The 71,074-nt window shown below is 39.8% G+C and overlaps 5 protein-coding genes across 6 annotated transcripts; 4 read left to right on the forward strand and 1 right to left on the reverse strand.

Moving 5' to 3' along the window:
• The first annotated feature begins 1,825 nt into the window (after positions 1-1,825).
• LOC145605931 (putative galactinol--sucrose galactosyltransferase 1) lies at positions 1,826-7,234 on the forward strand. 2 transcript variants are annotated; one of them, XM_081661995.1, is made up of 14 exons: positions 1,826-2,340; positions 2,482-2,717; positions 2,793-2,883; positions 3,039-3,087; positions 3,223-3,314; positions 3,411-3,518; positions 3,643-3,768; positions 3,880-4,302; positions 4,402-4,543; positions 4,626-4,693; positions 4,801-4,935; positions 5,056-5,273; positions 5,390-5,926; positions 7,102-7,234. In XM_081661995.1, exons 1-13 carry the CDS (start codon positions 2,117-2,119, stop codon positions 5,764-5,766), a joined length of 2,289 nt encoding a protein of 762 aa, XP_081518121.1. In that variant the 5' UTR covers positions 1,826-2,116; the 3' UTR covers positions 5,767-5,926; positions 7,102-7,234. The 2 variants fall into 2 exon arrangements, with proteins under 2 accessions (XP_081518121.1, XP_081518120.1); XM_081661994.1 differs by lacking the exon at positions 7,102-7,234 and adding an exon at positions 5,964-6,383.
• Positions 7,235-8,574: 1,340 nt separating this feature from the next.
• Positions 8,575-11,066, forward strand: LOC145605932 (putative amino acid permease 7). Its single transcript, XM_081661996.1, has 7 exons — positions 8,575-8,738; positions 8,836-9,069; positions 9,235-9,328; positions 9,578-9,792; positions 9,900-10,033; positions 10,115-10,342; positions 10,482-11,066. The coding sequence occupies exons 1-7, from the start codon at positions 8,651-8,653 to the stop codon at positions 10,884-10,886; spliced, it is 1,398 nt and encodes a 465-aa protein (XP_081518122.1). The 5' UTR covers positions 8,575-8,650; the 3' UTR covers positions 10,887-11,066.
• Positions 11,067-11,623: 557 nt separating this feature from the next.
• Positions 11,624-14,211, forward strand: LOC145605933 (putative amino acid permease 7). The gene is made up of 6 exons (XM_081661998.1): positions 11,624-11,900; positions 11,999-12,329; positions 12,421-12,635; positions 12,774-12,907; positions 13,010-13,231; positions 13,314-14,211. The coding sequence occupies exons 1-6, from the start codon at positions 11,819-11,821 to the stop codon at positions 13,713-13,715; spliced, it is 1,386 nt and encodes a 461-aa protein (XP_081518124.1). The 5' UTR covers positions 11,624-11,818; the 3' UTR covers positions 13,716-14,211.
• A 771-nt stretch (positions 14,212-14,982) lies between these two features.
• On the forward strand, positions 14,983-16,217 carry LOC145605939 (transcription factor MYB80-like). Its single transcript, XM_081662007.1, has 3 exons — positions 14,983-15,168; positions 15,293-15,422; positions 15,513-16,217. Exons 1-3 carry the CDS (start codon positions 15,036-15,038, stop codon positions 16,198-16,200), a joined length of 951 nt encoding a protein of 316 aa, XP_081518133.1. The 5' UTR covers positions 14,983-15,035; the 3' UTR covers positions 16,201-16,217.
• Positions 16,218-16,240: 23 nt separating this feature from the next.
• On the reverse strand, positions 16,241-37,057 carry LOC145605928 (proteasome activator subunit 4-like). Its single transcript, XM_081661991.1, has 35 exons — positions 36,790-37,057; positions 36,575-36,677; positions 36,384-36,496; positions 36,158-36,280; positions 35,950-36,051; positions 35,682-35,847; positions 33,969-34,085; positions 33,797-33,864; positions 33,606-33,707; positions 33,303-33,519; positions 32,962-33,195; positions 32,730-32,857; positions 32,336-32,453; positions 32,032-32,247; positions 31,792-31,947; positions 31,595-31,671; positions 31,276-31,481; positions 30,726-30,939; positions 29,550-29,629; positions 28,296-28,413; positions 27,978-28,148; positions 26,994-27,162; positions 26,805-26,848; positions 26,659-26,701; positions 26,414-26,559; positions 26,063-26,157; positions 23,546-24,435; positions 22,055-22,330; positions 21,763-21,858; positions 21,094-21,272; positions 20,928-21,009; positions 19,656-19,780; positions 19,004-19,093; positions 16,628-16,781; positions 16,241-16,431 (listed from the first exon to the last, which is right to left on the reverse strand). Exons 1-35 carry the CDS (start codon positions 36,948-36,950, stop codon positions 16,390-16,392), a joined length of 5,421 nt encoding a protein of 1,806 aa, XP_081518117.1. The 5' UTR covers positions 36,951-37,057; the 3' UTR covers positions 16,241-16,389.
• Positions 37,058-71,074: the final 34,017 nt, after the last annotated feature.

Below are 71,074 nucleotides of genomic sequence, written 5' to 3' on the forward strand. Positions count from 1 at the left end.
TTATTTTTACTGATTTTCTATTATAATTCTTCTTTAAGAAAACTGAATTTTAATGAACTGAAATTATTTTTACTGAACTGAAATTAATTTTGCTGAACTGAACTTATTTTTACTGAACTGAAATTATTTTTACTTAATATTATTTTTTTAAGGTGAAAAGAACAGGGCCTAAGTAGCTCATTCAGGAGGAGCTATATATAGGCTTATTAATAACTTGTTATCTTTTTCGGGTTGTATTTTGCTTCAAGTAGACGTATATTGTACTTCAAACTTTCTTAAAAATATATATATATATATATATATATATATATATATATATATATATATATATATATATATATATATATATATATATATATATATATATATATATATATATATATATATTGTACTTCAAATAAAGAGGCAAAATTTTTACCAACTCGATCTAGATTGAAGCAACCAAAAATAGATGTTAAAAGGACAAGTGATATAGGTGAGATTTGCTCTCTTACTATTAAGCTAGATTTTAATCACCTAATTAAATAATTTGGGGCAAATATAACATAAGTTATGAAAATTAATTTGGATGAACACAGTTGATAGTGGTGTTGAAAAGGGTAATAACCAAAATGAAGTTGGCATGCTACAATCCACATGCACAAGCTAGAGTAAAGATATAGTTGAAGTAAAAACAATGATTTGACAAATATGGTAGTAGATGTACAATGGTTGATAAAATGATGGGAAATAAAGATAAAATGATCCCTAAGATAATGATATATGATTAGAAAAGACAAAATAGATTGAGAGGTAGGGCCTATTCTCTTACGTTGAAATTCAGTTCAGTTCAGTTCAACTGAGTTCAGTTCAGTTCAGTTCAGCTCAGTTCAGTTCAGTTCAGTTCAGTTCAATTCAGCTCCTAATTTCCTTCTCTTATAAAATATTCATTTCAGTTCAGTTCAGCTGAGTTCAGTTCAGTTCAGTTCAGTTCAGCTGAGTTCAGTCAATGAGAACAGGCCCGTAGATAATTTGTTGGTATTTAACACATGATGTTTTCTTAATTTTATTTTCTAATTTTGAGTTTTTGTCTCTTATTGCATTGTGGTTTAATGGCTTAATTTCTTAAATATTTTGTTAAAATGAAAAATGAGTTTGAATTAAGCTTATTTATAGTTTGGGCTAGGGGTGATAATGAGACTGAGCTATTCGTGAACTATTCGAGCTCGATTCGGTCAAAGCTCGATTCGTGGTGGCTCGACTCGGGTTTGAGCTCGGCTCGAGACCTTAACGAGCCAAGCTGAGTTATGCCAAGTTCGGCTCGAAAGTTCGTGAACAAGCTCGATTATTTTTTTCATATAAAGAAATCATGTATATAAATATAAATATATTTATTAATAGATATTACACAATAATAAGTTAGTGTTTTCATTATTAAAAAAATAAACTTGTTGTAAAATAAAAAAAAATTAATAATAAACAATAAAGAAGACAAGTAAACTAGGGATAAGAATAAATCAAGTTTGTTCGTGAACAGTTCGAGTTCGGCTTGGTCAACGCTTAGTCAAAGCTCGACTCTTAAAGGTTTGAACTCGGTTCGAGTTCGAACAAATATAAATGATCACGAGCCGAGCTGAGCATAGTTCGGGCTCGGCTCGCCCGATTAGCACCCCTAGTTTGGGCCTTTGGGGTAATCAGTAATCAGTAATGTAGTTGTACACTATCTAGCATTATGTTACACTATTTAGCTCCACCGTTTCAAAGTCTGCTGTCTTGGATTTGTGAGTTTGTGACCCAACCTCCTTGAATACTTTGTTTCTAATGCCTTCCTTGAGGATGCCTTGATTTATTTATTTATTTCATATCTTTAATTGTTATTGTACGTTTGGCTGTTGATTTTTCTCTGATTAAAAAAGCTACTACTCGTAGCTATAAAACCAATTCTCCATTAGCACTTTAGCAGTTGTGTACTTTTTCGTTGAATTCCCGCCATACTTAAAAAAAAAAAAAAAAAAAAAAAAAATTCTGAATTGTGGTTTAGTATTATTATAATCATGTATGAAATCCATTGGCAGAAGTGAAGTGAAGTGAAGTATAAAAAGGAGAAAGTGGTCTCGAAAACATTAATCGATAGAAGATGACGATTGGAGCTGGTATGAATGTTACGGCGGATAATAAGCTGGTGGTGTTTGGGAATGAGGTGCTCTCCAATCTTCATCACAACATCTTTTTAACTCATCATCATTCGTCTTCTGCCGGAGATTCTTCTTCTGCCGGAGCTTCTTCTTCTGCCGGAGCTTTCATCGGCGTTTCTTCCAATTGTCCTGGAAGCCGTCATGTCTTCCCCGTCGGCAACCTCCTGTTTGTTTTCTCTTTTTTTTTTTTTTTTACATTATTCTAATTCAATACAATACAAGTTACTACTCTCTATTGATTTGATTCGATTCGATTCAGTTATTGGTTGATTTGTAATGTAATTGGAAATTTAATTGGCACATACAGGGGGTTGCGTTTTATGTGTGTATTCAGATTCAAATTGTGGTGGATGACTCAGAGAGTGGGTACTTGTGGAAGAGACATTCCTTTTGAAACTCAATTCTTGATGGTGAAAGCCAATAACAATTCTGCTCTAAATGCTGCCGCAACCTATGTTGTGTTTTTGCCCATTATTGAACCTAACTTTAGAGCTGTGCTCCAAGGGAACGCCCAAGACTGCCTCGAAATATGCCTTGAAAGTGGTATGTATAATATTACATTACTCACTTCTTTCATATTAACTTTACATATCATCATCATAACACATGTAACTGCAGGGTGTCCTCAAGTTGAACATTTTGATGGGACTCATTTGCTCTATGTGGCTGCTGGTTCTGACCCTTTTGATGTCGTCTCCAACGCTGTCAAGTAAGCTTCACACATCCTTCTCATTAGCTTTCTACTAATTATTTGGGATATTCTACACTTCTGCTTTGCTTTCATGTTCCTATGTTGTTATTTTGATTATTCTGATCATGTATGTTGCTTTGATATGCTTTATTTAAATTTTCATTCTTCTGCAGGAGTGTAGAGAGACATCTTCAGACATTCTGCCACCGCGAAAGAAAAAAGGTATCACAGTATTAATTCACACTGCATACTTTGTGGTTGAGCTTCTACTAAAAAAAGGATTTTCTGATTTAAGTATAGTCTTGTGTGTAAATCTTATAGCTGTCCTAATAACTTCTTTGATGAAAAATGGTTCAGATGCCAGATATACTCAACTGGTTTGGCTGGTGTACTTGGGATGCATTTTACACCAATGTTACCTCACAAGGAGTCAAGGAAGGATTACAAAGGTATTAACTGTTATTTTACACTGCCTATGATATGATTTGCTTGACCGGAATTTTAGATAGGTGAACTGATTGCTTTCATCAATTCTTTATATTTAGTTTTGAAAAGGGTGGAGTTTCTCCAAAGTTTATTATCATTGATGATGGATGGCAATCGGTAGCCATGGATTCTGAAAGTGTTCCATGTGAAGAAGATAATTGTGCCAAGTGAGTGTTCATTCCCTCTTCTATTCTTCTTCTTCTACCTATAGTGTCCTTGCTTGTCATTTGGCCATTTCAAGAGATTTGGTCTGACTGCACTTTGTTGCCTTTTTTTTCTTCTTCTTTGCAGTTTTGCTAATAGGCTAACAAACATCAAAGAGAATCACAAATTCCAGAAGAATGGTAAACACGGATCTAGAGTGGAGGATGGCTTTCGTGACATCATAATTGAAATTAAAGAAGAGCATGCAATTAAGTATGTACAGTTTCTAATTCACATCATACATACTCTATACTCCATATATTTTTTTTAAGAAGCACTTATATATTCAGTTCTAAAATTCATTGGGGTTTTGCTGCTTTATAGGTATGTTTATGTGTGGCATGCAATAACAGGGTACTGGGGAGGTGTTAAACCCGATGTTGCTGATATGGAGCATTACGAATCCAAGTTAGCCTACCCAAAAACTTCTCCAGGTGTTCAATCAAATGAGCATGTGGATTATCCGGATAATTCCTTGGTAACCATGATGAAAAATGGACTTGGGCTTATGAATCCTGAAAAGGTTTTCAGCTTCTATGATGAGCTTCACTCATACCTTGCCTCAGCTGGTATTGATGGGGTGAAGGTTGACGTCCAAAGTGTCCTTGAAACACTTGGTGCTGGGCATGGTGGAAGAGTCAGTCTATCTAGAAAATATCATAGGGCCTTAGAGGCTTCAATTAGCAAGAATTTCCCCGATAATGGAATAATATCTTGCATGAGCCACAACACTGATGGCTTATATAGGTACTCATCGTAGTCTTTAATTTGATCTTCTTGAAGGTCCTTTCCTCTTTTTTCTTCTTCTTTAGGATTCAGTTCTGAATTAATTCATTGGTGTTTCAGTGCCAAGCGGGCTGCAATTATTAGAGCATCTGATGATTTCTGGCCAAGAGATCCAGCATCACATACCATCCACATTGCTTCAGTTGCATACAATACAGTTTTCCTTGGAGAGTTTATGCAGCCAGACTGGGATATGTTTCATGTAAGTTCATGCAGTGTCCCTAGTCTTTCTGTTATCCTCAATTTTGTTGGATTGAACTTGAAATTGCAATTTTCCATGGCAGAGCTTGCACCCTATGGCTGAATACCATGGAGCAGCTCGTGCAGTCGGTGGTTGTGCAATCTATGTTAGGTATGTCATTACATTTTGAATCAATTGAATAACAATCACTCTTTTTTATCAGTCTAGATTTTTTTTCCATATGACTATATTTATGATTTCCTGGTTGATTTATCCAGTGACAAACCTGGACACCATGATTTTGATTTACTGAGGAAGCTTGTACTTCCTGATGGTTCTATATTGAGGGCTAAACTGCCTGGAAGACCCACCAGGGATAGCTTGTTCACTGATCCTACTAGAGACGGTAAAAGGTAATTTGCTGCCACCTTGAGGCAATTTTTTACATATTAAACATATGTGATCCTGTTTTCTTCTCATTGTGCTGTAGTCTGTATTTAATGACTTTTTTCCTGTGATGAAACATGCTCCAGCCTTTTGAAAATATGGAACATGAATGATTACACTGGGGTGATTGGGGCTTTCAACTGCCAAGGAGCTGGTTGGTGTAAGGATGGAAAGAGAAATGTAGTCCATGACGAACAACCTGATGCAGTTACTGATGTCATTCGAGCTCGTGATGTTAGTTACCTTAATAAGATTGTTGATGCTGGATGGAATGGAGATTGTGTTGTATATAGTCATCTTAGAGGTACGTCTTTTATAGAAATCAGTTTCATGGTTTACCTTCAGAGTTGTAGAAGTCAATTAATTGGTGAAATATTGAAGATGGCTTATGCAATTCTACTTCAAATAATTTTATTGCAGGAGAGGTTGTATATCTGCCTGAAAATGCATCACTTCCTATCACATTGAAGGCCAAAGAATATGAAGTTTTTACAGTGGTTCCTGCAAAGCAGTTGTCAAATGGTGTCGTTTTTGCCCCAATTGGGCTGACTAAAATGTTTAACTCTGGAGGTGCAGTTAAGGCCTTACAATATGAGGCAGAAGGAAATGCTGTTATTAGCCTGAAAGTTCGCGGTTGTGGTGCATTTGGGGCATATTCCTCAATCCCACCAAAGAACATCTGCGTAGATGATGAAGACATAGATTTTGATTACGAGAAGGCCTCTGGGTTACTAACCTTAACATTAAGAACTCCTGAAAAAGAATTGTACCTCTGGAATATCAGAATTGAATTGTAAACAAAAATTAAAATAATTGTTGTACTCAGCATTACGTACACGATGGAAGATCTTCATGTTCCACGAAATAAGATTGGATGATGAGATCTCAGCTAAAACTTTGTTGTGGATGCTGCTAGATTGTGCAATGGATGATGAAGTTCTTCAAGGACAGCATCAGGTTAGATTATAATGTCAGGTTCAATAAGTTGCATCAGGTTAGATTATAATGTCAGGTTCAATAAGTTGCAGCATCTGCTAGTTAGGAAATTGGTATGAAACAAACCCTATATGCTCCTAGATCAAAGAAACCAACAAATCATTGTACATCGAATTTGTCTGAGTAGTTATTAAACTGTTATACTAGTAAACCAGTATACCATCTTGTTTGCATCTTAATTCTCTTAAATACACATCTATGTACTGTGAATTGTGATCCTAACAGATATTGTGATTCTCCCTTCACATGATTAAAGGAAAGTATGCTCTCTTTACCTGAGTCCTGAGATAAAGATCTAGTTTGGACTATTCACTAAGGTTAGGTTTGGTCTAATTATTTATGGTCTAATCATGTCTATTTCCCCGTTAAGTAAATCTATTGTATTCTTGTCACTCAAATAGCATTATTTTTAGTGTTTGAAGTTATTGTTAATATAATAAACTATTGTATTGTTATTCATATAAGTTGTCAAAATAAATTCAGCTAAAGTTATTAGAGGCAACATACCATACATGCAGAGAGGATTAAATCAAAAACTCTGTTTAAATCTGGAAAATAAAAGACAAGGGAGCATGCATAAAGTTATAAAAATAAGGGATGCATTAGATGTCACGTTATACAGGGTTAAATGACACGGAGGCCTGCGAGGCATTCAGCTATGCATGTTTGTATATACCACTTGTCACTTACAAAGGCCTATTATATTCATAATATCATAAAATAAACAAATATTCAAGGGTTGCTGCATTAGTTTTTAGCTGAAACTTACATGCATCAAGCCACCAACTCACAAGTATATGCTAACTTGGTAGTATTTAGTTAGTTGTGAGAGTTTGTTTGTTACAAGAAAGAAAGCAAAAGTAAAATGGAAATGGAAAGTGATGAACAAAGGATGGTACCAATTAGTAGTAGCAGTACTAGTAATAGTTATGGTGAAGACAAGACAGCATATGGGTGGTTAAGAAGAGTGGTTGGTGCGACGGCAGCAGCAGTGGTGGTAGGAGGTCCACTGTTGGTGGTAATGGGGATAACAATGGCAGTAACACTGAGTCTGACAGTTATTGGCTTCCCAATCATGGTTATATGTAGTCCTCTTTTGATAATACCAACTTTCATTTTGGTCACTTGTATTGCAGGCTTTTCTCTTGCAGCTGTCATGGCTTTGGCTGGTATTTCTACCTTAAATTGGGTGTTTCGCTCCATCCGCCATCGCCTTTACATACATGGTCACCACCAGTACGGTGCTGGGAAAGCAGAAGATAATATGATGACAAAGGAGGAAGACGGGGGCGTGTACGCAGCTGCAGCTGCAGAGTATCTGCAGCAAAAACAGCAGAGGGACGACGAGGAGGAGGAGGAGGAAGAGGAGGAAACAGTTGGCAACAAGGATGGATATAAAGAAAGTGAAGAAGGTATTTTGGAGAAACCGAAAGAGGATGTGACCCCTGACGATGCAACTCCTTCTACGGCTGCTACTGCTACTGATGCTGATACTACAGAAAAGAAACAACAAGCGCAGAAGGTTAAGAAGACGAAAACCCCTAAAAAGAAGTAAGAGGAATCAAAGGGATACATGTCAGTTACTTACAGTTTGGTAATTTGGTTAATTGGAATATGATCGAGTTTTTGTTTTCTTGAATTGGATTATGAGTTTTTGTTTTCAAATGTTTTTTCACCTTAATTGACAATCGTCATTTATGTTTTACTTTGATCTTTTGATAATGCAAGTAAATAACTGGTTGATTTTTTTGTGAAAATTTGAAAGAAAATATAATAAGCGCCTCTTATTGTGTTTGTGTAGGACAATTCATATTCTACTCCACCGATGATTGTCCTAATTTTGTTTAGGTGAATAAATTAGCTAATTTTGTAGTGTATTTTGATGCTTCCCTAATATTATGCGGAAAGTCCAAGATAACAATTCATATACGTGCATTCCAATTCCAATTCCAACGATTAGCAAAATGCCAATCACAAATAATAATAATGATACAAGACAAATTGTTTACTGTATCAGACTTCAATTCCTCCTTTTTGTTTTAATTTCAGTCTATACACCAAGTATTTAAATACAAGGTAGTTAATAATGTTCCCTTTTACCATGAGAAGAATAATTTTCGCATTGCTAGTTTATCCACACGTGCTAATCTTGGGTTTTAACCATCAGTTGAGTTAGCTCTGCAGCTGACAACCCATTTCAATTCATACTTATGCTGAATTTTCAACACCTCATAGTAAACATACGTAATTATATTTATACTCTGTTATATTTGCTTTAATCGGGAAAATTTCCTGTTTCTCATATTGACGCTAAGAAGGAACACACAGTAAAAATTTGAGGCCAACAAGGCAGACAGCAGTAAAAGAGACGAAGAGCAGTAAAAGTTTAGTGATACGTAGTAAAAGTATATGCAATGGCATGTTGATTTCTGAGGGATGAGATAAGAGTGAGAGTAGCACGTTGTACGCAGATAGGACCATTAATTGTTACGAGTACATGCTCAAATATGGACAGTGCAGTGGGATCGGAGATTGAGACTTATCACCAACCAAGTTGTAAGCCCATACTAGTTGTATGATTATTAATAATAATGGCCTCTTGTATACTGATACACATCTTAGTTTCACATCCGAGTGCAGAATGCTGAGTAACTACAACTTTTTTACCAAAATTATATTCATCAGATGGCAAAACACACTTCTCTAGAGATATCTTCCACTCCCACCTTCACCTCCTCTTATGATTGTGATGATGATGCTCGAAAGAGAGCCGGTAATAATCTTACAATCCAATCCCACTCTTATTTATATGCTTAATATTTCAACTGGCCGGCCTCATTACTGTCTTTTAAGTCTTCAATTATCCTCAGGAACTCTGTGGACGACCATTGCTCATATAATTACGGCTGTTATCGGATCCGGTGTTCTTTCCTTGGCATGGAGTACCTCCCAGCTAGGATGGGTTGTTGGCCCGCTTTCTTTGCTCTGCTTTGCATTCGTTACTTACGTATCTGCATCACTCCTATCTGATTGTTACAGGTCTCCCAACCCTGTAACTGGTGTCCGCAACTCATCCTACATGGGTGCTGTTTCAACCATACTTGGTATCCAAATATATACCCTACCTCATCCAAACCTTTTTTTCCAAAAAAAAAAGTGCTAGTTGTTTCCATTTTATTATACCAACTGTATACTGAACTACTAATGCAATGAAACTTTTATTAATCTGCAAGCTAAATGCATTGATTGTCTTTTAAGTGACTGTACAGGAAGGAAACAACTATGGTTCTGTGGTTTTCTACAATATCTAAGCTTGTATGGTGCCGCTGTTGCGTATGTAATCACTACTTCTATCAGCATCAGGTATACAAATAATCAGGGGCACAACACTCCTTACTTTCCAAATTTTAGCTGAGCTAACATCTAATTTGGTTTTCCTCTTGGATCAGTTTCCTTGGGATAGAGCTATGAATCATTGAAAAAGGATGTTTTATATTTTTTATAGCTTAATTGTTAGTTCATTGGTACAGAATTGTCCTTTTTTTTAACTTTATTTTATTTATATTACACTCTTGAGTCTCTGATCCACTTGAATTAATTTCAATGATACAGAGCTATTCAAAAATCAAACTGCTACCATAAAGAAGGGCACCAAGCATCTTGTTCTTATGGAGATGGCATTTACATGCTACTGTTTGGATGTGCTCAGATCATAATGTCTCAGATACCTGATTTCCACAACATGAAATGGCTTTCTATCTTGGCTGCCGTCATGTCATTTGCCTACTCAACCATTGGATTGGCCCTCGGCTTTGCTACTGTGATTGGTAATCAATCCCATATATTTCGTTGATCTTTTATTTCTACATGTGGCTGGCTTTCCTACTCACAGACGTTGCTAAATTTCTCTCATATTACTTCATGGAAAGTGCAGGAAATAGAGCAATTAAGGGAAGTATTAGTGGAGTTCCAGCAAGTTCTACTCTTAAGAAATTGAGCTTGTCATTCCAAGCAATTGGAGACATTGCTTTTGCCTACCCCTATGCCATCATTGTTCTAGAAATTCAGGTACCTGATTAGTGTCTACAAATGAAGATATATATGTTTATTGGTAATTAATGAGATGTGTACTGTGGGTTGGAAGTGTAGGACACGTTGAAGTCCCCTCCACCGGAAAATCAAACAATGAAGAAGGCCTCAATGGCAGCTGTCTTGATCACCACCTTCTTCTACCTCTCTTGTGGATGCTTTGGTTATGCAGCCTTCGGGAATGATACACCTGGAAATATTTTGACAGGGTTTGGATTCTATGAACCTTATTGGCTCATTGACTTTGCCAATGCCTGTATAGTTGTTCATCTTGTCGGAGGATATCAGGTACGTAATTAGTACTTTTTATTGAAATTCTGTATATCAGCTATACATTTGACATAACACTACATGTGATAGAATTATGGCAATGATCAAGAACTCTAAAGAGGGATTTAGCTCATCAGCTGTCTGTGGTATGTTGTAGGTTTATAGTCAACCAGTATTTGCATTTGTGGAAAGAGGACTTGCTAAAAAGTTTCCCAATAGCGGGTTTGTAAATGATTTCCATTCAGTGAAGCTGCCGCTGTTGGGCACTGATGTTCAAGTGAGCCTACTCAGACTGTGTTTCAGAACGGCTTATGTTGCATCGACAACAGGGATAGCAATGATATTCCCGTTCTTCAACCAGGTTTTGGGGTTGCTTGGGGCCATAGGTTTTTGGCCTTTAGCCATATATTTCCCAGTAGAAATGTACATTGTCCAGAAAAAGATGAATGTTTGGACAACAAAGGGTATCTTACTCCGAACATTTAGTGTTATTTGCTTACTGGTTAGTGTAGTTGCATTAGTTGGATCAGTGGAAGGGCTTGTGAGTGCCAAATTAGAATGAATACGACGGTTCATATATAATGTAAACACTATTAGATAATATTTGTAACAATGAGAACTAACTCAACTAATTGTTGGAGTAACACAAAAAAAAAAAGATTGTTGTTCATCTTAGATTATCACAGGGATGTACTTGTTTATCTTTTCCCTTATTTATCATTGTGATAACTTTGAGTGTGTATACTTGGTGGTATCATTTAGTAGTATTTATCATGGGGAAAAAATTATACTCCGTACTATTTATGTATCATTAATGGTATAGATCACAACTTGTATTTGTATATTAAATAGTCTTTGATTTACGTGTTTCATTTTTGTTGCGAATTGTAAAAGACAAAACCTTTACGGAATATAAAATTAAAAAAAATATGAAATACAGCGTAGTACTATGTACTCCCTCCGTCCCTAAATTACATTCCTCTTTCTAGCATTTATTCCTCACATAATAGAGAGAAAGAGGAATGTAATTTAGGGACGGAGGGAGTACTGTATAAAGACAACAGAGAGTATTGTTGAAGTGTGTATGGTGGAAGAAAGGTTGAGATTATAAACGACAGACAATTGTGCTCTAATGGATGGGCTGAAATCATAATAGAAAGCAATGGACAAGTAATATATCCCAAAAAAATGACTTGCCTCTACAAGTGTCGTTAGTACTTTACTAGAATAAATAATCGCTAACGTAACTCATTGAAACAAAAATAATACACGTAACTAAAATATAATCCCTATCATTGGATAGTGACAGTGATACAAGTTTATTGAGTTGTTGTGTTTCCTGCTTTCACTAGAATTCTCCGAAAAATACTATATTTTGTTTCAAATTTTCATCACTCTAAAACACGAGTAATATACTTTTTTAGCAATTGATCCAAAAGGCCTAAGAAAGCAATTCCAATCATTTACATTCTATTCTCAACAAAATCTGATCGAATGGGAGAAGACGGAGATAGTAAAAACAACCCTTTATTACTCCAACAATCATCGGAAACACGACATCCCCACAAGAGGACTGGTAATTATTTTATCAATTTTTATCATCTTTGAAGAATTTGCATATACATCAATACATCATCAAGTATTCATCTTGCAAATAAAAAATAAAAATTGCAGGGACATTATGGTCTGCAGTAGCACACATAATAACAGGAGTGATCGGGTCAGGAGTACTATCTTTGGCATGGAGTATGAGTCAGTTGGGTTGGATAGCAGGTCCCATTGCAATGCTCGTCTTCGCTTTCATTACACTCCTTTCTGCATTTCTCCTATGTAACTGTTACAGGTATCCTGACCCTGAACACGGGCCCGTCCGAAATCCGTCTTACCTTGAAGCTGTTTACTCTAATTTGGGAGAAACCAGGGCTTGGCTATGCGGTTTCTTTGTTCATATTAACTTATATGGGATTGGAATTGCTTATACTATCACTTCTGCTATCAGCATCAGGTACTAACTACTAATTAAGCTTCTTTACCTGTTACCATTAACATACTGTGTCAGCTTTTCTGTTTCTCAACTATCATATCTTAATTGGCAGAGCAATACAGGAATCAAACTGTTATCACAAGCATGGCCATCAGGCACCCTGCAATTTTGGGGATGCCCATTACATGTTAATCTTTGGCTTTGTACAGATTTTTATGTCACAGATACCAAATATGCATGACATTAAATGGCTTTCACTAGTTGCTGCTATCATGTCTTTCACCTATTCCCTCATTGTACTCGGACTTGGAATCGCTCATGTTATTGGTACGTATATTATCAGACTACCACACAACGTTGTACATGCTACTTTTCCTGAAATACTATGAAGAATTCTTCGTACTTTAGTAATGTGCAAGTATCATTTTTTTTTTTTTTTTTTTTTTGAACTGTTAATTGCTCCAGAAAATGGTGTGATTAAGGGGGGCATAGAAGGAATACCCACCGCAACTGTCATGGAAAAAGTATGGCTGGTTGCACAAGGAGTAGGTGATATAGCATTTGCCTACCCATACTCCTTGATCCTTATTGAGATTCAGGTGTGTTACTTTTTTCCTGAAATCTGTTTCATATGTGAGGTATAAGTATAATACAAGGCTTGAACAAAAGTTTAACTCTTTTGGATCTGATTTGAACTGAAGGATACTCTGAAATCTCCCCCATCAGAAAATGAGACCATGAAGAAGGCTTCCACAGTATCTGTTGCATTGACCACCTTCTTTTATCTCCTTTGTGGAGGATTTGGTTATGCTGCTTTCGGAGTTGATACTCCCGGGAATCTTATGACAGGATTCTATGAGCCATACTGGCTGATTGACATTGCTAATGCTTGCATTGTTCTTCACCTTGTTGGAGGATATCAGGTATATTACAATCCAAGTTATTAAATTACCTACTTAAATCTATCAGATATTGATCATACAATTGCATTATCTGCCTCTGTAGGTATTCAGCCAACCACTCTTTGCAGCTGTTGATAGATGGTTTTCTCAGAAGTTTCCTGACAATGAATTTGTCCACCATTCACACACATTGAAGCTTCCACTGTTGCCATCTCTAAGAGTGAACCTTTACAGGCTGTGTATTCGAACAGCTTATGTTGCATCCACTACCGTCTTAGCTATAGCATTCCCTTATTTCAACCAAGTCTTGGGGATCCTTGGAGCTCTCATCTTTTGGCCTCTGTCAATATATTTCCCTGTCGAGATGTACTTGAAGCAGAGAAATATTGAAGCATGGACAGGATGGTGGATTGCACTAAGAACTTTCTCATATGTTTGCTTAGTGGTTACAATATTTGCTCTATCGGGATCGATTGGTGGTCTTGTAAATGCAAAATTAAGTTAAAGAGTTACCTTAGTAGTGATCAGTGAAAGGAAACACTGGAAGATTTGCTTTAATTCTTACAGGTAGTGAATTGAATTAGGTAAAATAAGCTCTGTTTAATTTCAAGGAAAGAGTTTTACAGGAAAACTCATATCCAAACTTTTCTCTGTTTGGATTGTACCGGATGAAAAAAAGGAAAACTCAGGCAGAAATATTTAATTTCCTCCAAATTAGAAAGGATGCTGCATTTTCTGTCAAAAAAGATAGCAGAGGAAGACAGAGTTGTTGATATGCCTGGCGGTAGTCCAGACTCCAGAGTTTTCCATACCAAACAAAGGATAATCAATTTTCAATCGCATTTTCTTTAGGAAAAATAACTTTTAGATTAAAGTGTATTCTGTCTAAACAAACGGAGGCTTAGTTTTTAAGTAAGAATGTAATGAGCATTTGTTATGCAAAAAGTAGAGGACTGCTATTCGCTTCATACCATGCAACACTTGTACTCCTAAGCAACAAGTAGTAGGGCATTCAGTTTGCCTAATGGAACCTAGTTATACATATACATGGCATATCCCAACTATTTTTTTTTTATGTTCATGTTTATGGGACAGTAAGTATTTTAGAAGTAATCTCATATACGCATAAAAGTCGCAGCAATATAATCGTAGCAAACAAATAAAGTATTACAGTAATCTGAAGAAGGCAGGAAATAGTATTATGTAATGATTGGCAGCCCAAGATTACCCGCCAAGTATATAGGGAGAAAGGTGACGCCGCACGTGTGGATGAGGAAAGAAGAGAAAGAGGGAGAGAGTATGAATATGATGGGAAATCTTGAGGCAACTAACACACTCGTGCAAGAATGAATCCCAGAAAAGCATAAATCCCAGAATCAGAAGAGAGAGAGAGAAAGAGAAAGAGAAAGAAAGAAGGGTGTTGTGTTGTGTGATGTGTGTGTTGACCAGGTGTCTTGTGGGTGAGCTACCAGCCTCTCCTCTCACACACTCTCAATGGCGTTGAATTCTTTAATCAACTCATGCACCTTTCCTGCCTCTTTCATTTTTCTCATTACTCTCTCTTCTCCTACACCCTATATAGTACTATTTCTTAATTACCTTTTTCTTATTAACATTATACACTTCTTAATCTTTTTTCTCTTTTTCGCTATTATACCAATTCTTCTACTCTTTTTCCTTTTTTCGATTTCCTTAATCCTTTTTTCGATTTCCTTAATTCTTATTACTCACTGCTATTATCACTAATTCAGCTCCCAAACCAGCTACCCCACCAAGCTTCCCCTGTTTCTTCAGTATAACCCACCCATTATTCAACAGATCAACCATGGGCAGAATTCCTTGCTGCGAGAAAGAAAACGTAAAACGAGGCCAATGGACTCCTGAAGAAGACAACAAACTCTCTTCCTACATCGCCCAACATGGCACCCGTAATTGGCGTCTTATTCCTAAGAATGCTGGTTAGATTCTCTATCTTTCCTCTTTTTTTTTTTAACTCACAAACCAAACCCTGGATAGCACTTGCAATCATTGTTACCGACTTATTGTGTTCTCATTAAACATTGCCAATCCATACATGCATAGGTCTCCAACGGTGCGGAAAGAGTTGTAGGCTAAGATGGACAAACTACCTAAGACCTGACCTTAAGCATGGCCAGTTCTCCCAAGCAGAAGAAGAAACCATAATGAAGCTTCATGCTGTTGTGGGCAACAGGTACCAACACAAACCACATCCTAAAGGTCCTTTTTTCCCACACTACTGCAATAATCTCTGATGCATAACCTAGGAATTTTTATTTTTCAGATGGTCACTCATTGCTGCTCAACTTCCTGGTCGCACTGATAATGATGTCAAGAACCATTGGAACACCAAGCTAAAGAAGAAGTTAACAGGCATGGGAATTGATCCAGTTACGCACAAGTCTTTCTCTCACCTAATGGCTGAGATTGCAACCACACTAGGACCCCCACAGGTTGCCAATCTAACTGAGGCAGCCCTTGGGTGTTTCAAGGATGAAATGCTCCATCTCCTCACCAAGAAGCGAATTGACTTCCAGCTGCAACCTACCAGTTCACAAGGAGATATGAATGCCACATATGGTATGAGTACTAAGCCAGACGCCAAGGAAGATACCGTAGAGAAGATCAAACTTGGATTATCAAGGGCAATACAGCAGCCAGACATGATAATCTCAAACAAGCCTTGGGAAACAACTGTAGGAGCAACACAAACTCACGTCAATGGAGGCTGTAATGCATTTACCGCTTTTCAGTATGGTCAATCTGCTTTTGTTGCTGAAGAAGATGGATCACCATGGAACCAAAGCATGTGTTCCACAGCAGGAGACCAACTAGGGCACTTGAAACTCGAAGATGAAAATGGAGAAGAGTCTGAAGGTGGAAAGGAGATTAGAAATGGATCCAGCATATTTAGTACCGACAGTATCTTGTGGGATTTACCATCCGATGACCTAATGAACCCCATGGTCTAGACTTTCCTAAATAGTAAAGGGGGAAAAAGAGGGGGGTGGGGGTGTGTGGGGTGAGGGAATACATAGCCAGTCTTTTAGAAATAATGTATTTCATTAACCTTGAACCTGATACTACAAATGTAAATAAGCTACATTTATAGACGCATAAATATAATTACCCATCTATAGCCTAATCCTGTGGGTGAAATTTCAAGCAAAATACGATGATGAAGATGATGTATCAGCAAGAACCTGCAATTGGTAAACAGTAAGCTTGCGGTTAGGGAAAGATACAATAATATTAAACATCATTTTTTGAAATTTTGAGGGCATCAAATATTGTCTGCTGAAAGGTCTAGTCAATAGAAATATAATAACTACAAAACTCAGATACCTCTACTATTCACCAAAAAAAAAACAAAAAAAAACAAAAGAAAACCTCAGATACCTCTAGCTGTTCTTCAGTAAATTGATCTTTTTGAAAATTCCATGTGTCTGCATGAGTCCTTCGAAACTCTGCAACAGCTTTAGTGACAGTTGATCTCACAGGTGATGGTTCACCAACAAAGCGAGCCAATAAGGTAACATGCTCAGGCAACCAACTGAAACAAAGGATTAAGTTTAACAACCATGGTTTGTTCAAGTCAAAAGAACACAGAAATGCAGCCAAAATCAAAGTCTTACAACTGCAACTTAAATAGAGGCATATGCATATATTAAATCACCAGAGACCGAAGTCAACCAATCCCCATATATCAGAGTAATTGAAAAAATTGCTGAGACCTATTTTGTTGACATATAAATATAAAAAATTAAAAAAAGGATTTGTAAGGGCATTTGACCCCTAATTAGTCTGCACACTCAGAAAGTCAGAATTTTACCATAATGTAGTGCAACCCAGGGACATAGGGGAGGATATATTGGAACTGCAACCTACATGGACAAAGCTTCTCTTGCAACAACTCAATAACCCTCTCTCAGTGCTTATATAATTTTTTCTCTTCTTTGAGCATGTTTGAATCTTGTAAGTTTAGTTCATATGATTAAATCACACCCAAAACTACAATTTGGTTAATAGATTACACAGAAAAATTATTTACTATACCAAAAAAGGATTAAAAATCATCAAAATAAACACAGTAAGGCAAAAATTTACTAACCTAACTTTCTACAGATTAATATATTTTCTCTGTTTCATATACTTCAGACTTTTCAAACTCGGGCTGATGCATTTACCTAACTGTATGTATAACTTAGATAAGCGGATTTGTTGCCTTACAGTATGTATAAATTCGATGATGTCTCAATCTACCATGCTCAACAGTAAAGTTGTAATTTCCAAACAAAATTGAATAGCTAAAATATAACTGTATCTTCATCCCTTCCCAATTGTCTCGTAATTATGGTATCAAACTAATTTGCTGAAAAGGACTTTATACCTACTCCCCACCCCCACCCCCCTCTTTTTTTAAGTTGTTCCACTTTAATTGGGCTAGTTTGCCAACACATATTTTACCATTAATCTCATTAGTATTTTGGAGGGATTCTTTAGATAGTGTCAAATATTTAATTCTATAAATTCTCCCTTCGTGTGTCTTGAAGAGCTCTGGTTTGACTTTTTTGCACTATACATATACACCAATCTGACCAACAATTGTGCTTGATATAAAACGATCACACGTAGTCATGTTGGTACTTGACAGAATCATCCTATTGTATAGTTTACGATCACACGTAGTCATGTTGGTACTTGACAGAATCATCCTATTGTGCTTAATATAAACAATCACACGCAGTCTATTTTGTTGTTTCATTGATTCTACTCTAGTTCTAAAATTCTTAATTCTGCATCTGATTAATCAGGTAACAGAAAATGCTAAGATACCCCACCCCCCTTTTCTTCACCCACAAACCCTATATTTAAATTTAAAAATAAAAAATAAAAAAATAAAAAAATAAAATATAAAATGATTAACTTACAGTCAAACTAAACATCAAAGGCAACATTATTTATATATCTTCATGGGTTTATGAGCAGTTGGCAAATCCGAAAATGTGGTCCAGTAAAACTAGTAAAGTTGAAATAGCGCCTACAGTGTAATGCACCAAAACTAGGCAATAAAGAGCAGAAGGACTTGAAATAACATGAACCAGCAAAGAAGCGAAAAAGTCAGCCATGAGTTCACAATTTGCAAACCCGAAATTTCTTAAATAGGACACAGAAAAGGATGAATTGTGTTAGGAATAGATCAATATAATCACAACGTGATGAATGACCCATGTACTGTGTTTCTTTCTTAGTGACTCTAATAGATCATTTCGTTTTATTTTCCCGACTTATACACAAAAAAGCACCAACCGAGTTCTAAATCATCTATTAATTTGCATGACCAATGGAAAACTTTCAACTTATTTCAATCAACGATTTATTGTATGGCAAACGAGAATGTGAGAAACCTTTTTACTTATTTCTTTTATTTCAATTGACTAATCTTCTTTGCCATAAAGGTTCATTTATAGTTAGCATCGATGATAAAGTTGGATCCTAGTATTTCAAGATGAATTATCAATAGAAACAAAACAAATGGTATTGGAACCCTTGATACAAATGACTTCCAGCAGGAGAGAACTTAAAGAGAGAATATATCCCTTCAAAGGAATAAAAATCTGAACAGAATTTACAAGCAACATAAAGCATTTAAACTTCAGTACCCCTCTTTTAGACAGTAAAATGGCTACTAGACATCTCCAAAATTATAGCAGCAGATTATAAAATTTGGTACCAACATTTAGGAAATTCTAAATTAGGAACTTCCATATTTACCTTGGCATATCATATGGAACAGACAAGACACCAGCTGCCAGCGCAAGCACAGCACCATGAACAGAAGCAACAGAATAGCCATCTCTTTGACTATGTCACAAAGAGATAATAGGTTAAAAGTGCATTTACATAACAGAATTAACAGAAAATGCACTGACATCTGAAAGAATTGGTGCATCAGATGCACCATTAAGTATTCAAGTAGGCAGTTCCAAAACAATTAATCATATCAAGACTTGACCACATCGACATAAGATAGAATAGAAGAAAAAATAATGACGAAATACAAATATTATGATAATCGCTAGCAGAATTTTCTACAGTGACCAATTAGATAGGGGAAGTTTTTAAAGCGGCCATCATCGGCTGCTCGTTATGAACTTCTCAACATCCAAAGCAAGAAGAAACGAAGCTAGAAGACCATCTAAACAATTACACATTATGAACAATCACCAGCCGAAGTTATAATGAAAACAAGATGATGCAACAAAGAATATAATTTCATTCAAGAGCTGAATCTCATCAATTACCACAGACCACCTTAATCCTCTCAATACAATGAAAACATGCACAACGTAAGTAGAATGAGAGAAATACACAACAAAATTCACAGAAGACAAATTTCAAACCAAAGGCTTATCAAAGATCCAACCTTTGTTTTCTCTTCTTGAGAATAAGAGTTGCCTCTGTATACGCCCTTTCGCGGAAGTCTCCTGCAAGAACTTCATTTCCACCCTTCATTAGCCCAGCCAAAACTGCCGCCGCATGCTCTCGTACCTGAAACCAATTAATTATCAGGAGAAAAAAAAAACATAATATAATCACGCCGTAAAAATTACAACATAAAAGTCAGATTTGCTGAGACTAGAAGCAGAATAGAAGAACACACAATTGACAAGTGAACAAGGTATAATTCAATGCAAGGCTTTTGAGTATCTTGGAGCAATTGCACAAAAGTATAGATGGATGTATGTGATCAAACAAAGTATCTAAGCATAATAGCTGAGCTAGAGAAGGGATATAGCCTGCAAAGTGCCTTGTGTGAAAGCTGCCACACAAATTGAAAGTGAATATATCCCAAGGGTTATACAACTCCTCATGTTATACGATTCCAGATGTTGTTTATTTACTCATTTTTGTTAGAACATTCCAGCTATGAACCGTACAATAGCTGGGTTAAGCATGATAAAATTCTGGATAACAGAGATACAAAGAATGAGATGCAGCAGTGAACATTAGAGAGACTAAACTAGATGTGAAGCAATCAAAGAATAGAAGAGGTTATACGAGCTAATCTAGTAAGCCATCCTTTGCATGTTATACATGGTGGCCATATGAGCCACAAGCATACAAAACTTGAAGGAAAACAAGCAACGAGTATGCTGTAGATAACTTGGAAGGAAACAATTATACATAATCACTCTAACAAACTTGCAAAAATTTCGGTCTTTAAGAATATGAAAGAAAGAAATTCAAGTGCCCAATACTACTAAGCTTGAGAAGAACCCTTCAATAATTATCTTAATATGTTACAAACTTGCAACTGGTGATAATTGTTTAATTTTCCCACCCCAAGTGTATTTCCATGTCTATACTTCTTTTCATGATCTTATCTCCCATAATATTCCGTCCACACAATTTACTAAGAAAACACATCTTAATCAGGCACCAGCAGCATAAATTGCTTCTGTTGTACAGAATTTGCTAAGTTTGGAACAAAAAAAAAAGGTACTGTATCATATAAACTCTCTCCCCCTAGAATCATAGTGTCAAGACAACCCCAATACATCCCTGCTTTAGAAACATCTGTCTGCTTATTCTATTCCTGTTCTTGGTGCACAAATTGAGCATGAGCATGTTTGCAATCAAAATCCATCGGCAAAAGAATATATTGTAACTTATAAGAACAAAGGAAGGAACTTGCCTCCACTTGGCTATCAATGAGTAACTTCTCAACAGTTCTCCAAATCTGTAGCTTTTCATCATGTGAAAGGACAAAACTGTGCCTGTTATGAGTAAAACGGATGAAAATTGACCATATAAATAATAATGATCAGAAAAACTCATGCATGACATTGCCTCAACATTACCTATACATAAATGTTCGAAGATATGTCAATGTAGCAGATCTGATCCGCCAGTTAGAATCATTAGCTGACTTAAGGATAACAGCAACAGCCTTTTGGAGATGTGGTTCTCTAAAGACACTCCATTTTAACAACGAGAAAGCAGCCTTTGCCAATGTTGATAAATCTTTATTTGATGTATCCTTCAAAATCGAAGATAAACCTTTATTTTACATGCTCAAATCATAAATTTCACAGGACTCTAGAAATCAGACTTCACCTAATCTCTACTACATAGTTTGATGTGTAAAGATACAGATTAGTGACACAAAGCTTCTTCGACCCCTTTCCTCTTTACCGTAAGACGAAAAGGCAATGAGATAGCTAGTTACGATATAAGAGATTTATTCATACATAATACAGATGCGAGAAACCTAGAAAAGATAAAAGAGGATATAGCAAGTCAGCAATCACAGAATAGAAGTATGACAATTATCCTATGACCAATGCAAGACCATCTAACCAGATTTTTGACATTTTTTCATTATTTTTAATACTAGCTATACTGCAAGTGACATTACCACTAAACTAATGAGACATTTACAGGTCCAACTGGAACAGAAAAGGAAGACCATCAGCAGATAAGTCTAAACATACAGGAAGGAAAAGAAGACAAGCAATCACTTTGCACACCTGTAATGAGATTACGGGATAAAGAATGCCGACAATTGTCTCCATCAAATATAATGATCTACCTGACTTCAGCGAAGAAATAACATAATGGAATAACTGCACATTTTGAAATCATAGGTTAGAGGAATGACCATCTTAAATATAGAAGCATCAGTCAATCATTTCATGACACAGTTGGCAAAGGCAAACCCAAAATTTTCCAAAACAGAGGCTGTTATGTTCAGTTTCCTCCATCCCAACAAAGCCAAGTCATCATTAAAGAGAGTTACAGCAACAAAGTTCCAATCATTACCGTTTCCATCCATTTTACATCTTCATCCGAATCATTTGTACTCCCATTTTCTGGAACTACTTCTCCTGAATCCATATGGTCAGAATGAGTTGTTTTCTGGATTCTAATGGCCCGTTCTGTAGCCTGATCTGATAAAAGCTGATTCCAACTACCACCAAATAAATCATCTTCCACACCTCTGTTTCCCCTTTGGGCAGAACAATAACTATCAAACAATTTGTGGAGCTGAACGTTTGAGCATAACACACAAAGGGTAACACCCACAGCTTCCCTCACCTGTACCATGTAAAGTTTAGTCTTTATAGTCAGAACAGACAAGGAATAGACAAACCCTCACATGCAGTCATAGGATTTAAGCAGCCAACATGACAGCAATCAGTCAAAAGCTCCATGACATAGACATAATGAAAATTTTTTGGCATATGGTAAGACAAGAAAAAGGAAAAATGAACATTACAACTCCTCACTTCACCACAAACATATGATGTGTCACAAAAGCAAAAGCCTACAATGACAAAGACCAACAGATTAACTCCTGAATGGTAACAAACTTCAACATTGCAAAAGCAATCAGCCAATCACCACAATGTCAATGGTAGGAGTTGAAACTTAACCCAAACAATACCCTATCACTGTCTATTGTCAGAAATACAGTTGACAAGCTTGAAAAACAGCAAGAAAAATCGAAAGCAGAATTACACATCTCTAATAGAGGAAAAGAATGTAGTAAATGAAATCTTCACACAGAAACAATGAAGCTACGTGACCTACAACACATAGATGGACCGCAGATACTTCATATCTGTAGACAGTATCTTTCATAACATTGGTAGCAGAGGTTATAAGGACAAATGTGATCCAAGCACAAATCCACATTGAGAATGGGGTCAGTTTCTGCCGGTTAAAAAATGGGAGATCTATCCTTACCAATATCAGGATTTTTGGGAGTTATCCTATCAAATTTTACCACTTGCTTCCAATAAAGAATTATCACCTTTGTTTTCCCTCAATATTTTCTGACTCAGCAATTGATAAATTATGATATAAAAAAAAAAGACATGTTGCGAAGACCCTTCCTTTGAGATCTAGAATAATCGCCATTAAACTTCCATCAAGTACCAAAGATGTCAATGAAGAAGCAGCTAAATATAATCAATATAAAAAAAAAGACATGTTGCGAAGACCCTTCCTTTGAGATCTAGAATAATCGCCATTAAACTTCCATCAAGTACCAAAGATGTCAATGAAGAAGCAGCTAAATATAATCAATATAAATAAACAACAAAAGGAATAATTCTAGCATATATGGACTTTTAAAGCTCAGCTCTTGGCAAAGCTGATAAGAGAAACACCTTTCAGACTCAACAGCATATGAAAATGTGTGATTATCCTGAGAGAACTATATTTTTAAAATAAAAAATAAATAAAAATAAAAAATAAATAAAAAATAAAAAATAAAAAAAAAACAACAACAACTAATGGTTGACTTACTTGTGCAGATGAATGACTCATATTGTTCAGCAACTCCTTCAACAGTCTATTGTGAAGCAGTAGTTCTGTTTCTAGCATTTTTGGAGGTGACACTTCTATCAACACAGCTGCTAGAAAAGCATAGCGTTTCGCAATAATAGTAGTAGTCACAGTCTGGGGCAAAGGCGTAAGCAGGCAATCCATGATTTTCTGCCTTAGAAGTGGAACCCGTGTACCGTTCTTTCCCTTCCCGGTCACAGCATAGCGTATGCATGATGCCCACTCAGGCACAGATTCCACAGACGGTGCCATAATGATATCCTGTAGTTTAGCCATTATCCAATCGTCCCATGCTTCAAGGAGACCATTTACATCAGAATGCAAAATTCCAGCAAAAGCCTCAGCAGCAACACATTGTTTAGATCTCTCCTTAGAGCTCCCAAATTCATCTAACGCACTTTTCAGAGCTTGTAACACAGGGGTTCCACATTCTTGAATCAACCGCTTAAATATTCGAGCGAAGTTTGAATAGAAAGTATCACTTCCTAACAAAGAAATCCAACTAGGAGTCCGAGGCCAAGAAGCAGTGAAGTCAAAATAAAAAAAGGTAATTGATTTGTCAGCTACACTCTGAAAGGAAGAGTTCCCATGATTTCCCCTAGAAGTGGTTTCACCATCACTAATTATATGAACATGGGAAAGGCTGTTGAAGGTCTCATTAAAAAATCCCTCTTCCTGAAATATTTCAACTAAAGCTCTTTCAACAGAAGATTGGGTAATCCCTTCAACCTTTTCTGAGGAAGACTTAGCTGACATTCTATGAGGTGATTCTTTCAATAATGTATTGAGAGCAGAGATTGCAAGAATTCTAGTTTGAGGAAGTTGACTTTTTAAATTCTTCAAAAAATGCCCTGAAAAGGAAATGAAAAAACATATTTGGCGTGGGTGAGGATATCATAAAGCACAGAACAAATTAATTAAGATGATATCACCAGCATTTAACAAAAAGAGAATTAGTTCTTTAAACCCCATTAATAAACAAGTCCGGATATGGATAATTTAAGGCCTCATAGCTTGGGTTCATATGATGGCATTTATGATCCCCAAGAGTAAGAAACTAAGAACAAGAACATCCCCTCCATTCCTCCAATTCCTATAGAAAGAATACATCAACCACTAAGAATCTAAGAAGACAGGTCTTTGAAAATGGTTCATCAAGACCCCACTTGACCCTAAATCCTAAGCACCTAAGGAGCAATTACTTTAAAATATTACATCAACCACTAAGGATCTAAGAAGCTAAGTCTTTGAAATTAGTTCATCAAGACCCCACTTAATCCTTACAATATCCAAAATGTTATATCCCCATACCAATGTCCAAATTTCAGAGATTGTGCTAAATTTATGGGCATTGACAAAATCAGACACTCGGATATGGATAGCCTACAGTTGTACCCGAGAGGCTGAAACCAATAAAAAAGGCAATGAATATTATTAATTATTACGTCATATATGCATCCTAAGCTTCAAAAGAGACTGCTTCTGCAATGCTCTAAGATCTCTGTTTCTGGCAAGAATTTACAAGGTTTAGAATTTCTGATTCTGAAAGCCTTCCTAATTTCTGGCAAGAATTTACAAGGTTTAGAATTTCTGATTCCCACACCTTTTCTTTCAAAACACTATACTATGTCTCCATTGTATCACTTATAGGCTAATCCCTAACTTGGATTCCATATCTTTTCTCTAATGTCATTAATGATCACAACGACAATTGAGGATTCCCGTGTGCACTTGCAACACTTCCTTTCAACTTCTTTTTAACATATCCATCCACATTCAGATGCCTTCAAATGACTTCACCCTGAGCAAGAGTTCTATTATGTGTCATCTAGGTGTTTATGTTTATCAGCAATGGAGTCAAAAACCCTCATCATTTTTTGAATTTTAAATTATAATAGAGGGCTAAAGTATAATGGCTCATTTAACTATACACACTTTTAATCACTGTAGATTAGAACAGCCATTACATACAGAGTGAATTCAAAACAATTGCTTTAATATTGGAAGGTGAAAGCTTTACATCCAACCCCTCTTATCCTACCCAAGATGGGAGCTTCTAAAACTATAAGGGCATTCATATTAATGTTTTGTTGTAGTCATCAATCTCATCATCATCATCTATGTTTTTTTTTTTTTTCTATTGTCATTAATTAGGAAATAAATTTAATAAATACAAGTTATAAAAGTTTCTCTAGATTAAATTTTCAATTGTGATAAAAATTCCAGTCAAGTTATATAGTACACAAAAAGTGTATATCAGCATATTTATAACTTCAAAAGCCAGAAACATGTGGCCATTATTTCACAAACAAAAGCTGATACATTCTATTTCTGATGGCTGTGGCTAGTTCATTTCTAATAATATTTGATAAACAGTAGGTTACAACTCAAATTGAACAAGCGACCAAATATTAATGCGCATTTTCCAGTACTAGCCTTACATATGTAGCAGGATAATTGAACTTAAAGCTCACTCACCAGCAGTTTCGCTTAAAAATGTTGTAGAAGAATGTGGATCGTTCCTAGATGCCATTGCCACTAATAACAAAACTCTGTTAGCCATCAGATTGTACCTACAAAAAACAAATCTCAAATCAATATCAGGATCATGGATTAAAATTTGACTTTAATTACAGGAAAAAGTAAAGTGCCCACCAAGCAAATTCTTGCTAATTACAGAAACAAGCAGGTTGAAAAAAGATCATATAAAGGTTTCCTTACAGCGTTACCAAAAAACAATTACAATATAGTTTAAATCCTTTGCTTCACAATTGAGAATTACAAATTTCAAATTGTAGCACACATCAGAATCAAAAAATAACAATTTACCTCCAATGCAAACCATTTGTATCAAAACTCATTGAACCTATCTGAGAAATTAAGTCTGCAAAAATTTGCCCATCTGACTGGCTATCTGATGTCTTGAAAATATTTCTAGGTACTCCAGCAAAAAGAATATTGAATTTTACAAAAAGCTGCGATCAATCAGGAGAAAAGCTCAATAAGGAAAAGCTGCCATTTAAACACATACATGCAAGAGCAAACACAGGGTAATTAAGTTTGCATGACTTTACCTCAGTGATTGCCTTTTGAGCTTTAAGGGATTCGTGATGCGCACTGAACAAGAAAATCAGATGAATAAGACGAAGGCAGAGTAATAATACTCCCAAAAAAAAGGGAGAGTACAAAGCAACACACAAACTAACATATGCCAAAATACCTCTTCAAAATGCCAAGAATGAAAGAAGTAAACGCCTTTCCATCCTGAATATATACCAGAGGAAATTTTTAAAGAACATTTAAGTTTTTTCACAACACACATTGCCAAGTGGCCTAAGTGAAAAAGCCATTAAAACATTTGAGCCCTTGTAAAAATATCTTATACATAAAAAAATGATTCTTGAATTACCGTTGTCAGATGCTTGAGAATTGTTTGATTGGATAGAATGGTGCAAGACCCAAGAACAGTGTATTCAGGTGAACCGGGGTTTGATAAATTCTCAGTCAAGACAAGCATGCACCTTGAGACCATAGATGGCCATCTCTTCAACATCTTTAAGAGGCTCTTGCCAGCAAGTCTGATTAGCAATTGAATACAGAAACAAATAAAATCAAAACCTGGCTGATTAAAAAAAGAGGGAAATAAGCGATGAACAAGAATTTCTTCTCTATGTTTGAAGGGGAGGGAGGAGGGAAATCGTTCATAAGGTAAAATAAAGCAATCAAATATTCAACTGAAAGAAAAGGTGGATTTTTTTTACAGTTAGTTGTAGAGAAAAATCTTAGAGCAAAGAGCACTAGATAAGTATCCACAAGTGAGGAGGACTATCTATAAATTCTACTACAGGTTAAGAAAGTGGTAGTCCCATTACCTAGTTCGTCTAAAGAGTAGCTGTAGCACATGTTGTCTAGTATATTGCTCTCCAAATTGCCAAAACTTAAATAAAAAAAAAAATTTCCAACTAAATACATTGTCTAGCAGCCTGTAGCCCTGTACTGAAATGTTTCTCCTCTTTCAGAAAATTATAAAGCAGCACACAACACTTCAATTCAATGGCTTGAAAACTTCATTAAAACGAATTTAAAGACCCTCCGATGGATAGATATGGTGGGGTAGACCAGTAGATGGAGGAACACGGATTTAGACAGCTGATTAGTGAAGGGGAAAGGAGGCGCAAACTATACCCAATGGTTATAATAATTCTAAAATAACCAAGATCTCAACATCCTTAGGGTGCAGGCACTCACCCACAGCTCTTCAATCCAGGTAAACTTATGGAAAGTGAGACATAGTCAAGTTTAAGAGTCATACTAATCCATTCTTAAGCTGAAAATACATCATACATGTGATTGAGACGGAAAAAAAAAGGAAAAAAAGAACATGGGAACTCACGAGCGAACAGTTTCATATCTATGCAAAGCTAGGTTTAGAAGATCATCCATGAGAAGAGTTGCATGACTTGATGGAGAGAAATTCCCACTGGTACGATACATATGAAAAGAGGACTGAGATGCTCTCCACGTGTTGTGCATGTATGCCTTGTCAGCAAGAGCCCAGAGTGGCCTGGATTGAAATATTCAATGGCATTTAGAAAGAAGCCCCACTTATAGAATTAAGGCTTTGATTAATTGATTGATTGAATTTGAGAGAAGAAACTGGAGACTGTGATGCAATGATGGAGCAAGTAAAAACAAAAAAAAGAAAAATTACCTTCTTTTTCCATTAGAATGAGAAGATGTTAGAAAGTTTATTGAAGGTTCTACAATGGCAGCAGATTCCAATTTCCAAGCATGCCTGTGATTCGCCCATTCATCATATTCAAGACTTCCTATAACAACAAAGTAAACAAAATAGCCAAAAATTGTCAAAATAACACAAAAATAATTTTCTTTTCGTCTTAAAGAATAATTTCAGTCATATCAGTTTGTTTGAACACAATTTCAAGAAATTTTCAGACTTTGCAATCAATTACTCCATAAAATTATAACATAAGGAAAATATGGAAGCTAGTTCCACTGGCTAGTAGTGTACTCAGAAGGAGAGGAATTACTGTATTTTTAGTAAAAAAACATATATTGTTAAAAGCAATTAAATCATACTCTTCTGCATTCCAAATTGTGTTAAGGTATACTTTTGCACAGAGATTAAGGACAGTGAGTAAGTAGTGATTAAAATATAAGGTGAGTGGTGCAGGATCAAAATTTATAAAAAAAGTTGAGAGGAAAAACGTAAATAATAAAAATAAAAATAAAATTTGTTAACTTAATTGTGGAACAAACAAAGTATATGAGCTTCAATAAAAGCATCAGTTGTCTTTCATTTTTTGTTTAGCAAATTAGATCATCCAAAATTTTATATATTTCCAAGTAAAATTGTATATATTTCCAAGATGACTTGGTTGGAAGGAGTGAGGAAGGATATGAAGTGCATGGATTTACGTGAGGATGAAGTTTTGGATCGTAAGGGATGGAGGAGAAAGATTTATGTTGATGACTACACGGAATAATCAAATTTGGTTCATGTTAGCCGACCCCACTTTTGGGATTAAGGCTTTGATTGATTGATTGATTGATTGATTGATTCCAAGTAAAATTGTGTATCTTTTTTTTTGGTGGTGGTGGTGGGTAGGGGGGGGAGCATGAGAGAGATTCAAAGGGGTTTTGGGTCATGGAATCTTTGGTTCTAACCCTACACTTTGATTAGAATTGAGGGTTTACACCCTCTTGGTCTATAATATCATAATTGTTTATTTAATATTTTAAAACCAGTGCTAAGAATAATTATAACAACAACAAATATAAAGAAGAATTAAAAGAAAATTTCAGCAATTATGACATCAAAATTCAATAAATTTTGGCAGAAATATAATCCATCACGAACATAAAGTTTTAATAAATTCAGTTTAGCTCAGAATAATGTAGTTGAAAACTGCATCTATATCATTTAGCATATCAGAAATCTTACCAAAATTTACTAAAGCATCCATGATACGGATAATGAGGATTAGTAATATGCTATCATCTGGCTTTTCCTCCAACAAGTATCTGGCCAACACCACCCAAAAAATTTAGCACAATAACACAACAAAACAATTATGAAGTAGTACATATTTTTGTCTTTCCAGGTTCATTTGTATGTTCTACTTCCATTGTTCACCTATAGAAAAGATTACGAACATGTAGTTCATATAATTCATTTACTATGAACATATAATTCTTTTTTACTCCAGAAAAAACGAAAATATAGTTCATAAGTTATCAACATACCATATATGTACATAGTGGCGGATCCAGGATTCCAAGTTAAGGGTAGCACACCAAACACTAGAGAGAGAAAAAAAAAAACCAATATACCTAATAACTTGAAACTCAAACTAAATTTACGATAATTTTAACATATTTAGTTAAATGATAAACCAGGTTCATTTTTTAAATAATGCATTGTGTTATTGTATAAAAAGTAACCATTTAATTTAAATATCTACTTCGCCTAAATTTTGCAATGAATTTATTTCACGGATAAATTATATGCTGCATAGTGCATACTAGATATCAAAATACTACAGTCAAATAAAAATTAGTTTCATAGTGAGCTAGTAATAATATTCTTCACGGATTTCGTAATATTATTGTTAATCAATTTTTAATGGAACTTATGTTTATCTTATCAAACGAAATGGAATCTTTGAAAGAAAAAACCAATACAATACTTCGGAATGAAAGCCAAAAAAAAAAAGAAAAAGAAAAATGCAGTACCAAGTACTTAGAAATGAAAGCAAAAAAAAAACAGAAAAAAATGGGAGGGGATGCGAACCACTAATCCCGCTGCTTAAAGGAATGTCTATTCCATACCTTTGTTACCACTGAAGGAGGACACTATCTTAGTCAAAAGGTAATGTTTAAAATACACACAATATCAAACTGGAGGCTTTAACACAGCAGAATATTTTTTTTAAAAAAAAAAAATCAGGGGGTAGCACGTGTCCCCCCAGGTTACAACGTAGGTCCGCCACTGATGTACACAGCTTTGAACTATATATTCATCTGAGGCTGGGATGTGCATCATGGTCCTGGATCCATGATGAGGAAGAGGGAAACCCATAAAGTGAATACTCAAAATAATGATAGTTTAGGTAATTACCGACAGGCTGCATGTATGACCTCAGCTGCCCTCACTCGCATCTCAGTGCTGCCAACTTTAGCACCTGCGGCACCTGCCAGGAAGAATAAACCTTGCACTGTATCTTCAGCATCAGCAGGTGTGACAGGATCAAAATCCGGCAAGCAAGACAATATGCCTTGCAATGAAGAATCAACCCGCAGAAGAGTCACCTTGAGATGGTCTTTCTCAATTCCTACACAATGCAACTAACTAGTCAAATACCTCTTTCAGAAATTAGATCAGAAGTCACAATATAAATCTCTGAGGATGACCCATGATTTAAGTCATAAGAAAGGGAAAGTGGGTAGAATATTTTGATAATAAATAAACAGGACATCTGGTGAAAGAAAACAAAAATTGCTATAGTAGAAAGTAAAAGTAGAAGTCAACACTGTGACCCCAACTCTGAAGCTATCAGTGCAAATTCTGGAGAATTATAACTTTTATAAGTACACCTCAATTGGAAACTAAATACATGGTTCAATAATATATATCGAATTTCATACAACAGAAGTAAGAAGTCAATCACCTGCATCAGTATGAACTTTATCTTGGCATATTGTAACTAGTGCGTCTAGTGCTGATTGAAAATGAAAAGATAGAAGCTCATTTGCATATAAAATTTCCTCCTCTACTGGAACATGCCACTTCGGGTAGATGAGTTTGTCACTTAAACAATCTTTTGTGCTAATCCAATTCTCCATGAGGGGGGAATCAGGATGTTGCCATACACACCTATGGAACCAATTTGTGTTAAATAAACTACCACCAAATTAAGGGATAAGAATCAGCTAATTCTTTGTGAATGTGCATTTGAATGTGAATGTCCAGAGCCATAAAGGGAACACCTGTATTGGTCAATTGGATAATAAAGCACCAAGCTTCCAAGGAGAGACCGGAGTACATGGTCACCAGCTCCATTGACCTGTCTCACAAGAGAAAAACAAACCCGCCAAATTTAATATGGGACTCTGAGAAATATAATTAGACTGTATTTATATACAGCCCAATAACACTCAAGGCAAAGAAACAGCCAATACAAAACCTTCCAAGACGGTGATTCAAACGCTAGGTCGATAGCTTCTTTAAATTGATCCCTGCAGCGTAAAAGATGAGGGCCCCCGTAACTAATACAAACGGACAAGACTTTCAACTGATAGTCAATTGCAGTTTCAAGAGCTGGAGAAATTGAAGGTTTTGCCTGGAAGATTATGCTTGATTTTAGTCAAAAGTGATCCGAATATAAAATAGAATTAAAAATTGGAGAAAATGCAAAGACCAAGACCTTGCATATGACAGATGGATCCAAAGGACTTTCTATGAATCCCGTTCTAGGCGTCCCTTTCATAGATGATATAACTGCTGATAGCATAGGTATAACAAGATGAAGAACAGCCTCTTCTGGATTTGAGTGCACACAAGCACAGCAAAGAAGTCCAACCTCAGCAACAGCTCCAGGGAGTACATTGGTTTGCACAAACTTGGAAATTTTCTTCAAAGCCTGTATAAAAAAAATCAATTGGAATAGCGTCCCCTTTAGCATTTGCAGGAAGTAAAAGCCTGAAGGATTACAGCTAAGAGTCTAAGACCTGAGTGAAAAGTGATCTTGACAGTCTTCCAAGCAAGATTTCCAACATGCAGAAGTAATAAGGACCGTCTTCAACAAGAAAAGTACCAGAGGTAGCCATGGGACTAAGTCCTTCATTCCTGGCACCACCCAAACAACTAATGATTCCAGCCGCAAGTAAACAATAATGGACAAACATGCATCCATGCTGAAAACCAATTAATTAAAAAAGCAATATTCATAGTATTCCAACTTTCCATGAACTCCTATTTTATCATTCTTGGAATTCTTAATTTCAGGATTTCTAGCGTTTCACTTAATACTCTGCCTCCCATATAACTTGACCTTCCATCAAATGCAATATTCCAAAAGGATGTTATCAATGGAAAGAAATAATTACTGCTATGAACTCTTACGTGACAGAATTTGGCTCCAGGTGTAAAAGTAAAGAGAACAGGCGACATAGAAATTCATCAAGCCACTCCGAGAAGCGGATGGCAGAAATTGGCGACGAGTCATCTGTACTATCTTCTATAACAGCCATCTGCCAGAATTCAACACAGACGTAAAACAATCAGATATAATCAAGTAAAACAATCACATATAAGTAAATATTAAGTTAGTGGATTGTACTGACACACTCCTTACATTTGAAAATACGGAACCAATTAATTGCATGCTTGCTAAAGTTTTTGGAGGATCGTTAGCATCCATGCCCAGCAGTGCATTGGATAATGAGATGACCAAAAGATCGACATATGAGTAGGAACCATCAGAATCTGCAGGTCTTTCTACTGAAGATGAAATAGATGTGAAGAACAAAGGCCGGCCAATATATGCTACAGACGTGACCGCTGTTTTTAACTGGTGGGTTGCTGTCATCTACAAAGAAGATAAACAAATTTCATTGCCCACTTCTAAGGTTAGCTTTCCACATAAAAGTATCATATCTTATACCATGGTGGAAGATGTGTGGTAAGTCTACTAACCGTCTCCAAAGCCATATGAAACCGAGAGGCTACAAAGGGAAGGACCATAGAGGGTTCTACATAAGACAATATTGAAGTTGCTGCAGCAACTGTTTCTGATAAATGTTCATTTTTGCTGTATTGGCCACGGTCAATCAGCTTTAACACAGAGCTGACAAAAGAAATCCTCTCCGATTTTCCCAAATATAGCTCTGTTCGTCTACGACCATTAGATATCCTGCATGAAGAATCTTGTAAGTGATAAGACCTAATAACAGGACCCTTGCTGACATGGAAGATATCATTCAATAATGAATTTCTTACTTTTGCTCATGCTGTAAGCGCTTCTGAAACATGATTACCAGATACAGCAAAAATCGCTCCAACGAATAGGTCCAGCGACCACCATTAGAAGGATGATAATATCTAAAACAGCAAAATTAGTGTACATCACATTATTGCTATTAAGATGCTAGACATGTAACAAACTTAGAGAAAAGCATGAGACTACGCACTGCTCCAAGAGATTAATAAGTTTGTCAAAATGCTCTTGAGCTGAACTCCCGGGTCTAAGTAAATACACCTGTATCAAAAAAAGGACAGCACACCATGTATGATCAATATAAAAGACATTGAAATAACTTCTTAGGTTGAAAAGACTTTAAAATGAAGTACACTTGATCTTACAATAGATTTTGCAATGGCCTTAGATGGAGTGGATGTCTTGTTGGAAAACAAGAACCTTGTATTTCTTGGAACATTAACAGAGTATGGGTATGAACTAGCACCATTGGCCACAGGAACCTGGAATTACCAAAGACATCATTATTTTCAAGCATGGTAATGAAACAGAAAAAACCAGAGGTGAAGTAATATGGACAAAATAGTTTCCCAGATTTCCGAGACCGAGACCACAAAAAGAAAAGGATATGTGGATATGCCACAAGGACCATGTCATGCCTATGTTACATAGAATCCACACAATCTAATTATTTGATTAAATTCCCTAGTTAATGCTACAAGAATTTTTGAATGCATAAAAGCAAGATTTGCTGGAGTGACCCCAGATCATAAAGTGTTGTTCATGATAATAAGTGCTAGCCAGTAAATATGGAGTACCTATAACTAGATGTATTTTCAGTACAACATTTTTTTTTTTATGCAAGTATTCTCTTTCTCCTGGTTGTGAATGTTGTCAATTTGCTATCAGACTTTCATGCACCTATAAAAGTTACAGAAGCAAATTCTAAAATTTAAGAAAATGCAAAGCCTATCTTAAGGAGCCCTGGCTGACTATGACTACCCAACCTCCCAAATCATTTGAATGAAATGCATGGAATTAAAACCTTCAACCTCAAAGTTGGTGTGAAACTAATCAAGAATCAAGCTCCATAGCATTAAGCATATGATTACATAAAGGATGCATGTTTACTTCACTTAAAGGGAGTGTATTAGCTTTATGGTTTGCCATGCTGTCAAGAGCAGAATATGCCAGCTGGCTTATCGAAAGGCAATTTTAAGTCCCAAACCAAAACCTTAAAAAATTGACCGAGCTAATCCTAATCACACCCTAAATGATCAACTAAGGAAAAGGGGGTGCAGAGTTGGCAAGTCTATACCCTGGGGAGTTTTGATGTAAGCCATGAGTTTGTGACCCAGGTTCAGCCAAAAAAAAAGCAGAAAGAAGATAGAGAGCTCAAAGGTGTAGAGTTGCAATTAAAGCTAAGGTAAGGAACTAAAAGGGATCAAGGAATCGCATAGACTGAATAAACATAAAAAGTAAAAATAAAAATAGTTGGAAGGTCAGGGATCTTGAGCAGGGACACTCTCTTGACAGCTTTCTCCAATATTATACAATTATAAGGGAAATTTGTCATCTGAGATACCAGGGTTTCCAGCAAATTTGAAACGCTTTTAAAGTATCAGGAAGGCACAACACTAATCCAACTACAGCTCTGCAGTCTATAACTTATCCTAACAAACATTGGCCAGCTGTTAATTGCTGCCAAGAAAATCACCAAGGAATATGTTTTAACCAATGGATTTTAGAGGTGGTGAAAGGTTTCTGAATTAATGTCACTGATTATTTATATTTTATAAGGGTTTCCTCATCGGTGAGAAGAGAAACTTTGTATTCACAATTAGATTTTCTTCCTTTTATTCAAAAGTGGGTGGAAAGGTTCCTTTGGCGGAATGGGATTTTCTTGCATGAAACCTACATATAGAGATTGTCTCATAAGCATCTGATATTCAGTTATTCAATTTCCACGACTCCTAGTCCTATCTGGCTCAATTGAATGATAACCCCATTCTTTTTTCACAATTGAAATTTATCTTTATCTAGAAAAGAATTTGGTGCGTGCAAGAATATTATACCCCTAAGGGACCCTAAAAGCTCACCTCAAACATATTCAAATACTTAGCAAAAAGTACAGGCAATAAAGGCTCCCATGTAAGTGTGTCATAGTTCTTTATAACACGAGCAAGTACAGCAGCCCATTGACTGTTCCAAAATTGGCAATTTGGAATAGAATTCCATACTTGTATGCATTTCCCAATCCAATCCCTGCCATTGCCATGCAAAAAAGAGGGAATTATAGATCCAAGACAGAAGAAATTAATAATTAAACACAGATAATAGAAAATTCCTAATCATCTAAATTCTTACAGAGAGAAGAAATCCTGGTTGTCGAAATTAGTAGAAAGAAAAAGTTTGATGAAGCCAGAACCTTCAAATGCTGAATTATGCCATGGATTTTCCAAAAGGGAGCTAGAAGCGTAAACAGATTATGAGAGTGAGAATGATAGTGGAAAAGATGGTCTAAAAAATATGTCCATGTCTAAACAAACAACAGAAGCAGGATAGATAATAATACCCAAACTCAGTCCATGTCTCGAAAGCAGAATTTGGCGGAAAGAACCTCCTAGAAGCTCGGACAAGAGCAGTGAGTGTCTCAAAGTGTCTCTGTTTGATTCTCCATCCTTCTGGGCCTGTACTTCTGCAGAAAAGATATTCCGAAATCACATATTGTGACATCCGCCTGCCTTATGAAATTAAAATTTTTTAAAAAAAAAAAAAAATAATAATAATAATAATAATACCTGGAGAAATGGGTGCGGAGCAAGATGTCATAAAGAGGGCGCCAGGGAAGAGTGAGAGATAACTTGTTTCTAAACTTGTTGATGAATCTAACAAGTAAATTGCCCCATCTAACCTAACAGAGGCAATAAGAATTCATAATTAATGAGTGGAAAAAAACAAAAGTAGAGATTGAAAAAGGGATGATAGATACCTGGACGTAGAGTTTGCCGGAAGAAGCATAGAAAATATCCAGTCCAAGTTGAACAAGAGCACCAACATCCTCAAGGGACAACTCACTCTTTGCCTTGATAAAACTGCACCATTAGAAGTTAATTGTTGAATGATTAATCGATGAATTCATGACATCATCCACAAAATAATTAAAATGATTAATTGATTAATCAAAAAAGAAGAGAAGATACAGACAGGTCGAGGACAGAAATCCATTTGAGAGTGGAGTAGACGGAATCTGGATCTTGAGGAAGATAGCAGACTTTCAGGGAATTCACGACTCGCGAGAAAGCCTCCTTCTCTTTCCAACATTCTTCAAGGACTGGTCCCGGAAGCCATGCATTGTACAGATGCATTTCCAGTTATTATCAATTGAGGATCAACAAATTATTATTCTAATTTATGAGGATGGATGAAGAACAAATTATTATTATTCTAATTTATGAGGATGGATGAAGAACAAATTATTAATTACCAAATCACTCTTCACTGGTCACCGGGAGTGTCGGTCTTTATTTTATTTGTATTTGCATCACCATCCAGTCATCCACTAGAATATGCAGCTATTAACGAGGATTATCTGCTTTTTTTATTTATTATAAATTATAAAAAGAAAAAGAATGAATTCAACTACCAGTACCATTTTACATGCCTGATTCCATTTTGATACCTTAATAAAATGGGAAAAGTATCTATGCCCCTGTGGAGGGAGGGGAAACCCCTTTTTCTTTTTTTTTTTATCGTCTTCCTCTTTTTCGTTTTTTTTTTTTTTTTTTTTTTTTTAAATTTCAAACCATATTTTCCACTCTAATTCACTTTCTTTTTCATACAGGTTAATTCACTTGTTGCCTAAGAAATGGACTTTTTCGATATCACGTGCTCTCCTTTTCTCTCCAAGTTTACTTTCTTTTCATCTTCTTTATTTTGTATGGAGGAGCCGAGGAACCACTTTCTATAGCCTTGAAATTCTTTTTTTTTTTTTTTTTTTTTAAGAAACAAGTTGGCTTATATATTATTTTGTAAACATTGTAATTTGATCCCAAACTCAATATCTCCACCCAAGCTAAGCCTTGTTAAAACTAATGAGATATATGCATGTCACCTTGACCAATTATACTTTATTAAGTGAAAAAGGTCAAAGTTAAAATATTGACTCTTTAATGCGCTAAGAGGTGTAACCATGATAAAATAATTACCTCGTATATCTTTGTTACAAAACATAAGCCAGCAACTTCATTCTTTGAGATTATTTGACCTATTATTAACTAGACTCAAAACATCATCGCTTTCTGAAGGTGAGAATAATTAATGCAACATCAATTATCATTTGATTGTCATTTGACTGTAAAAAAAATTAAAATAAAAATAAAAAATAAAAAAATTTAAATTAAATTAAAAAAAAAGTAGTAACAATAATAATAATAAGAATAAGAATAATAATTTTATTAATATTATTATATGGAAAAAAAAAACCTGCAAAGTCAATCAATTTACAAGAATTTGGTGGGGAGCCAAGATACAATCTGGGCCCCACCCCTCTAGCTATAGCGAACCTTATCCAGTTGAAGATGTGAGCAGCTGCACAAGCACCAATATCCTGAGTTTTAGCGAACGTCTGGACCCGCTTCAGCAACGTAATAACATTATTCTTCTCTCATTCCCCCATCGAAGAAAAGGAGAAAGGAAGAAAACCATAGCCAATAGCCCTACAACGCGCCCCATACGTGTCCCGTTTTCGCTGAGCCATCGTCGACGCAACACGACTAGGAACGAAGTCAAACAACCCCGATTGTGCCAAAGGTGAAGACCTGTCAAGTCAACACAGACATCAAGGCCTATATCCTAGGAATAAAGCAACACATCGATTGGTCGAAGAGCCCCGTCGTTGCCTCCAGTCAACCCAATGTTAACCTCCTTACGAGCAGAAATCCCAGACCGAAAACAAATATCAACAAGGGTGTCACAAACAACGTTGTGCCGATATTTAATACCCACCATCCCAGCACAAGACACTGCATGATCCCTATAAATATCCTATCCCCGTCAAAAACCCTAGAGCAAGCAGAACACGGTGTTAAAATCGAGAACAAAAGAACACCCAACCGGTAGCAAAGAACACAACAATAAGTCTTACCATTCGTATTCTGACCCAAGCCTGATATTGGGACTTATTATTATTATTATTATTATTATTGTTATTATTATTGATTTTTATTATTATTATTGATTTTTATTATTATTATTGATTTTTATTATTATTATTATTATTATTGATTTATTATTATTATTATTATTATTAATAATTTATTATTATTATTATTATTGTTTAGGGTAAAAATACCCCAGGTACGTGGCCCAATTTTATAGTGACACGTGGCCCAATAAACAGGCAACACGTGTCCCTATGAGATTGAGACACGTGTCCACTAGTCATGATGACACATGTCAGCCATCTCTAAATGCCCCAGTGCTGAAATCAGAAAGAGAAAAGGGCTCTGATGACCTCAGGCCTAAATCCCGAGAAAACTTTGAAAGCCGTAAAACGGCGCCCCCTACGACACGTGGCGACCTCTGATTGCGTAGCCAATCATGTCACGAAATTCTAGGGCATAAACCCTAGAGGGGTACATGTTCCCACCCCTATAAATACCCCAATCATTTATGATGGGAAGGGGGATTGTGACATAACATAACTATAGAGCATTAAAGAGCTCCAACTTCTCTCTACTTTCTCTCTCTAGCCTTTTTCCGTTTCCGTTCACTAACTTGAGCGTCGGAGGCGAATATTCCGAACACCGGAATATTCGTTATTTTGCAGGTGTCCGAGTCTTTGTCAGCAGAGCGTGACCAGTATCCGAGGGAATCACAAAAAACCCCGAAACATTTGGCGCCGTCTGTGGGGATACTCGTCCGTTATGGCAATAGATGGTCAGACACCTAATTCTGGACCTCGTCCAGGCGAAGATGGATATGTAGAGGACATACATACTACCATACACTCAAGCAATCCTTTGACTGCCTCATTTGAAGAGGCCGAACAACTTCCTGTCACCCCAGCTACCCTAATGGCCGAGCTGACTAAGCTTCGCAAGGAGTTGGCGGCTACCCAGCAAAAGGGGAGAGGGGGCACTTCCAAAAAAGCCAACAACAAGACCAATGCAACTGATGCTGGTAACACCCCATTCCGTCGTCCGCACGGAAGGTCTCCCCGAGTCCCACGGACCAACCTCTCTAGCCTGCTGGCGAAAACACAGTCGGCTGGGGGGAGGGGCAGACAGCCAAAAAGAGTTGAGACTGAGCCGTCACAGCGTTTCAAGGACGCAAGGGACTACATTCGGCACAAGCAAAGGGAGAGGGTCGCTTACTCTGACACGGCCTCTACTCCAACCATGCCGGAGGAAGTCTCCAACCAATCTTTCTCCCAATACACCAACACGGCTGCTTCCAGTAAGAGTCATACTCTTACTCCCCGTCCAATTCAGCCATTGCAGTATCAGTCCCCTCAAGTACTCAATGGGTTGATACAACCAACTCCCCAAGTTTTTGGGCAATATGGGCCGTATGGTCAGATGTTCGGCCAGACTCCTTACCTGGCTGGAACGTCCGCTCAGCCTCAGCCTATCGATTGGCAGTTGCGTTTGTTGAATTTGGGAGATAAGCCGCCTCCGTTTTCGCAAGATATACTAGCATCCCCTCAACCAGCAAAAGTGAAGAGTGTACTAGTGGGTGCCTACGATGGTACGGGCAACCCAGAAGAGCATGTTACCTCGTACAGGAACTTGATGTACTTGCAAAGTGTAGATGATGCTACATGGTGCAGATGCTTCCCGGCCACTCTCAAAGGGGTGGCCCAGGACTGGTTTAACAGCCTCCCAGCCGGATGCATCAATTGCTTTACCACCCTCAGTTTGTTGTTTGTGGGAAACTTCTCATACAACATCCCACCAAGAAAGACAAGTCTCAACTTGGCTACAATTGTCCAAGGAAAGAATGAAGGACTACGTTCGTACGTCCAAAGGTTTAACCAAGAAAAAGCCCAAATTCATAATCTCCCGGATGAAATGGCTTACTCAGAATTTCTCCGGGGATTAAGGCATAATGGTTTTAAGTTTGATTTGGTAAGGAAAAAGATTCGGTCATACGCAGGTGTATTGCGGGAAGCCGAAGCCTATATTGAGGCCGCGGACTTTTGTTCGCTCACCAAATCAGAACAGCCGGCCAAGGGGGCTGAGAAGAAGCAATCTTCTCAGCAAGACTCGGCCGGCCGAAAGAGAGAAGGAAACAAAAGAAAAGAAATCTGGGTGGCTGATGACAAGCAACCCAAGTCAAAGAAAAGCAAGACGTACGAGCCTCAGTATGAGTTCAACAAGGATGGCTACTCCATTTTGATGGAGATAAAAGACAAGTTTGAGTTTGAGAAGCCTCAGCCTTTGAGAGGCTCGGCCCAGTACAGAAACAAAAACAAGTATTGTCATTACCACAAGGATGTGGGTCATGACACGAACGAGTGTATCAACTTGAAGAGACTGTTGGATAAGTTGGCCGACAAGGGTCTGCTGAAACCCTATGTGACCAAGTCCAAATTCACCTTCAAGCGGACAGACAACACGTCCGAGAAAAAGCAACAAAGTGAAAAGAAGAATGACATGGAAGATGATGGGAACAGCACTGATTCAGGTTTTGTGGCCGTCATATCAGGAGGCTTTGCTTCAGGCGGCCCTACAATGAAAGGAATCAAGCAGGACGCTCGAAATCTGTCAAACGTGATGCAAACGGACGTTGTTAAAGCCGAGCCATTTCCTGAAGTGATCATAAGTGAGGCTGACCGTGGTGAGGTTAGAGCTTTGCACAATGATCCCATGGTCTTTGTAATGAAAATAGCAAATTTGAAGGTGGGACGGATATTGATTGATACGGGCAGTTCGGCCGATATCATAAGTCTCTCTGCCTTGAGGAATTTAAGCTTCCCAGAAGATGCTCTCCAAGATATAACGCATCCCTTAGTAGGATTTGGGGGGAATATCATTCATCCAGTTGGACGGATTGACCTCCCCATCCGTTTTGGGCAGAAGGGGGAAGGAAGGGACATGGTCGTCCGTTTCCTTGTGGTAAAAGAGTTGACTGGGTACAATGTAATCCTCGGCCGCCCTACTCTCAATGCAGCCAAGGCGGTAATAGTGCCCCACCTGATGTTGCTGAAGTTTGAAAGGTCGGACGGAAAAATTGGAACAATTCAAGGAAGTCAGAAAATGGCCAAGGAATGTAATCAGTTGGCCGTGAAGTCAACAGCACGCGGCCCAAAGTTGTCCGAGATTAAGGAAGAAGGAACCTCACTCCCAGCATACCAGGTCGGCCAGAAGCGTAAGGCGACCAGGGCAGAGGAAGCCTAGCAACTAATGACTGTCGGCCGGCCAGATGAGTTGAGGCCCCAGCCGGCCGGCAGCCACCAGGATATAGTGCTTGACTCCAACCACCCAGAACGGACAGTTAGTGTCGGCACTATAGCCTTGGAATTGCTTGGGGATGAGTTAGTACAGCTGTTAGGAGAATTCAAAGATGTGTTTGCATTTGAAGTTGGTGAAATGCCAGGAATAAGTCCTGACCTGGCCGTGCACAAGTTGGCCGTGAATCCTTTGATAAAACCTGTCCGCCAGAAGAAGAGAAATCACGGAGAAGAGAGGAATCAGGCGGCCGCAGCTGAGGTTAAAAAGCTGCTGGACGCCGGTTTCATTCGGCAATGCTTTTACCCAGATTGGGTGGCCAATGTAGTTCTTGTGAGAAAGCCGAATGGGACTTGGAGGATGTGCGTGGATTACACGGACTTGAACAAGGCGTGTCCAAAGGATAGCTTCCCCTTGCCTAAGATCGACCGTTTGGTTGACTCTACGGCCGGACACGCCCTTATGAGCTTCATGGACGCATACTCCGGATTCCATCAAATTCCTTTGTGGGAAGAAGATCAAGAGAAAACAGCGTTTGTGACCGAGCAGGGGTTGTACTGTTACAAGGTTATGCCATTCGGCCTCAAGAATGCTCCTGCTACATTTCAGAGGCTTGTTAATACGGTCTTTAGAGACCAGCTCGGCCGGAACATGGAGGCATATATTGATGACATGATTGTCAAGTCAAAAGAGCCGGCCGACCATCTCAAGGATCTACGAGAAACGTTCGTCGAACTCAGGCGGCATAAGATGATGTTGAATCCAAAGAAGTGTGTATTTGGTGTTGAGTCCGGCAAGTTTCTCGGATTTTTGATTGATCAACGTGGAATCGAGGCCAACCCTGAAAAAATTCAAGCCGTCCTTGACATGAAGTCTCCAAGAACAATCAAGGAAGTACAAAGACTGACCGGCTGTTTAGCAGCCCTTGGAAGATTTTTGTCAAGATCAGGGGATAAGTGCCGTTACTTTTTTCAAACCATTAAGAAGAAAGCCCTGTTCGAGTGGACAGAGGAGGCCGAGGAAGCATTCGTACAGTTGAAAAATCACTTGCATACATTGCCTCGTCTCGTTAGTCCGCTCAAGAATGAGAAGCTATACATCTATCTTGCCATCTCCGAACACTCCCTAAGTGTCGTCCTTCTTGCTGAAAGGGACGGCCATCAGGTCCCGGTGTATTTTATCAGCCACGTACTTCACAATGCTGAGCTGAAGTACCCCCCAATTGAAAAATTTGGCCTGGCCTTGTACATGGCATCAAAGAAGCTGCGGCCATACTTTTTAGCACATTCAATTGTGGTCTATACAGACCAACCCTTGAAGAAGCCGTTCTCAACTTTAGAGGCAAGTGGCCGCATGCTTAAGTGGGCCTTAGAGCTCAGAGGTTTTGACCTGGTGTTTGAACCAAGGAAGGCAATCAAGGGGCAAGCCTTTGCGGATTTTTTGGCTGAAATGACACGGCCTGATCTTCAGCCGGCCGGGGACCAAGTTTGGAAAGTGTTTGTGGATGGTAGTGCAACAGCGACCGGGTGTGGCGCTGGTATTATATGTGAATCTCCTGAGGGAGACAAGTATGAGTACGCGTTGAGGTTTCAGTTCCAAGCGTCAAACAATGAAGCTGAGTATGAAGCATTGTTGGCCGGCCTAAGGATGTGTAAAGCGGCCGGGGCAACCAAAATTGAAGTATGCTCGGACTCCCGGCTAATAGTCCATCAGGTCAATGGTGGCTTTGAGGCCAGGGAGCCGGCCATGATGAAGTACATGCAGCTAATTAAAAATGAGGTCGAAGGCCTAGAGCTTTTTTCTCTCAAGCAAGTTCCCCGTTCAGAGAATCATCAGGCGGACGCCCTCTCCAAATTGGCTTCCTCGGCGTCATGTGATACTCCAAGATCAGTGTTTTGGGAAGTAAAGGAAAAAAGGAGCATTGATGCCGAGCCCGTTCAGGTAATAGATAGAAGTTCAACCTAGATGGACGGAATTACTTCCTACTTAAGGGATGGAATACTTCCGGACGATCCGAAAGAGAGTTGGCTATTGAAGAGGAAGGCGGCCTGGTTTGAGATGAAAGATGGGGAGCTATTCAAAAGAGCCTTTGTGAAGCCTTACCTTAAATGTATAACTCCTGAGAGAGGGCATGATGTGTTGGATGACCTTCATCAGGGGCATTGTGGTTCGCATATTGGAGGCCGAGCCTTAGCTGAAAAGGCGACACAGTTGGGATATTACTGGCCGAGCCTGAAATCGGACGCCATGAAAATGGTGAAAAAATGTGACAAGTGCCAGAGATTTTCAACCCTTATTCATCGTCCAGCAAACAGTCTATCAGCCATCAGTAGTCCGCTTCCCTTTGCCAAATGGGGCATGGACATTTTGGGACCGTATATTCCTGCATCCGGCCAGATACGGTACGTATTAGTGGCAGTAGACTACTTCACTAAATGGGTTGAAGCTGAGGCCGTCCGGGGCATCAAATGGACGGACGTGTCAGCCTTCATTTGGAAAAGCATAATCACTCGGTATGGGGTACCTCAGTCAATGGTGTTCGACAATGGACCACAGTTTGAGACGCGTCAACTCAAAGAATGGTTGGGAGACCAAGGCATTACCCATTGCTTTGCCTCGGTCGGCCGACCACAAGCCAATGGTCAAGTTGAGGCCTATAACAAGTTGATTTCAAACGGGATCAAGCGCAAGCTTGAAAAGGCAGGCGGCCTGTGGGCAGACGAGCTGGTCAATGTGCTATGGTCCATACGGACAACAGCAAAGAGTTCTACAGGGGAGACTCCATTCTTTTTAGTCTATGGAGCTGAGGCTGTACTCCCAATTGAAATGTACGAGCCCACTTTGCGGGTAATGCTTTATGATGAATCGGCCAATTGGGAGGCCATGAAGACCGCCCTAGATTTCCTTCCAGAAGCTAGGGGCAATGCTGCGCTTAGGCATGAAATTTATCGCTTAAGGATGACAAGGGCATATAATCGCCGAGTGTCTAAGCGGCCGCTCAAAATGGGGGATCTAGTGTTGAGGAAAATGGAAGCTGTTGGCCGTGCCAATGAGGACGGCAAGTTGACTCCAAACTGGGAGGGACCGTACAGAATCAGGGAAGAAGTCCGAGACGGCACATATCGCCTTGAGGCAATTGATGGCCGTCAGATCCCACGGACATGGAACACTGATAACCTGAAGAAGTATCATGTTTGAGCTTAGTTTCTTTAAGTACTTAGCCAAAAAGCTGTTTATACAGCTAGGTCTACTGACCGAGCCTTGTAATTAAAGCCGTACGGCCACAACAATGTACTTTTGACAAAAATTAATGAAGTCAGGCATTGTTGAATTATTTGTTGTTTTTATGATTAAAGGCCGAGTTAATAAGGAAGCAAGGTTGCTTCCAATATAGTAACACGGCCCACCATTCTTTTTGAATGGCCGAGTTAAAAAGGAAGCAAGGTTGCTCCCAATATAGCAACTCGGCCACACACAAAAAAAAAAAACTGATTGAATTCAGAGATCAATGCGTCCGCCCAATTCTAGGCGAACGATTGAGGCAAGGTATCCCGAACTTGTGTAGAAAACAAGTGTCCTTCACAAATAGGACAAGGGCATACCTAGGCATTTAGCCCGGCCAATCAAGGAATCTCTGAGTTGAGATAATACTTAGGATTTCTAGAGTACGTCCGAGCGATAGATTCAACGGACCACTCGTACAATGATAGCCGAACGGCCAACTAAATTAATTCGGTGCTTCACCTAGCCCAAGGGCAATCATTACTATGATTTGATTAACTTGCTAGCCGTCATACCCTTTTAAGGCATAACAACTACCAAGTTAATCAAACCACTTAGAAAATGGACTAGGCGAACACCGAATAAAGGGGCATACCCCTAGGCACGTACGAAAAGGCATAATACTGAGACGTACAGAAAACTTGGAAAAAGCAGAAAATTTGCAAAAAAAAAAAAAAAAACTGCTAAGTATGAAACAGAAGTAAAAGCCGCCAAAAAGGCGGACAAAATTTTCATTAATAAGACCGCACAAAGGCGGCCTAAATGTTTACATAACCGCTCGAACAGGCGGCCTCAAAAAAAAAAAAAAAAAAAAGAGAAGTACAAAATAAACTAAGTACATAGCAAGCTGAAAAGAAAAGGAAAGCTGAGCAGACGGCTGATGGAGGACCTGAGCTCTACTTAGCCGTATTATCTGTGGCAGGCTCCTCCGCTGTCTCCGCGTCCTTGGCCGGGGCATCCTTGGCCGGGGCATCCTTTTCGTCCGCCTCCTCCTCCTCATCCCCTTCCCCTCCAGACTCCGGGGAAGTAACTACTAGTTCTGGAGGAGGCATGCCGGCCTTCCTCGCCTCTTCTTTAAGGCAGACGTACTGAAGCCGCTTTTTGAAGCGTTCCTCGTAGTAGGCGGCTTCACCATCGTCCACCATCAAGTTGAAGGCATCAAAGAAGTATGCCTTAAGCCTGTCTTCAGCATTTTGCTCGATGCGGATGACTTCTTCAACGCTGATCGGCCGAGGAGTTTTGAGTTGCTCCACATAGTCCGCAAGGGACTTCTTTAGGGTTTCCACCTCGGCCTTCAGCGCGTCCGCCTCATCTAGTGCAGACTTAAGGTTGGCTTGTGCCATCTTCAGCTCACTCTTTAGGGCCTCGGACGCCTCAAAGCCCAACCGCCATTTTTCCTTTTCCAGGACGGCCTCGTCCCTTTCAACCCTTATGGCCTCCCTGGCCAAGGACTCCTGTTCGAGTGCCTTGCCAAGTTTGAACAGGTCCTCTGTTTGCCGCGTCGCTTTGTCGGACAGCGCGGTTATTTGGGTCTCAAAGTGTACCCTTTGGACGGCGGCCGTCCCAGTTACAGCATCCTCGGCTTTCCTGACTTCAACCCAAGCATTCTTCAACCGTTCGTTCTCCTTGTCCTTCCAATCTAGGAAGGCGTTCAAACGGAGAAAGAGCTGCGGACGGAAGGAAGAAATTTAGTCAAAAATGTGGAAAAATTGGCTAAGTGTTGGAAAGCAAAAACATAAGGAGATAGAAGTATACCTCGGCGCTGCAGTTTAGCATGGGGCCGAGGAAGCCTTCGTTGATCCCCCGCAGCTTATCACGCTGCGCTTGGGGGACCGCGCGAACCATGGCCTCGCGCATGGCCTTCCTGTCCGCGCCAGTCAGTGACTGGCCGGGTACCTTCAACTGCATCTCCTCTGATATATCTGCGGACGACCGTGTAAGAAAAGTTAGCTGAATTTTACAACAAAGACTTATAGAAAGTGAGAAAAAGATGGCTAACCAGTGGAGAAGGTTGGAGGAGAAAGATTGGCGGGAGGAGGCGGTAAAGGAGCTTCCTCCTCCTCCGGACGGCTCCCTTCAGCGTCGCTGGACGGCGGGTTGACCAGCACCGTCCCGATCCAGCGACCGGTCATTTGTTCTGGGGTTAACCTATCCCCACCGTCCGAAGGGACGGACTCTTCACGGACCTGACTAGCAACAGGTTCCATGGGCTTGGAGGCCCCGCTTTGTGTCAGCCGGGGTTGTTCTCCTTTAGACTGCGTTGTAGCAGTCTGCGACTTTGCCATTGCCGCTGCTTGAGAAGACGTCTTGGAAGCAACCGTCTTTCTCCTCTTGGATGCGTTCGCATCAGGAGTGGACGTGGCCGGCTGCTTCCGCCTGGCCTTCGGGGTGGAAGAGGAGGTCTGCAAAAACACCAAGTTAGAAAAATTTGATGGCGTCCGTGCGATTTGGGAAAGGAGCTCCCTTCCAGCATGCGTGAACGGACATAAAGCGTCCGTGCCAACTCAGGAAGTAGGTTCCTTCCAATATAGCAGAACGGACGCATTAAGAAATGAGAAATTCAAAAAATAAGCTAAGTGTTTACCTCTTTGAGTTGCTCGTACATCTTGAAGCGAGCCTTGTATCTGGCCAAGTCCACCTCGGACATCTCAACCTCTGCTTTTTGGGCCGAGTCAAGCATAGCGTACGCCTCCGCTGCAAAAACAGAAAGCAAAAGTGTTAGAATATTTTTCTGAAGAATTCTATGTGCGTACAGAAAAGTTTATATATCTAGGTGTCCACCTTGGGGCATGTTCTGGTACAGGCCGTACGCAGACATGAAGATAGGGTCCCTAAGCCAATTGGCAAGTGGAACCCAATGGCTAGGGACCCGTTCAGTTTTGTTGCCCCGCCTGACTCGATTAACTTTGAAGTACTCGAGCCGGTGTTCGTGGCTTGGGTGGATGGGCGGCTTGTCAGGCTTGAGGTCTCCGCGTCCGAGTTGAATAGGCTCTGGACGGCACCTGTTCATACGGAGGTTGAACTCCGCGTCCTGAGTTTTGATACGATAGAAGCGGTGCTTCCAGTCCCTCCACTTACTGACACGGTCGACCACGACCATGTAATCCCTGGTTGCACTCAAGATAAGCCAACCATCCACCTCCTTTTCCAGCCGGGTGAGTGAGTGCATCTCACAAAAGACTGCAAAGTCTGGTGTAAATTTCTTAGCGATGCACGTCACTAAGTACCCAAAGATGTTCAACCAACTGTTCGGCGTCAGTTGGAAGAGGCCGATGTCGTACTCGTCCAGGACAGTCCGGACGAATGGGTGAAGAGGGAAGCGGAGCCCCACATCAAAGGCGGCCCTGTAAACGCAAAACGCTCGTTTGCGCGGCTTCTCCTCATCCCAGGTAGCCACAGCAATGGCCTTCCTGGGGACTTGAATTTCGAATCCCTCCCCCAAATGGAGGGACTCCTTATACTTCTCAAAATCCTTCTTTAAAAACTTTAGGGCTGTCTCCCCAACCGTACAGGCGTACGGGTCCCTAAAGTTATCAATGTTGGCGACGGTTTCTTCGGCCGCCTCCTCGCCCTCGGCCGTTTCACCCACGGCCTCTTTTTCAACTTCCTCCTCTTCCACTTGGTGAGAAGGGGCACTCCCAAACTCCGAAGACAGCACTCTGTCCAAATCTGCTGCCTCGGCCGAGCTTCGGCCCCTTGAGCTTGGAACGCCCATTGAAGAAGGAACGTCCTCCTCGGCCATTGGACGCTTGCCTTTATCCTTGGCAGCGTCCGCCCCATTTCCCGAAGGAGGGGCGTTGCGAATAGGCAGGGCGGACGGTTCGCGGATTGAGATTCCTGTTAAGGGTCTGTCCGCCTCAACCGAGGCCGAGGTTGAGAAGAAGAAGGGACGGACGAACCAGAAGCGTCCGCCCCAGGGTTGGAAGGGTTGTCCATACAGGTTACCAGTTCAGCCCCATCCATGACTGAATTGGCAAATTGAGGGAACCTAAGTTCCGTAGCAGGTGCGGACGAGGCGCCTTCAGCTCGCAGGCGTTCCTCGAAGGAAGAAGTGACCTCCACGGCCAAGTGATGAGAGCCAGTGGAGGCGGTCGTTGTTTGGGTGGTGGAGTCAGTCTCCACCATGGTACTTGGGTTACTAGGGTCATAAGGGACCCTAGGATGAACCAGACTTCCGTCTGGGTTCCTGGCCGCGTGAAGCTCACGCGTACGCATGGTTCTCGCCATTGCCTGTTGGGACAGAGAAGAATAAGTGGGGGTGAGTATGTACGCATCAGACATAGACTCACTCCAAGGAGGAGACAACCCTTCTCCGTCCACTCTAGATTCCTCAGTCCCAGGCGAACGGCCGGCCTCATGAGAAGAGTCGGACGAAGCCGAGTATGGATCCAGAATTGAAGTAAAAGAAAAAGAAAACAAGTAAAAGAGAAAATGTAGACGGCCTACCTCTGTACATTCTGAAAGTTCTGAAGGTGGTGGTGAAGTTCTTGAAGATTGACCGGAAAACTCAAAAATGCCCGGAAAACTCAAACTCACGGCGGCGCTCTTGAAGATTAAGGAAAAAATAACTTTCTCTCACTAGAACGCTCTGACTTCTCTCTAGAATTCACAATTGGGTAAAGTGTGAAAATGAGAATTCACCTCCCATATTTATAGAGTGAATTCATGAGGGCAAAATGGTAAAACCGTCTTTCCCGCCTAAACATTCAAACGGTAATTTCTTGAGAAATTACTCGAAGAAAGGGCCAGGACGACGTTAGGGTTCTGTTAACTTGTGAAAGAGACCAGACGAACAATTAACACCTTCAGCACTTAGTCTCCAAAAATTGAGAAAATCTAAGAGGAAAATCGTCCGCCCAGTCCTCAGACGCACAAAGCATGATTAGAAAGCCAGGAAGTATGTCTGAAATCATGGAAGCCCAGATTATCCCAAAGAAGATATGTGGCCGTTCTGGGTGGTTAGGAGATAAGCTCCTCCCAGAGTACCAGAACGTCCAGTCCTATTCAAGTGGCCGTTCTGGGTGGTTAGGAGATAAGCTCCTCCCAGAGTACTAGAACGTCCAGTCCTATTAAAGTGGCCGTTCTGGGCAGTTAGGAGATCAACTTCTCCCAGAGTACCAGAACGTCCAGCCCCACTGAAGTGACCGTTCTGGGCAGTTAGGAGATCAACTCCTCCCAGAGTACCAGAACGTCCAGTCCCATTAAAGTGGCCGTGCTGGTCAGTTAGGAGATCAACTTCTCCCAGAGTACCAGAACGTCCAGTCCCACCGAAGTGACCGTTCTGGGCAGTTAGGAGATCAACTTCTCCCAGAGTACCAGAACGTCCAGTCCCACCGAAGTGACCGTTCTGGGCAGTTAGGAGATAGGCTCCTCCCAGAGTACCAGAACGTCCAGCCCATTGAAGTGGCCGTTCTGGTCAGTTAGGAGATCAACTCCTCCCAGAGTACCAGAACGTCCAGCCCCACTGAAGTGACCGTTCTGGTCAGTTAAAAGGCCAAGCTCATTCCAGGCTACGAGAACGTCCAGGGCAAAATATATGGACGTCCACGTAGCAAAAACAGCCTTGAATCACAAGTATATGGACGTCCAGGGCAGATGGGAAGCGAACCCAACCCAGAGTACCAGGACGTCCAGAGTGCAAGATCAGAGGAGGCGGCCAGTAAGTGTACGAGCCACCCCCTCTGAGGGGCAAATGTTTAGGGTAAAAATACCCCAGGTACGTGGCCCAATTTTATAGTGACACGTGGCCCAATAAACAGGCGACACGTGTCCCTATGAGATTGAGACACGTGTCCACTAGTCATGATGACACATGTCAGCCATCTCTAAATGCCCCAGTGCTGAAATCAGAAAGAGAAAAGGGCCCTGATGACCTCAGGCCTAAATCCCGAGAAAACTTTGAAAGCCGTAAAACGGCGCCCCCTACGACACGTGGCGACCTCTGATTGCGTAGCCAATCATGTCACGAAATTCTAGGGCATAAACCCTAGAGGGGTACATGTTCCCACCCCTATAAATACCCCAATCATTTATGATGGGAAGGGGGATTGTGACATAACATAACTACAGAGCATTAAAGAGCTCCAACTTCTCTCTACTTTCTCTCTCTAGCCTTTTTCCGTTTCCGTTCACTAACTTGAGCGTCGGAGGCGAATATTCCGAACACCGGAATATTCGTTATTTTGCAGGTGTCCGAGTCTTTGTCAGCAGAGCGTGACCAGTATCCGAGGGAATCACAAAAAACCCCGAAACAATTATTATCATCATCATCATTGTCGTCATCATCATCATTTGATTATCAACCATTGCTTCTCGCATATGTAGATTTAACTTTCCTCACTCTTTACGAAAACTCTTCTTTCAATAAAACTATATATATGCAAAAATCGAATAAACAGTCCAAAATTTCTCCTTTGTGATGGTGTTTTTTACGCACATGACTTGAAAGAAAGATTTTCATTCAATTAGATAGCAACTACTAATCTTGTTTCCTTATTAAAAATAAAGGCTCATTAAATTTTATTATAGTATCATGCATGATCGACCCTCTAAGCAAATTAAACATACATAAAATTATTATTACGCTAGTAAGAATCCAAGTTTATCCGCCATTTGTATTTAATTCTATCAATTTAATTATTTGATTATTAAAAAGTGTTACAAATTAACTTGTGACATTCATTTAATATTAAGCGGTTATAATAATTATGGTTTACTATAAACCTATTATGACTTGTATGCTTAGTTACAAATTTGTTAAAGTGTAGAAATTAATAAACTTGTTTTTTTTTTTTTAAATAAACTTGTTTAAACTAATCGGGGTTAGAGCTTGCATTTTGAATATTACAAGTTCTACTTTGTATATATTGAAGAATTTTGGTAAAAAAAATAGTTGTTTGGCTTGAAAAAATTGTTGCAAAAATATTATCAATGGTCAAACCCAATTCATAACCATTGTTCCCTTTATCTCTATTTATCCTAATGTAAGATATTTAAACATTTTTTTTCTCTAATTGGTAATTAAATACATTGAAATTAAAAAATGTGGTATAAGATAAATAATGTTTGTTAACTTAAGACTCTTTTCGTCTCACTATAACTTCTCCAATTATGAGAACTTCACGGGAATTATGAAAAACATGAATAAAAAAAATGCATAATTCAATGTTGGGAGGCGGTAAAACAATAAACCCTTTTGTTGTATTAACTCATTTTTACATAACAAAACACAAAAAAAAAGGGAAAAATGAGGGAAAATATATCTATTTGAATATCATAATAAGAAATGGGATGATAATTTTGGTTCTTTTGAAAATAAAATGGGAAAAATGTAGCGTGAGTGAGAAAAGGAAATGAAAATAGTATATTAAGGAAGAGAAAAAGAAGCGAGAAAGACTACAAGAATGGATGTTTCTACTATGTCATTTTTCAAAAAATGACACCATAACATGATGAGGTGTCATGTTATGATTAGTCCATTTTTGATTTATTTTTAAATACCTAAAAATACTCTACATGTATGTACAACTGTAAATACATGTATTTTTTTAAATAATACGTAATTATAACTTTTTAAAAATTTATTTTTATCTTATTAAAATCATTTTTAAAAATTAAATTCTAATTAAAATTTAGAAAATAAAAAATTCATCATTGTTCTTCAATCATGATTTTAATTTAAAAACCCCTATAAATCTTGTATAATCTATTCGGAATTCAGACCAAACCAACAAAAATCCGTTCAAAGATCGGATTGATTGCATTGGTTTTCCAATCTGCTTTCATAATTCGTATACAAATTTCGTTTTAGGGTTTGATTGATAGTATTTATTTATGTAAAAATCAAGTTGTTTGATGGTTTTGAGGATGAAAATAACCTTAGGAGCGTGTATTATGATGATTTAAAACATAAATCTTTCAATTTTTTAACAGGTCAATGGATAATGAAGGCGTGACTTGCGTTTTAGAGTTCGTAATATATATTTCTTTCGCAAACCTGTTAGATCCATAATCGAGGCCTACGATTATTGTAATCTTTTTGTCGTTAGGTAATTACCTGTATTTAGTTAGGTCATTACTTAAAAAAATTAGTTTTAATTTGTAATTGGAATTCGCTTGTGGCATTCATTAGTATTAGTTTTGGTCATTACCTAAAAAATTAAGTTTTATGTTATAATTGGAATATGCTCGTGCTCAAGGCACATATGAATTACCTAACAATTGCATTTCCATTTTTAGAGGAAATCATAATTTTACGCTAAACATATAACCAAAAAAAAAGTTATGGAATTCTTATCATATCATTTTGGTAAAAGAAGATTTATAGGATTATTATCTTATTATATTTTGGAAAAAAATATTTTTGAAATCTTGGGCATATAAATTAATTAGTTCCTGTAATTTTGGTATATTCCTAACTAGTTGTTTATATGATTTGTATACAAACATAGCTTTGTTAATTGTTATATATATGATATCAAAATATCTAAGTACGTTGTTACGAATTTACGATTAGTACTGAAGCTTTGACAGAAAAAATTAGTTTTGAAAGATTATTATTTTGATATATATATGTGTGTGTGTGTGTCAAAAAGAATATATATATATATATATATATATATATATATATATATATATATATATATATATATATATATATATATATATATATATATATATATATATATATGATATCAAAATATCAAACTACATTGCTACGAATTTACAATTAGTGAAGGTTTGACCGAAACATTTAGTTTTGAAAGATTATTATTGATCTTAATTATAGTTTATTGATAGCATTCATCTAAATTTTTGTCAACTGACATATCCATAATAACGTTTGCCCCTTTTGTTTTAGCAATTTTATAGAGAAATATTCTCTCTCAAAAAACTTTCTTTTTTTAAAAAAAAATATCATAATATTAGGAACCATCTTTATATATATATATATAATATCCATAATTTTAGGACCCATCATTTTTATTATCGTTAAGGAACATGTTTTTTGCCAATTTTATATACATCATATATTTATATTTTTCTTTACACGATTATGCCTACACATATTATGAGAAAGTATATCATAATTTAATATTTTGTCACATTTATAATATAATAAGGTTAATATATACTAGAATATAAAAAACATTGTTTTTCTTAATGTAATGACCAAACATAGTTTAAGTCATTATCTAACCCACAAACAACTTCGTGAAAACTTAATTACATTTATCGGATCAAAATGCGACCACTTCATCTTATAGACACAAACTTGATAAACCTTGTTCTGTGACAAAATTACACAATTTGAGTCCACAAAAATCATATTTTCGAACGATTCAAAGCGGAATTCATCCTTTACAAACACTTATAAATGAGATTGTTGTCGAGATTTTTTTGTGAACAACAACCTAAAATCAAGAATGGCAAAAAATCCAATTTGTTTACGAATTTCATCTCGATTTTAGTCAAAATTTGCAAATTCATCAACAATTAACATTGATTTTGGGAATAGGAGACTAATCTATGACATGATTGATGAACAATATGAACAATATGAAGTATGAACATTGATGAACGATTGTTGAACAATATGAACAATGTTGAATGATTTTAATTTTGTGATTTTTAATTATAATTATAAATTCAAAAATTAATTAATAATACAAAAAATAGACTTTTATAATTTATAATTATAAATTTTTTTTAAAAAAAATACATGTATTAAAAAGAATACAAAAAAAGAAATACAATTTTTATACATTATGGATATTAAATATAATTCAAAATGAAAATAAAAATACTAAATATAGGCCAATCAAACTTTGCCACATCAGCAAATTGTGGTGTCATTTTTAAAGAATGACATTGTAGAATTTTTACTACAAGAATACTACATAGGAACGATCAAGGTAAATAACTAGTTATTTTGTAGTCGACCAATTGACCAAATTAAATTGGTAAATAAAAAAGAACCCTAGCGACAACTTGGTAAACAAAATAGTTCCGGAGACAAGTTGGTTAAAAAAATCATCATATGCGACAATAACCCCAATTATACAAAATATTCCGACAAAATACTCGTAAATGTTTAATTTAGTTCGTTTTTCGTAATTTTCTTACCTAAATCTCCAGCTCCTTTTCGGAATTAGCAATTGTAGTAGAAAAACATAAATATGCATTGGTTCAAAACTTCCTATCGCATCGGTAAGATGCAAAAAAAGTAAAACTTTCGCACCAGTTCAAAACCGGTGGCTTTTTTTACTTATCGCCGTTTTTTTTGTTTTATTATTTTTTATGTATAAGATTTGCCATCGGTTGCAATAATAGTAATAATAATACTAATAATAATTGCAATTTGAAAAAATGGTTTAATTTTCCTACTCCATATTATCGATTTTCTTAAAAAAATAAGGTTGAAAATTAATTAAATTTTAATTAATTTAGACCAAAATAAAAGGAGATGACATATGAATTAAATTTTAAAATGAAAAAAATTATTAAAAATATGATAACGAATTGAATTAGGAAATTCGAAGACTTTGTCGAAAAAAAATTAAATATTTTGGTCTAAATGTCGCCTGAGAATAATTTTTTTACCAAATTGTCGCTTGGAGTTAACTTTTTTTACCATATTGTCGTCGGAGTTATTTTTTTTTTACCAAATTGTCACTAGGGGTCTTTTTTATTTACCAATCTGGTCGATTGGTTTTTTGAGAACAAATTATTAATTACCAAATCACTCTTCACTGGTCACCGGGAGTGTCGGTCTTTATTTTATTTGTATTTGCATCACCATCCAGTCATCCACTAGAATATGCAGCTATTAACGAGGATTATCTGCTTTTTTTATTTATTATAAATTATAAAAAGAAAAAGAATGAATTCAACTACCAGTACCATTTTACATGCCTGATTCCATTTTGATACCTTAATAAAATGGGAAAAGTATCTATGCCCCTGTGGAGGGAGGGGAAACCCCTTTTTCTTTTTTTTTTTATCGTCAACCTCTTTTTCGTTTTTTTTTTTTTTTTTTTTTTTTTAAATTTCAAACCATATTTTCCACTCTAATTCACTTTCTTTTTCATACAGGTTAATTCACTTGTTGCCTAAGAAATGGACTTTTTCGATATCACGTGCTCTCCTTTTCTCTCCAAGTTTACTTTCTTTTCATCTTCTTTATTTTGTATGGAGGAGCCGAGGAACCACTTTCTATAGCCTTGAAATTCTTTTTTTTTTTTTTTTTTTTTAAGAAACAAGTTGGCTTATATATTATTTTGTAAACATTGTAATTTGATCCCAAACTCAATATCTCCACCCAAGCTAAGCCTTGTTAAAACTAATGAGATATATGCATGTCACCTTGACCAATTATACTTTATTAAGTGAAAAAGGTCAAAGTTAAAATATTGACTCTTTAATGCGCTAAGAGGTGTAACCATGATAAAATAATTACCTCGTATATCTTTGTTACAAAACATAAGCCAGCAACTTCATTCTTTGAGATTATTTGACCTATTATTAACTGGACTCAAAACATCATCGCTTTCTGAAGGTGAGAATAATTAATGCAACATCAATTATCATTTGATTGTCATTTGACTGTAAAAAAAATTAAAATAAAAATAAAAAATAAAAAAATTTAAATTAAATTAAAAAAAAGTAGTAACAATAATAATAATAAGAATAAGAATAATAATTTTATTAATATTATTATATGGAAAAAAAAAACCTGCAAAGTCAATCAATTTACAAGAATTTGGTGGGGAGCCAAGATACAATCTGGGCCCCACCCCTCTAGCTATAGCGAACCTTATCCAGTTGAAGATGTGAGCAGCTGCACAAGCACCAATATCCTGAGTTTTAGCGAACGTCTGGACCCGCTTCAGCAACGTAATAACATTATTCTTCTCTCATTCCCCCATCGAAGAAAAGGAGAAAGGAAGAAAACCATAGCCAATAGCCCTACAACGCGCCCCATACGTGTCCCGTTTTCGCTGAGCCATCGTCGACGCAACACGACTAGGAACGAAGTCAAACAACCCCGATTGTGCCAAAGGTGAAGACCTGTCAAGTCAACACAGACATCAAGGCCTATATCCTAGGAATAAAGCAACACATCGATTGGTCGAAGAGCCCCGTCGTTGCCTCCAGTCAACCCAATGTTAACCTCCTTACGAGCAGAAATCCCAGACCGAAAACAAATATCAACAAGGGTGTCACAAACAACGTTGTGCCGATATTTAATACCCACCATCCCAGCACAAGACACTGCATGATCCCTATAAATATCCTATCCCCGTCAAAAACCCTAGAGCAAGCAGAACACGGTGTTAAAATCGAGAACAAAAGAACACCCAACCGGTAGCAAAGAACACAACAATAAGTCTTACCATTCGTATTCTGACCCAAGCCTGATATTGGGACTTATTATTATTATTATTATTATTATTATTATTATTGTTATTATTATTGATTTTTATTATTATTATTGATTTTTATTATTATTATTGATTTTTATTATTATTATTATTATTATTGATTTATTATTATTATTATTATTATTATTAATTTATTATTATTATTATTATTGTTTAGGGTAAAAATACCCCAGGTACGTGGCCCAATTTTATAGTGACACGTGGCCCAATAAACAGGCAACACGTGTCCCTATGAGATTGAGACACGTGTCCACTAGTCATGATGACACATGTCAGCCATCTCTAAATGCCCCAGTGCTGAAATCAGAAAGAGAAAAGGGCCCTGATGACCTCAGGCCTAAATCCCGAGAAAACTTTGAAAGCCGTAAAACGGCGCCCCCTACGACACGTGGCGACCTCTGATTGCGTAGCCAATCATGTCACGAAATTCTAGGGCATAAACCCTAGAGGGGTACATGTTCCCACCCCTATAAATACCCCAATCATTTATGATGGGAAGGGGGATTGTGACATAACATAACTATAGAGCATTAAAGAGCTCCAACTTCTCTCTACTTTCTCTCTCTAGCCTTTTTCCGTTTCCGTTCACTAACTTGAGCGTCGGAGGCGAATATTCCGAACACCGGAATATTCGTTATTTTGCAGGTGTCCGAGTCTTTGTCAGCAGAGCGTGACCAGTATCCGAGGGAATCACAAAAAACCCCGAAACATTTGGCGCCGTCTGTGGGGATACTCGTCCGTTATGGCAATAGATGGTCAGACACCTAATTCTGGACCTCGTCCAGGCGAAGATGGATATGTAGAGGACATACATACTACCATACACTCAAGCAATCCTTTGACTGCCTCATTTGAAGAGGCCGAACAACTTCCTGTCACCCCAGCTACCCTAATGGCCGAGCTGACTAAGCTTCGCAAGGAGTTGGCGGCTACCCAGCAAAAGGGGAGAGGGGGCACTTCCAAAAAAGCCAACAACAAGACCAATGCAACTGATGCTGGTAACACCCCATTCCGTCGTCCGCACGGAAGGTCTCCCCGAGTCCCACGGACCAACCTCTCTAGCCTGCTGGCGAAAACACAGTCGGCTGGGGGGAGGGGCAGACAGCCAAAAAGAGTTGAGACTGAGCCGTCACAGCGTTTCAAGGACGCAAGGGACTACATTCGGCACAAGCAAAGGGAGAGGGTCGCATACTCTGACACGGCCTCTACTCCAACCATGCCGGAGGAAGTCTCCAACCAATCTTTCTCCCAATACACCAACACGGCTGCTTCCAGCAAGAGTCATACTCTTACTCCCCGTCCAATTCAGCCATTGCAGTATCAGTCCCCTCAAGTACTCAATGGGTTGATACAACCAACTCCCCAAGTTTTTGGGCAATATGGGCCGTATGGTCAGATGTTCGGCCAGACTCCTTACCTGGCTGGAACGTCCGCTCAGCCTCAGCCTATCGATTGGCAGTTGCGTTTGTTGAATTTGGGAGATAAGCCGCCTCCGTTTTCGCAAGATATACTAGCATCCCCTCAACCAGCAAAAGTGAAGAGTGTACTAGTGGGTGCCTACGATGGTACGGGCAACCCAGAAGAGCATGTTACCTCGTACAGGAACTTGATGTACTTGCAAAGTGTAGATGATGCTACATGGTGCAGATGCTTCCCGGCCACTCTCAAAGGGGTGGCCCAGGACTGGTTTAACAGCCTCCCAGCCGGATGCATCAATTGCTTTACCACCCTCAGTTTGTTGTTTGTGGGAAACTTCTCATACAACATCCCACCAAGAAAGACAAGTCTCAACTTGGCTACAATTGTCCAAGGAAAGAATGAAGGACTACGTTCGTACGTCCAAAGGTTTAACCAAGAAAAAGCCCAAATTCATAATCTCCCGGATGAAATGGCTTACTCAGAATTTCTCCGGGGATTAAGGCATAATGGTTTTAAGTTTGATTTGGTAAGGAAAAAGATTCGGTCATACGCAGGTGTATTGCGGGAAGCCGAAGCCTATATTGAGGCCGCGGACTTTTGTTCGCTCACCAAATCAGAACAGCCGGCCAAGGGGGCTGAGAAGAAGCAATCTTCTCAGCAAGACTCGGCCGGCCGAAAGAGAGAAGGAAACAAAAGAAAAGAAATCTGGGTGGCTGATGACAAGCAACCCAAGTCAAAGAAAAGCAAGACGTACGAGCCTCAGTATGAGTTCAACAAGGATGGCTACTCCATTTTGATGGAGATAAAAGACAAGTTTGAGTTTGAGAAGCCTCAGCCTTTGAGAGGCTCGGCCCAGTACAGAAACAAAAACAAGTATTGTCATTACCACAAGGATGTGGGTCATGACACGAACGAGTGTATCAACTTGAAGAGACTGTTGGATAAGTTGGCCGACAAGGGTCTGCTGAAACCCTATGTGACCAAGTCCAAATTCACCTTCAAGCGGACAGACAACACGTCCGAGAAAAAGCAACAAAGTGAAAAGAAGAATGACATGGAAGATGATGGGAACAGCACTGATTCAGGTTTTGTGGCCGTCATATCAGGAGGCTTTGCTTCAGGCGGCCCTACAATGAAAGGAATCAAGCAGGACGCTCGAAATCTGTCAAACGTGATGCAAACGGACGTTGTTAAAGCCGAGCCATTTCCTGAAGTGATCATAAGTGAGGCTGACCGTGGTGAGGTTAGAGCTTTGCACAATGATCCCATGGTCTTTGTAATGAAAATAGCAAATTTGAAGGTGGGACGGATATTGATTGATACGGGCAGTTCGGCCGATATCATAAGTCTCTCTGCCTTGAGGAATTTAAGCTTCCCAGAAGATGCTCTCCAAGATATAACGCATCCCTTAGTAGGATTTGGGGGGAATATCATTCATCCAGTTGGACGGATTGACCTCCCCATCCGTTTTGGGCAGAAGGGGGAAGGAAGGGACATGGTCGTCCGTTTCCTTGTGGTAAAAGAGTTGACTGGGTACAATGTAATCCTCGGCCGCCCTACTCTCAATGCAGCCAAGGCGGTAATAGTGCCCCACCTGATGTTGCTGAAGTTTGAAAGGTCGGACGGAAAAATTGGAACAATTCAAGGAAGTCAGAAAATGGCCAAGGAATGTAATCAGTTGGCCGTGAAGTCAACAGCACGCGGCCCAAAGTTGTCCGAGATTAAGGAAGAAAGAACCTCACTCCCAGCATACCAGGTCGGCCAGAAGCGTAAGGCGACCAGGGCAGAGGAAGCCTAGCAACTAATGACTGTCGGCCGGCCAGATGAGTTGAGGCCCCAGCCGGCCGGCAGCCACCAGGATATAGTGCTTGACTCCAACCACCCAGAACGGACAGTTAGTGTCGGCACTATAGCCTTGGAATTGCTTGGGGATGAGTTAGTACAGCTGTTAGGAGAATTCAAAGATGTGTTTGCATTTGAAGTTGGTGAAATGCCAGGAATAAGTCCTGACCTGGCCGTGCACAAGTTGGCCGTGAATCCTTTGATAAAACCTGTCCGCCAGAAGAAGAGAAATCACGGAGAAGAGAGGAATCAGGCGGCCGCAGCTGAGGTTAAAAAGCTGCTGGACGCCGGTTTCATTCGGCAATGCTTTTACCCAGATTGGGTGGCCAATGTAGTTCTTGTGAGAAAGCCGAATGGGACTTGGAGGATGTGCGTGGATTACACGGACTTGAACAAGGCGTGTCCAAAGGATAGCTTCCCCTTGCCTAAGATCGACCGTTTGGTTGACTCTACGGCCGGACACGCCCTTATGAGCTTCATGGACGCATACTCCGGATTCCATCAAATTCCTTTGTGGGAAGAAGATCAAGAGAAAACAGCGTTTGTGACCGAGCAGGGGTTGTACTGTTACAAGGTTATGCCATTCGGCCTCAAGAATGCTCCTGCTACATTTCAGAGGCTTGTTAATACGGTCTTTAGAGACCAGCTCGGCCGGAACATGGAGGCATATATTGATGACATGATTGTCAAGTCAAAAGAGCCGGCCGACCATCTCAAGGATCTACGAGAAACGTTCGTCGAACTCAGGCGGCATAAGATGATGTTGAATCCAAAGAAGTGTGTATTTGGTGTTGAGTCCGGCAAGTTTCTCGGATTTTTGATTGATCAACGTGGAATCGAGGCCAACCCTGAAAAAATTCAAGCCGTCCTTGACATGAAGTCTCCAAGAACAATCAAGGAAGTACAAAGACTGACCGGCTGTTTAGCAGCCCTTGGAAGATTTTTGTCAAGATCAGGGGATAAGTGCCGTTACTTTTTTCAAACCATTAAGAAGAAAGCCCTGTTCGAGTGGACAGAGGAGGCCGAGGAAGCATTCGTACAGTTGAAAAATCACTTGCATACATTGCCTCGTCTCGTTAGTCCGCTCAAGAATGAGAAGCTATACATCTATCTTGCCATCTCCGAACACTCCCTAAGTGCCGTCCTTCTTGCTGAAAGGGACGGCCATCAGGTCCCGGTGTATTTTATCAGCCACGTACTTCACAATGCTGAGCTGAAGTACCCCCCAATTGAAAAATTTGGCCTGGCCTTGTACATGGCATCAAAGAAGCTGCGGCCATACTTTTTAGCACATTCAATTGTGGTCTATACAGACCAACCCTTGAAGAAGCCGTTCTCAACTTTAGAGGCAAGTGGCCGCATGCTTAAGTGGGCCTTAGAGCTCAGAGGTTTTGACCTGGTGTTTGAACCAAGGAAGGCAATCAAGGGGCAAGCCTTTGCGGATTTTTTGGCTGAAATGACACGGCCTGATCTTCAGCCGGCCGGGGACCAAGTTTGGAAAGTGTTTGTGGATGGTAGTGCAACAGCGACCGGGTGTGGCGCTGGTATTATATGTGAATCTCCTGAGGGAGACAAGTATGAGTACGCGTTGAGGTTTCAGTTCCAAGCGTCAAACAATGAAGCTGAGTATGAAGCATTGTTGGCCGGCCTAAGGATGTGTAAAGCGGCCGGGGCAACCAAAATTGAAGTATGCTCGGACTCCCGGCTAATAGTCCATCAGGTCAATGGTGGCTTTGAGGCCAGGGAGCCGGCCATGATGAAGTACATGCAGCTAATTAAAAATGAGGTCGAAGGCCTAGAGCTTTTTTCTCTCAAGCAAGTTCCCCGTTCAGAGAATCATCAGGCGGACGCCCTCTCCAAATTGGCTTCCTCGGCGTCATGTGATACTCCAAGATCAGTGTTTTGGGAAGTAAAGGAAAAAAGGAGCATTGATGCCGAGCCCGTTCAGGTAATAGATAGAAGTTCAACCTAGATGGACGGAATTACTTCCTACTTAAGGGATGGAATACTTCCGGACGATCCGAAAGAGAGTTGGCTATTGAAGAGGAAGGCGGCCTGGTTTGAGATGAAAGATGGGGAGCTATTCAAAAGAGCCTTTGTGAAGCCTTACCTTAAATGTATAACTCCTGAGAGAGGGCATGATGTGTTGGATGACCTTCATCAGGGGCATTGTGGTTCGCATATTGGAGGCCGAGCCTTAGCTGAAAAGGCGACACAGTTGGGATATTACTGGCCGAGCCTGAAATCGGACGCCATGAAAATGGTGAAAAAATGTGACAAGTGCCAGAGATTTTCAACCCTTATTCATCGTCCAGCAAACAGTCTATCAGCCATCAGTAGTCCGCTTCCCTTTGCCAAATGGGGCATGGACATTTTGGGACCGTATATTCCTGCATCCGGCCAGAGACGGTACGTATTAGTGGCAGTAGACTACTTCACTAAATGGGTTGAAGCTGAGGCCGTCCGGGGCATCAAATGGACGGACGTGTCAGCCTTCATTTGGAAAAGCATAATCACTCGGTATGGGGTACCTCAGTCAATGGTGTTCGACAATGGACCACAGTTTGAGACGCGTCAACTCAAAGAATGGTTGGGAGACCAAGGCATTACCCATTGCTTTGCCTCGGTCGGCCGACCACAAGCCAATGGTCAAGTTGAGGCCTATAACAAGTTGATTTCAAACGGGATCAAGCGCAAGCTTGAAAAGGCAGGCGGCCTGTGGGCAGACGAGCTGGTCAATGTGCTATGGTCCATACGGACAACAGCAAAGAGTTCTACAGGGGAGACTCCATTCTTTTTAGTCTATGGAGCTGAGGCTGTACTCCCAATTGAAATGTACGAGCCCACTTTGCGGGTAATGCTTTATGATGAATCGGCCAATTGGGAGGCCATGAAGACCGCCCTAGATTTCCTTCCAGAAGCTAGGGGCAATGCTGCGCTTAGGCATGAAATTTATCGCTTAAGGATGACAAGGGCATATAATCGCCGAGTGTCTAAGCGGCCGCTCAAAATGGGGGATCTAGTGTTGAGGAAAATGGAAGCTGTTGGCCGTGCCAATGAGGACGGCAAGTTGACTCCAAACTGGGAGGGACCGTACAGAATCAGGGAAGAAGTCCGAGACGGCACATATCGCCTTGAGGCAATTGATGGCCGTCAGATCCCACGGACATGGAACACTGATAACCTGAAGAAGTATCATGTTTGAGCTTAGTTTCTTTAAGTACTTAGCCAAAAAGCTGTTTATACAGCTAGGTCTACTGACCGAGCCTTGTAATTAAAGCCGTACGGCCACAACAATGTACTTTTGACAAAAATTAATGAAGTCAGGCATTGTTGAATTATTTGTTGTTTTTATGATTAAAGGCCGAGTTAATAAGGAAGCAAGGTTGCTTCCAATATAGTAACACGGCCCACCATTCTTTTTGAATGGCCGAGTTAAAAAGGAAGCAAGGTTGCTCCCAATATAGCAACTCGGCCACACACAAAAAAAAAAAAACTGATTGAATTCAGAGATCAATGCGTCCGCCCAATTCTAGGCGAACGATTGAGGCAAGGTATCCCGAACTTGTGTAGAAAACAAGTGTCCTTCACAAATAGGACAAGGGCATACCTAGGCATTTAGCCCGGCCAATCAAGGAATCTCTGAGTTGAGATAATACTTAGGATTTCTAGAGTACGTCCGAGCGATAGATTCAACGGACCACTCGTACAATGATAGCCGAACGGCCAACTAAATTAATTCGGTGCTTCACCTAGCCCAAGGGCAATCATTACTATGATTTGATTAACTTGCTAGCCGTCATACCCTTTTAAGGCATAACAACTACCAAGTTAATCAAACCACTTAGAAAATGGACTAGGCGAACACCGAATAAAGGGGCATACCCCTAGGCACGTACGAAAAGGCATAATACTGAGACGTACAGAAAACTTGGAAAAAGCAGAAAATTTGCAAAAAAAAAAAAAAAACTGCTAAGTATGAAACAGAAGTAAAAGCCGCCAAAAAGGCGGACAAAATTTTCATTAATAAGACCGCACAAAGGCGGCCTAAATGTTTACATAACCGCTCGAACAGGCGGCCTCAAAAAAAAAAAAAAAAAAGAGAAGTACAAAATAAACTAAGTACATAGCAAGCTGAAAAGAAAAGGAAAGCTGAGCAGACGGCTGATGGAGGACCTGAGCTCTACTTAGCCGTATTATCTGTGGCAGGCTCCTCCGCTGTCTCCGCGTCCTTGGCCGGGGCATCCTTGGCCGGGGCATCCTTTTCGTCCGCCTCCTCCTCCTCATCCCCTTCCCCTCCAGACTCCGGGGAAGTAACTACTAGTTCTGGAGGAGGCATGCCGGCCTTCCTCGCCTCTTCTTTAAGGCAGACGTACTGAAGCCGCTTTTTGAAGCGTTCCTCGTAGTAGGCGGCTTCACCATCGTCCACCATCAAGTTGAAGGCATCAAAGAAGTATGCCTTAAGCCTGTCTTCAGCATTTTGCTCGATGCGGATGACTTCTTCAACGCTGATCGGCCGAGGAGTTTTGAGTTGCTCCACATAGTCCGCAAGGGACTTCTTTAGGGTTTCCACCTCGGCCTTCAGCGCGTCCGCCTCATCTAGTGCAGACTTAAGGTTGGCTTGTGCCATCTTCAGCTCACTCTTTAGGGCCTCGGACGCCTCGAAGCCCAACCGCCATTTTTCCTTTTCCAGGACGGCCTCGTCCCTTTCAACCCTTATGGCCTCCCTGGCCAAGGACTCCTGTTCGAGTGCCTTGCCAAGTTTGAACAGGTCCTCTGTTTGCCGCGTCGCTTTGTCGGACAGCGCGGTTATTTGGGTCTCAAAGTGTACCCTTTGGACGGCGGCCGTCCCAGTTACAGCATCCTCGGCTTTCCTGACTTCAACCCAAGCATTCTTCAACCGTTCGTTCTCCTTGTCCTTCCAATCTAGGAAGGCGTTCAAACGGAGAAAGAGCTGCGGACGGAAGGAAGAAATTTAGTCAAAAATGTGGAAAAATTGGCTAAGTGTTGGAAAGCAAAAACATAAGGAGATAGAAGTATACCTCGGCGCTGCAGTTTAGCATGGGGCCGAGGAAGCCTTCGTTGATCCCCCGCAGCTTATCACGCTGCGCTTGGGGGACCGCGCGAACCATGGCCTCGCGCATGGCCTTCCTGTCCGCGCCAGTCAGTGACTGGCCGGGTACCTTCAACTGCATCTCCTCTGATATATCTGCGGACGACCGTGTAAGAAAAGTTAGCTGAATTTTACAACAAAGACTTATAGAAAGTGAGAAAAAGATGGCTAACCAGTGGAGAAGGTTGGAGGAGAAAGATTGGCGGGAGGAGGCGGTAAAGGAGCTTCCTCCTCCTCCGGACGGCTCCCTTCAGCGTCGCTGGACGGCGGGTTGACCAGCACCGTCCCGATCCAGCGACCGGTCATTTGTTCTGGGGTTAACCTATCCCCACCGTCCGAAGGGACGGACTCTTCACGGACCTGACTAGCAACAGGTTCCATGGGCTTGGAGGCCCCGCTTTGTGTCAGCCGGGGTTGTTCTCCTTTAGACTGCGTTGTAGCAGTCTGCGACTTTGCCATTGCCGCTGCTTGAGAAGACGTCTTGGAAGCAACCGTCTTTCTCCTCTTGGATGCGTTCGCATCAGGAGTGGACGTGGCCGGCTGCTTCCGCCTGGCCTTCGGGGTGGAAGAGGAGGTCTGCAAAAACACCAAGTTAGAAAAATTTGATGGCGTCCGTGCGATTTGGGAAAGGAGCTCCCTTCCAGCATGCGTGAACGGACATAAAGCGTCCGTGCCAACTCAGGAAGTAGGTTCCTTCCAATATAGCAGAACGGACGCATTAAGAAATGAGAAATTCAAAAAATAAGCTAAGTGTTTACCTCTTTGAGTTGCTCGTACATCTTGAAGCGAGCCTTGTATCTGGCCAAGTCCACCTCGGACATCTCAACCTCTGCTTTTTGGGCCGAGTCAAGCATAGCGTACGCCTCCGCTGCAAAAACAGAAAGCAAAAGTGTTAGAATATTTTTCTGAAGAATTCTATGTGCGTACAGAAAAGTTTATATATCTAGGTGTCCACCTTGGGGCATGTTCTGGTACAGGCCGTACGCAGACATGAAGATAGGGTCCCTAAGCCAATTGGCAAGTGGAACCCAATGGCTAGGGACCCGTTCAGTTTTGTTGCCCCGCCTGACTCGATTAACTTTGAAGTACTCGAGCCGGTGTTCGTGGCTTGGGTGGATGGGCGGCTTGTCAGGCTTGAGGTCTCCGCGTCCGAGTTGAATAGGCTCTGGACGGCACCTGTTCATACGGAGGTTGAACTCCGCGTCCTGAGTTTTGATACGATAGAAGCGGTGCTTCCAGTCCCTCCACTTACTGACACGGTCGACCACGACCATGTAATCCCTGGTTGCACTCAAGATAAGCCAACCATCCACCTCCTTTTCCAGCCGGGTGAGTGAGTGCATCTCACAAAAGACTGCAAAGTCTGGTGTAAATTTCTTAGCGATGCACGTCACTAAGTACCCAAAGATGTTCAACCAACTGTTCGGCGTCAGTTGGAAGAGGCCGATGTCGTACTCGTCCAGGACAGTCCGGACGAATGGGTGAAGAGGGAAGCGGAGCCCCACATCAAAGGCGGCCCTGTAAACGCAAAACGCTCGTTTGCGCGGCTTCTCCTCATCCCAGGTAGCCACAGCAATGGCCTTCCTGGGGACTTGAATTTCGAATCCCTCCCCCAAATTGAGGGACTCCTTATACTTCTCAAAATCCTTCTTTAAAAACTTTAGGGCTGTCTCCCCAACCGTACAGGCGTACGGGTCCCTAAAGTTATCAATGTTGGCGACGGTTTCTTCGGGCGCCTCCTCGCCCTCGGCCGTTTCACCCACGGCCTCTTTTTCAACTTCCTCCTCTTCCACTTGGTGAGAAGGGGCACTCCCAAACTCCGAAGACAGCACTCTGTCCAAATCTGCTGCCTCGGCCGAGCTTCGGCCCCTTGAGCTTGGAACGCCCATTGAAGAAGGAACGTCCTCCTCGGCCATTGGACGCTTGCCTTTATCCTTGGCAGCGTCCGCCCCATTTCCCGAAGGAGGGGCGTTGCGAATAGGCAGGGCGGACGGTTCGCGGATTGAGATTCCTGTTAAGGGTCTGTCCGCCTCAACCGAGGCCGAGGTTGAGAAGAAGAAGGGACGGACGAACCAGAAGCGTCCGCCCCAGGGTTGGAAGGGTTGTCCATACAGGTTACCAGTTCAGCCCCATCCATGACTGAATTGGCAAATTGAGGGAACCTAAGTTCCGGAGCAGGTGCGGACGAGGCGCCTTCAGCTCGCAGGCGTTCCTCGAAGGAAGAAGTGACCTCCACGGCCAAGTGATGAGAGCCAGTGGAGGCGGTCGTTGTTTGGGTGGTGGAGTCAGTCTCCACCATGGTACTTGGGTTACTAGGGTCATAAGGGACCCTAGGATGAACCAGACTTCCGTCTGGGTTCCTGGCCGCGTGAAGCTCACGCGTACGCATGGTTCTCGCCATTGCCTGTTGGGACAGAGAAGAATAAGTGGGGGTGAGTATGTACGCATCAGACATAGACTCACTCCAAGGAGGAGACAACCCTTCTCCGTCCACTCTAGATTCCTCAGTCCCAGGCGAACGGCCGGCCTCATGAGAAGAGTCGGACGAAGCCGAGTATGGATCCAGAATTGAAGTAAAAGAAAAAGAAAACAAGTAAAAGAGAAAATGTAGACGGCCTACCTCTGTACATTCTGAAAGTTCTGAAGGTGGTGGTGAAGTTCTTGAAGATTGACCGGAAAACTCAAAAATGCCCGGAAAACTCAAACTCACAGCGGCGCTCTTGAAGATTAAGGAAAAAATAACTTTCTCTCACTAGAACGCTCTGACTTCTCTCTAGAATTCACAATTGGGTAAAGTGTGAAAATGAGAATTCACCTCCCATATTTATAGAGTGAATTCATGAGGGCAAAATGGTAAAACCGTCTTTCCCGCCTAAACATTCAAACGGTAATTTCTTGAGAAATTACTCGAAGAAAGGGCCAGGACGACGTTAGGGTTCTGTTAACTTGTGAAAGAGACCAGACGAACAATTAACACCTTCAGCACTTAGTCTCCAAAAATTGAGAAAATCTAAGAGGAAAATCGTCCGCCCAGTCCTCAGACGCACAAAGCATGATTAGAAAGCCAGGAAGTATGTCTGAAATCATGGAAGCCCAGATTATCCCAAAGAAGATATGTGGCCGTTCTGGGTGGTTAGGAGATAAGCTCCTCCCAGAGTACCAGAACGTCCAGTCCTATTCAAGTGGCCGTTCTGGGTGGTTAGGAGATAAGCTCCTCCCAGAGTACTAGAACGTCCAGTCCTATTAAAGTGGCCGTTCTGGGCAGTTAGGAGATCAACTTCTCCCAGAGTACCAGAACGTCCAGCCCCACTGAAGTGACCGTTCTGGGCAGTTAGGAGATCAACTCCTCCCAGAGTACCAGAACGTCCAGTCCCATTAAAGTGGCCGTGCTGGTCAGTTAGGAGATCAACTTCTCCCAGAGTACCAGAACGTCCAGTCCCACCGAAGTGACCGTTCTGGGCAGTTAGGAGATCAACTTCTCCCAGAGTACCAGAACGTCCAGTCCCACCGAAGTGACCGTTCTGGGCAGTTAGGAGATAGGCTCCTCCCAGAGTACCAGAACGTCCAGCCCATTGAAGTGGCCGTTCTGGTCAGTTAGGAGATCAACTCCTCCCAGAGTACCAGAACGTCCAGCCCCACTGAAGTGACCGTTCTGGTCAGTTAAAAGGCCAAGCTCATTCCAGGCTACGAGAACGTCCAGGGCAAAATATATGGACGTCCACGTAGCAAAAACAGCCTTGAATCACAAGTATATGGACGTCCAGGGCAGATGGGAAGCGAACCCAACCCAGAGTACCAGGACGTCCAGAGTGCAAGATCAGAGGAGGCGGCCAGTAAGTGTACGAGCCACCCCCTCTGAGGGGCAAATGTTTAGGGTAAAAATACCCCAGGTACGTGGCCCAATTTTATAGTGACACGTGGCCCAATAAACAGGCGACACGTGTCCCTATGAGATTGAGACACGTGTCCACTAGTCATGATGACACATGTCAGCCATCTCTAAATGCCCCAGTGCTGAAATCAGAAAGAGAAAAGGGCCCTGATGACCTCAGGCCTAAATCCCGAGAAAACTTTGAAAGCCGTAAAACGGCGCCCCCTACGACACGTGGCGACCTCTGATTGCGTAGCCAATCATGTCACGAAATTCTAGGGCATAAACCCTAGAGGGGTACATGTTCCCACCCCTATAAATACCCCAATCATTTATGATGGGAAGGGGGATTGTGACATAACATAACTATAGAGCATTAAAGAGCTCCAACTTCTCTCTACTTTCTCTCTCTAGCCTTTTTCCGTTTCCGTTCACTAACTTGAGCGTCGGAGGCGAATATTCCGAACACCGGAATATTCGTTATTTTGCAGGTGTCCGAGTCTTTGTCAGCAGAGCGTGACCAGTATCCGAGGGAATCACAAAAAACCCCGAAACAATTATTATCATCATCATCATTGTCGTCATCATCATCATTTGATTATCAACCATTGCTTCTCGCATATGTAGATTTAACTTTCCTCACTCTTTACGAAAACTCTTCTTCCAATAAAACTATATATATGCAAAAATCGAATAAACAGTCCAAAATTTCTCCTTTGTGATGGTGTTTTTTACGCACATGACTTGAAAGAAAGATTTTCATTCAATTAGATAGCAACTACTAATCTTGTTTCCTTATTAAAAATAAAGGCTCATTAAATTTTATTATAGTATCATGCATGATCGACCCTCTAAGCAAATTAAACATACATAAAATTATTATTACGCTAGTAAGAATCCAAGTTTATCCGCCATTTGTATTTAATTCTATCAATTTAATTATTTGATTATTAAAAAGTGTTACAAATTAACTTGTGACATTCATTTAATATTAAGCGGTTATAATAATTATGGTTTACTATAAACCTATTATGACTTGTATGCTTAGTTACAAATTTGTTAAAGTGTA

The sequence above is a fragment of the Chenopodium album genome, chromosome 22 (assembly GCF_948465745.1).
Source record: "Chenopodium album chromosome 22, dcCheAlbu1.1, whole genome shotgun sequence".
NCBI lineage: Eukaryota > Viridiplantae > Streptophyta > Magnoliopsida > Caryophyllales > Amaranthaceae > Chenopodium > Chenopodium album.

Coding starts and splice junctions, on each gene's coding strand:
- LOC145605933 (XM_081661998.1), top strand. CDS start 11,819: ATGGGAGAAGACGGAGATAGTAAAAACAACCCTTTATTACTCCAACAA. Junction 11,901..11,998: donor ACATCCCCACAAGAGGACTG/GTAATTATTTTA, acceptor TAAAAATTGCAG/GGACATTATGGTCTGCAGTA. Junction 12,636..12,773: donor TGGAATCGCTCATGTTATTG/GTACGTATATTA, acceptor TAATTGCTCCAG/AAAATGGTGTGATTAAGGGG.
- LOC145605939 (XM_081662007.1), top strand. CDS start 15,036: ATGGGCAGAATTCCTTGCTGCGAGAAAGAAAACGTAAAACGAGGCCAA. Junction 15,169..15,292: donor TCTTATTCCTAAGAATGCTG/GTTAGATTCTCT, acceptor ATACATGCATAG/GTCTCCAACGGTGCGGAAAG. Junction 15,423..15,512: donor CATGCTGTTGTGGGCAACAG/GTACCAACACAA, acceptor TTTATTTTTCAG/ATGGTCACTCATTGCTGCTC.
- LOC145605931 (XM_081661995.1), top strand. CDS start 2,117: ATGACGATTGGAGCTGGTATGAATGTTACGGCGGATAATAAGCTGGTG. Junction 3,315..3,410: donor GTCAAGGAAGGATTACAAAG/GTATTAACTGTT, acceptor CTTTATATTTAG/TTTTGAAAAGGGTGGAGTTT. Junction 4,936..5,055: donor CCTACTAGAGACGGTAAAAG/GTAATTTGCTGC, acceptor AACATGCTCCAG/CCTTTTGAAAATATGGAACA.
- LOC145605932 (XM_081661996.1), top strand. CDS start 8,651: ATGGCAAAACACACTTCTCTAGAGATATCTTCCACTCCCACCTTCACC. Junction 9,329..9,577: donor ACTACTTCTATCAGCATCAG/GTATACAAATAA, acceptor TCAATGATACAG/AGCTATTCAAAAATCAAACT. Junction 9,793..9,899: donor CGGCTTTGCTACTGTGATTG/GTAATCAATCCC, acceptor TGGAAAGTGCAG/GAAATAGAGCAATTAAGGGA.
- LOC145605928 (XM_081661991.1), bottom strand. CDS start 36,950: ATGCATCTGTACAATGCATGGCTTCCGGGACCAGTCCTTGAAGAATGT. Junction 36,052..36,157: donor GAGACATGGACTGAGTTTGG/GTATTATTATCT, acceptor TTACGCTTCTAG/CTCCCTTTTGGAAAATCCAT. Junction 26,849..26,993: donor TTCTCAAGCATCTGACAACG/GTAATTCAAGAA, acceptor GTATATATTCAG/GATGGAAAGGCGTTTACTTC.